Source organism: Malaclemys terrapin, chromosome 7 (genome assembly GCF_027887155.1).
Source record: "Malaclemys terrapin pileata isolate rMalTer1 chromosome 7, rMalTer1.hap1, whole genome shotgun sequence".
NCBI lineage: Eukaryota > Metazoa > Chordata > Testudines > Emydidae > Malaclemys > Malaclemys terrapin.
Window position 1 is genome coordinate 978,328 of NC_071511.1, and position 71,687 is coordinate 1,050,014.

Consider the following 71,687-nt stretch of genomic DNA (forward strand, 5'->3'; position numbering starts at 1 on the left):
ATGAAGAATCCACAAGACACCATCGCTGTGTAAAGGAGGGTAAAAAAATCATACTAGTAGAAATCATAGAAACGTAGGACTGGAAGGACCATAGTAGGTCATCTAGTCTAGGCCCCTGAACTGAAGCAGGACTAAGTACAATCCTGAGCACGCCCGGAATGTTAATGAGTGGTTAAAATCCCATCTGATGTTTTCATACCGCAAAATGCAGTGTGGGATAAAGCCGCCTTTCTGTGCTCTCCGCCAGCAGGTCCATGCAGCCTCAGCCCTGCAGCTCAGCAACGCTGTCTTCCAACTCAACTGCAGGGATGCAACGGACGGCATGTCAAGCAAAACAGTCCAGCCAAGCCTGCCTCCTGGAGAAGATTCGTTTCCAGCATGTCTATATAACCGTTTGCCCACCCCTGCTGTAGTGAGTCGCTACTGAAGCGCTACGTTTCTTCGGGAGACAGAGCCTAAAGGTGTGTGTGCTGGAGCGCTGGGCAAGCATGGACCAGTGAAATGGCCCCAGAGGAACCCTAAGCTGCAAAGCTGGGCCCAGCTGAGATTGGGGATTGGCTGGGGAGAGCTAAAGGCTCATTAGCCCAGAAAGCAGAGCCGGCCCGGGAAGGAAGCCCTCAGTGGGAGGCGGTGACATGGGAAGTTTTTACAATGGGGGTGCGGAGAGCCACTGAACCAAACTGCAACCCCTAGGTATGATGGAAACCACCTCAAGGCGGGGGTGTCGCCGCACCCCCAGCACCCCTGGCAGGAGGGGATAGACTGGCAGGCTTTTGGGAGTCAGAGCCAGGAGACCTCGCTCAGGGGGAAGATCCTCCGTGGCAGAGTGAGCTCAGGCGCCAACTGTCATTTCCTCGGGGTGCTCGACTCCCGCTCCACCCTAGGCCCCGCCCACTGCACCCCTTCCCCCAAGGCCCCACCCCCACCCCCCCTCTTCCCACCCCCTCCCCTGAGCAGAGCCCACCCTCGCTCCGCCCCCTTGCCCGCCACGCCTCCTGTACGGCGCTGAACAGCTGATTGCAGCGGGCAGGAGGCGCTGGGGGGGGGGGAGCTGGTCGGCGGGGCCGCCAGTGGGTGCTGAGCACTCGCTATTTGTTTCCCGGTGGGTGCCCCAGGGAGTTGGCACCTGTGCATACGTGTAATTACAGAGCTGCCCCGGCTGTAGGGGTGATGGGCAGAACGCTGTGAATCAATTGCTCTCCGAGCGCTTTGTGGCTAGAGAAGAGACGGGGCAGAAGGGGTCTCTTGGCTCTGACTCTCGGAAAGCCTCTCTCCTCCCCTTCCCCCAGCAGTCCCTTCCAGGGCCTGCTCTGCTTTCCGGGCTAATGGGTTAATTGGCCTTGTAGCTCTCTCAAGCCGTCCCCAATCTATCCGTTACGCACAGGGAAGTGTAACTGCTGATCCAGCGATCACACTGCTGAACTGAGGTGTAAATTCACCTCCAGGAGACACCCTGGTGCTAGTGCATCGCCCGTACATACCTACTGTCTGATCTGCACAAGTGCTGAGCGCTCCCGGCTGCCGCTGAGGTCGAGCTGTGATTTGAACATAGCAAGGGTTTGAGCATTGGCCTGCTAAACCCAGGGTTGTGAGTTCAATCCTTGAGGGGGCTACTTAGGGATCTGGGGCAAAATCAGTACTTGGTCCTGCTAGTGAAGGCAGGGGGCTGGACTCGATGACCTTTCAAGGTCCCTTCCAGTTCTAGGAGATAGGATATCTCCAAGTGCCAAGTACACTGAGGAATGCAGCAAACACCCTCGATGATACTCACATGGTTTATAAAATGGCTCAGCAAGTTCTCCAATCTCATTTCTTCCTCCAGCTGCTGAGTGCCCTTCCAAGCACAGCATCACTTCTCCAGGGGATGTTAAATGGGCGGGGAGGCCAGTGGCGTCACAATTTGAGTATTGTCTAGGGTATGTGTTGCATTATAATGCCACACTACGCACCAGAAAAATCACATTCTCTGCAACCTTAATGGTCCTTTAATCATCCAAAAGTTAGGAAATGCCAGTTTTAAATTTGCCTGTGCCACCTTAATCCAGCTGCTTTGTGCCTGTGCATATAAGACCGTTTTGAATTACACGATCACATCCTATTTATCCCACCGGGACCCTGCCTCATTCTGTGCCCAGGATGGATGTGCTCACTGAATGAGGGAGAGCTTTGCAGTGTGTCTGTTAGCTAATGACCCTCTTCTGTTTTCTGTTTTTCAGATCTTGGGTGTGTGGAGATGCTGCAGCAGCAGGTGGACAGCCATGGCAATCCTGAATCCCTGAGGCAGAAAGCAAGTGTCTTACTCTACATGCTATTACAGTTATATTTTATTGTCCTTTTTTGGGCCCTTTTAATCTGAGTGTTAGGGCACCTGAGAGCACCTGAGTACTACCTCTGATGCTGCCACACCTGGAGGAGGAAGGTGTTGGGGCGGAGATGACTGCTGCTTGACAGATGATAGAGTTAATGCTCTAGGAGTCAAAGCCATCCCTGAAGAGTGCAGAGGCATTGTGGGATTACACTGGGAAGGACAACGGATTTAGTGCAGCTGGTCTGCACCGCAGCAGTGAAGACTGACCACCACCACGTCAGCCTCACTCAGAGTAAACTGAATCCTAGGGTAGTGCGACTGTCTGTTTGGTAGCAACGGTGTCTGTGGATATGTGTACTCCGCCCCTGCCGGTGTGACTTCACACATATGGTGTGTGCTAAGTCACGTTACGTGGAGGTTGCCATTTCATTTCTGTATAAAATGGTGCCCTCGCATGTACGGTGCGTATGACCGCAAGGTGTGCATTCCCACCCCACTACAGCACTCGCATCTTGGAGACTCGCTTAATCTTGTGTGTTGCTGTCACTCTCTGAGACACACTGATTGAAAATGTCACCTGTCATGTTCACCAAAGAGCATTAACACAGAATCTGACATTACAGAGTTATAAAAAGTGATGTTATCCCTCTTCGTTAAATATCAGGCAAGCTGTGTAAAACTAATTATCCCAATTATATCATCTGTAGGAGACAAACTAGCTAAACAGCATCTGTCTGTTAACCCACAGCACTACAAGCATACGAGCCTATCCCCTGAAATAATTACACAGAAATTTGACATTCATGAAGAAATGGACTTGATAATCAAGCAATAGATAAACAAGGTCTTTTTATTCTGGAATGACAAAATGAGGCCATTTATATTCATGACAGCAGATCTCTTTCCTATGTATTGAAGTGTTTCATTTGTCAGAGCAAACCTGATTCTGAAATCAAACCAAATAAAATTATTTGAAGTGATCAAAACTTAAACTAGAGGCTTGATGTCTTTCTAAAGGAGCTGCTGTAGTTCCATCAAGCTATGAGCTTGAGGCAGGATTCCCCGGGTGAAATTCTATGGCCTGTGTCATGCTGGAGCTCAGAACTGGTGACTCTAATGGTCCCTTCTGACCTTAAAACCTATGAATTTGGAATCACTGTTAATCAGAAATACTTAAGTCTTTTAAACGAAAACAGACAAAACCAATGGCCTTTCTTGGCATTTTGTTTTATGGGTGTCACCTTTCTAGGCTTTTCTTTGAGGCCCTAATACACTAGAAACACATAAGATGAAGTTCTTGATTAGCTAAGAGATGCAGATGAGAAAAAAAATGAGACTGAAATTGAAGCAAGTGACCAGAGAAAGAAGCTGAAAGGAGAAGAAATGCTGTATTTGGTGAACCCAACAAGATATTAGGGTTTTTTTTCCCCACACAGAATAGGGCAAAAGACCTGGGGCTAATCTTAACTGCGTGAAGTCAATCATAAGAATCCCCATTTGTTTCAGTGGGACCAGGATTCAGTCCCTTAGCCATCTGAACCACTCTAAAGAGAGAGAACGAAAAACTGGAATTAAACCCCTAGGCTACAGACACTATATTACACGTCTTTAAAAGTTTTAAATAGATTCCACTTCTAGATATAGTAACAACAGACTCAGCTGTGTTTCTGTGCCCCGCAGCCTGCTAGCAGGGTTCGCGCTAGTGGAAATTTAGGCAAGCATCCTCTTAAAGAGTGACAAAACTTGAGAAATTAAAAAGCCAACAGACCTAAAGAAAAAAACTGATTGAACCAGCCACACTTCTGTTATACATTGGGAAAATCAAACTGAAAATGTCAATCAGAATAATCACTATCAAAAACTAAGGAGCAAAATGTTGTATTCTTATGCTGGGCAGGGGCGAAAGACAGACACGACTTATTAGAAGCCATGGTGCTTGGGGGACTGAACCAGCTCATCTGTTTTTCACCCTTGATGTCACTCTCCCTGGGAGAGCAATCCCAGAAACAGAGAGTCCCTTTGGTATTGCAAATATCCACTCTCCTCTTATTTTCCAAGATTCCCTTTCTCTTGGCTGCAAGCCGCTCCAGGTTTTCATCGGAGTGGAGCACTGGCAAGGAGTTTTCTTTCTTCCTGTGTTGGGCCCTGCTTAGCCTTTGGTGGCTGGGAGCTGAAGACCCTGGGCCAGAGTTCTCTGAATGAAGCGTAACTGTATCTACGGGAGAGTAATTTTTTCTGGAATCCTCCGACTCCATCCAACTGCTGGTCATTTTTTTCTTCAGACCACTGTCAGGACACTTGGAAAGGTCTCCTTTTTTCTTAGCAATGTACATTCTTTTCCTCACTGTTAATTTACTCCGGCAGGGTTTTCTGGACTTTTCTTTTTTTAGTCTGTTTCCTACAACTGTGATATGCATCATGTTGTCTGTGGCAAAGTCTATGTCTCTTTGTCCAGCCACATTGTTTTGTACAGGAGGTTGGCAAAGTTGGCTCTGATTTTGTTGTGAAGGAGTCACAGTTTTGATTCCCTTAGAGTCTTTCCTGATTACCGTCCTCAGTGGTGTGGCTTGAGGTATTTCTTGAGTAAGCAGCTGATGTTTCTCATGACTATCCCAAGAAACGTCAGTGTTGGAGCAGCAGGCACAAGATGGATTGTTAGCAGAGAGTTGCTTTTCTAAAGCAGACTTCATCTCTTGAATAGTCATGTTTTCTTTGCCTTGTAAAGCTGTACTGGTGAGATTAACCTCCCTTCCAGCAACTGTGTTTAAATCAGTCCTGTTTGTATCATCTTTAGCTATGTGATTCTTCATATGGGAATCTCCATGTCTATTTGCCATTGTCATGGAGCGTGGCTGAGTCTGAAAGGAACTTGTTCTGCAAACCCTCGGGGTCTGATAGCACTGACAGCACGTTTTCTCCTGACTGATGAGATAGAGGTCCTGTAATATATCTGGAGAGGTCTGGGATGCGTTATCCTTTATGCAACTGGGAAATCTGGAAGTGGAAATGAATGTCTGCAGTTCAGCTAAGATGTTGGGGAACGGTAGGTCATTTAACTGTTCACATAGCTTCTGATGTTGCTTATTCTGCTGAGATGTTAGTAGTTCCAGACTCTCCTTCAGTAACTGTAAGTTGGATTTCACATCTAAAATCTCCATATCTTTCTGGGGAAAGAAGTCAGGAGAGTAGAAATTAGGCAATAAATACTGAAAACTCCAAAAGTAACATTCAAACCAAAACCCCTTTAGTATCTTAGATGGTCCACTTAGCTTTTATATCAACCCAAGTATCAGCAGTCTGGATGTTTCAGTACAGAGCCATGTTTTCAAAAAGCAATATGGTGGTAACATTTCTTTGGGTGGGTGAATTTCTAATTCACTGTGGTGTCTCCCTATCTTCATGAAGACAACATACCACTTCCTCCTGTGGCTTATTGTTTGCCACAAACATACACTGCGGGACCCTTCTGGGAATCCAGCTCCATCTAGGCAGCTTAAAGTCTGACATTTCAATCTTGCACCTTTATGACAAGTCATATTTTGCTCCCTGTAAGTCCCTTGTTGTCTCCCTGAGGCCCTGTCTGACCTGATTTTCCACGAGAAGCACGCCCATCCCTTTTTATCGGAGACATAATGCACCAGCATTCTCCAAGCTGCCAGAAGCCAGGCCCTTCCAGAGCACAGCTCCCATAGCATTGGGAAATGGGGCCACCACCACGCTGATGGCACTCTGGGAGTGGCACCTGCTATCCTGGCGAACAAAAGATCATGAACACCCCCCCAGTTTGGATCCCTGCAGGGCAGCGTAATGCACGATTACCAGACGGCAGAGTTATCCTAGAATTAGCATTTCAATATACATATTTTCCTCTATTAGAATGGTAACTTTCATCTTCATAACCTATCATAGGAAGGCATAATCTAATATTTCATTAGTATTTTTTAAGAAACGGGAGAAATTCAGGACCCAGATTCAGCACAACAGATGAACTGTTGAACTTACAGCTGCAAGTCTCCTCTCCATCTCCAGTAATATCTGCTCAATTTGGCTTTTGTCTGTTAGAGCATTCAGCACTGATTCATAGTGGGATTGAACAGTCTCTTGCACTAAACAAGGAAATCAATAAAAACTGCATTTACTCTTTAATTTGTAAATATGAATAAAATAGTGCTTGATTCTTCCCCGCGGGGTTTGAATGAAATGCTTTGCTGTGCTACACAATCATAGTGACTGGCCAGCTGAAATCTTCTGGGTCACCAATCTAGGATATAAAGTAGTTTCCCCCACACAACAATAATTAGTCTTAACATAATCACCACTATTACTAATGCCTAATACATGCCAAAGCAAAGTAAGTGTGCAGATGAAAAATCCCATACAAACTTATATCAAAACTGGAGCACATGACTTACGAGACGAGGCTGAGGGAACTGGGGTTATTTAGTCTGCAGAAGAGAAGAGTGAGAGAGGATTTGATAGCAGCCTTCAATTACCTGAAGGGGGGTTCCAAAGAGGATGGAGCTCGGCTGGTCTCAGTGGTGGCAGATGACAGAACAAGGAGCAATGGTGTCAAGTTGCAGTGCGGGAGGTCTAGGTTGGATATTAGGAAAAACTTTTTCACTAGGAGGGTGGTGAAGCACTGGAATGGGTTACCTAGGGAGGTGGTGGAATCTCTTTCCTTAGAGGGTTTTAAGGCCCGGCTTGACAAAGCCCTGGCTGGGATGATTTAGTTGGGGATTGGTCCTGCTTTGAGCAGGGGGTTGGACTAGATGACCTCCTGAGGTCTCTTCCAACCCTGATATTCTATGATTAGCTTGTAGCCCCTAGTGTCTTTAGCCCATAGACCCAAAGATTTTCTCTCTGACTTTTCCAAGGGTCATACTGTAGTCACAGGCTACTGATTGGCTTTCTTGCTCTTTGCCTCTGCTTCTCCCATTGTTCTTGTCTGATCTCAGTTTCTGAGTGTTCTCACCCCCCCCCCCATCCTGTCAACACCCAGTGGAACCCTCTGCCCACCCGATGCTAGTTTCTGGGCAGACTCTTGTAGGCCTTTGTTGAAAGTGTGGCCCCTTAGCGGTCTCTTACAGCTAACTTAACTGACGAGCTCATACACACATCAGTTTGAACAATGTTTTAACTCAACCCATAACAAGGTTTCACCCAGTTCATGACAATATATTAAAGAAATTAGGGCTCTGTAGAGGGTTAGGTCAAGAATTAACAATCAACCAGAGATGGGGCAACTAGTTCCTTTGTTAAACAACAAGGAACTCAGAGGACTGTGCCAGTCTTCACCCTGTTTGTTTGTATGACATGTCCCTTTCCCTTGCTCTTTCTTTTGCTTTTGGGATGGGGACTGCGTTTTTCCTTTGTGTATGGAATGTGCACACCATGTGATGTACACTTTCCTCATGTAAATAAATAATTTAAATCTTTCTAAAAGCTTAGGTAAAACAGGTGTAGCATAGTCTGCTGCTCTGCATTACTCCAGGACTACCAGAAAAACAGAGAGCATGGAAAGAATTTCTATACAAGAGGTACAGTGAGTGAGGCAAAGGCTCCTACAGAGCATTCCTATGTCAGGGGCAGCTGGAGCCACTGAAAACATTAAGATGTCAATGTAGTGGCAAGCTTTCTGGGCTGATACAATGGGCTGATTCTCATTTATACAAGGGCCCCTTCAGGGCTCCTTCCTATTACCAAAGCAATGTAAAAGGGTTTTAATGTAAACAAGAATCAAACCCACAGGTTTCCAGCTGGGCGAGCCAATGGACACTTCACTGTGTAAAGAATGAATTAGACTCTATCTCATTCACCTTTAGAGGGTCATAATGAAGAAGAGAGAGTGGCTTTCAGAACCCTGTCTTCCTTAATCCACTTTTTGCTACACAGTAAATGAAGCAGGGCTCCTACAAAGCCATGCTACACCCAATGCAAAATCTTTACTACACTTTAACTTTCTAGTATGTAACAAGGCTAGCCTCCCAGGCACACCCAGTGGAACACAGGCCTCTTTGGAAAACTGTCAGGTTGTTTGTTATAAACACTGCTAGCATTAAAAACTACTGCATGATCACAAAGTGTGACTTTTCAAAGGCTCAGAGCTCAGCCAAATCGTACCGAATTTTCTCTGGAACATTCCAAAGCACTCTTCCTTATGAAGACTTTCTACTTCCAACCACTTCAGGGCTAGATATATTCAAATAGGGCTGTAAACATTTTTCTTATAATGGGGAAAGTATATTTTCATTTGCCTCACACTCAAAAATGACTACAATTTCCTCCTCAAACTTAAAAAAAAACCCAAAACTTCAAGCAGAGATTAGGCCTGGAAATTTTAATTCTGGTACATGAAAAGTTTGAGAAAGCTGTGAAAACCTGAAAATGGGTGCTCAGAATTAAATATTCAGATAACCTTAATTATACGGGTCATTAGTGCTCCAAGTATTCTAATAACTGTCATCATCTACACAGAGCCAAAGATGCGCATAGTGGTTGTCTGTTGGAAAAAAAACAACATTTCAGAACTCTGCTTGACACAGCAATAAACAACGTGCAGGGATGACAAATATTGGTAAGGGAAAGATCATTAATGTAGACAAACCCATGAGCTTATATGGTGTGAGAGTGTACTACTAGTCTTATCTCCCAGCTTGGAGAAAACACACTAACTTCGGCAGTTTGACAATGTCCTCTGCTATTAACAGAAATATAGCAAATGCTTACAGGTCTTAGAAACGGCTTCCAAGCCATCCAAAATGGATTTATTTCTTGAATCCAAACTTTCTTCAAACTTGTCCAAGCATGTTTGCAACTGCAAAAACCAAAACAAATAAGAAAATTCATAGTCTGTCATCTATTCACTTGCATTACAGTATTTGCAATAAATTGTGAAAACTGAATGGAATTGCATCAAAAAGGAGTATTTATTTACAGTTTAAAATATTGTAATTCAAAAAGGCAAACATTGTATTAAACTAAAAATAAAATTAATGCACTACAATATTTCTAACCTTTATTTTGGACTTTGTAGCTAATTCATTAATTTAATTGTATTATCTATTGTTATGGTTCACTCAAATGTCATTTCATATGTAATCAGTGTGTGATTAATAGATTTAAATTGTAGGATTATAGGAGTATAAGACTGACAAGTATTTAGGAGTGATGAGTGTGTATGAGGTATATAAGTAAAGTAAGGCTGTAACGCAAGGCCTACAGGTTAAGACCTGTAAGATTTCAATTTAGTCAAACTAGGCCTCAAGCTTAAGGAGACTTGACATGAGTGGATGTCCTAAGACTGACCCTATGCCAATAAAACCATAAGATTACTGTAAAAGATGTGCCAGTAGGTAATATTACAGGAAAATAAGCCACAATGTATCTGTTCAGACTGCAAGACACCTGATTGTAACATCACAGAAAATTTTGTTCTGACTGCAGGTTACCATGGGAACATGTTTACGTAAATGTTAATAAGAAAAAGGGGAATTAATAAACAACCTCTGAAAAGCAGGGTACCCCAAAATTCATGGGATGTGGAAGTGCAGATATGGAAAAAGAGGTTGGTGTCACGCTGTCTGGAGTGGCTCACGACCATGAGTGACTACCTCAGGGCAAGCTGTCAAAAACAAGACAGACAGCCCAAATGGATGATGTGTTCTATAATAAGATTTCACCAAGCCAGTACGAAATGTGAACTCCTGGATCACTCCAACAGTCTTACCTTGAAGTCACAGAGAGTCCCCTTAGACTCTCCAGTCTATCTCGCCACCCAAATTGGAGTTAGTGATAGTCTCTTATACCAAAAATCATAAATATTCCAGGTTATGCCCAGTCCCAAGAGACCAGTCACTCACTCAGGCCAAGTTGCATTCTAGATCTCACACCAGAGACAACACTGCCAGCCAATTCTCTAGTAAGCTAACTATAGATTTATTAGCTAAGAAAAGGAAATGAGAGCTATTGAGAGGTTAAAGTAGGTAAAATATATGTACAGGTGAGTCACAGTGTACAATTCCAAATGGTGGCAGAGATATAAAACTTCCAATTTCCCAAAAGCCTTTTCAGAATACCCAGATTGTCTCTTAGGATCTCTGCTTTGCACCTGGTACCCTTCCCTGTAAGAGCCTAAACAGTCTAGAAATGCAGGATCTTTCCCTGAATTCATAACTTATAGCTTCTTCTCACAGAAAAGAAGCTGACAGGGTCACCACCCATGTGGCCTCTTTCTTTGGTTGGTGGAGAGACAGGAGTCCATTTAGAGTCTTTGATCTCTGATATTCATATACACGGGGCCGGCTCCAGACACCAGCTTACCAGGCAGGTGCTTGGGGCAGCCACTTCGGAGAGGGGCGGCACGTCCAGCTGTTCGGCGGCAATTCGGCGGACTGTCCCTCACTCCCACTCGGAGTGAAGGATCTCCCGCTGAATTGCCACCGCAGATCACGATTGTGATCGCGGCTTTTTTGTTTTCTTTTTGTTTTGTTCTGTTTGGCTGCTTGGGGCGGCCAAAACCCTGGAGCCAGCCCTGCATATACAATGACCACTAGCCTTCAAATGTGCATAAATTAGTGCTAAAGTTCTTCCTTTGCATTACACAAGGCTTCTTTCTCATTTGATGGGTTATTTCATTACCAGGGTATACACAATATAAACATTTGCTACTACATTATAACAGGATACATATAAATTAAAACAATACATGTAATATCCAATAGTTTTTATGAAGTTTAAACACCAAATACATTCTTATACAATTAACAATCATTTTAATCTATACTAATATACAAGTGAATTGGCCTGGTGCTTTGGCATGAGCTGGCACCTGTTTATGTAAATGTTAATAATATGTAAATAGGAAAAAGGGGAACTAAGAGAACAATCTCTGGAAAGTGGGGCACCGCAAAATGTATGGGATATGGAAGTACAGATAGATAAACGGAGGTTGGAACCCCCATGCATATGCACAAGGTGTTACGTGTAGTCAGAACAACAAGCAGTTTCCTGATAGGGAGAGGGTGGGAAGACTCCAAGAGAAGACCTCAGCAGGAACTACCCTTCTATCATGACCACCTGTTGAGCGATCCACCAGACTCTATAATAGCTCTGGGTATGTGAGTATGAATATGACATTGGCTATTGCTTGTGCTCTCTCAGTTTGCGTAGATGGGTATGTGCATGTAACTTATTGTACAAACAAGATTTTTTGCTTGTAATTGTGTTTGTGGTCACTGTATTCATTCTTTGTGTGCTCTTCAGAGTCTCCCAATCTAAGAGAATTGTAAAGGGTAACTCACCCTATTGATCTGAAAACTGTAGTGTCACAGGAGCTAAGCTCACGCCCTAGGGACACTACAGTTTAATGCAGAACCACAATTCAATTTTAGATAAAGGCTACAGCTTGGAATTTGGATTTACTTACCCCCTGAACGCTTTCTTTGACACTGGAAATAAAGGTGCTTAAAACTTCACTAAAATGGAAACACAGAGAGCATAAAATAGGTATGCAAACAATACTGAAACAATTAGAAATGAGGAAAGGTTAGGGGGATCATGAGGCATGAAACATTGCAAGACATAATGTAGAATAAGAGACTGTCCTTCACCCCTTAAAATCACCTTAATTTCATTAGAAAAACCTCAGTGGCCTTATCTCTGACAAAGATTTTTTAAAAATCCTCCCACTCTTGCTTTAGCACTGGTACAACTCCAGAGATGCTAGCAATGGTGGGAACTATAGACTTGCTATTAGCATTTTTACCAATATGTTGTCAGCTCAGAATAGGACTACACAAGATGATGGTGAAATGCCTGCAGATGGTCTACACTAGAGCAGCAACAGTGCTAAAGCAATTGTAGGACAATTTCAGAAAATCTTCAGTGTAGACAAGGCCAGTGTCAGAAAGAACTGTAACAGAGGGTAACAAAGGCCTTTCATCTGAACGACTGAATGTGTTTTCTGTAAATTAATCTACCTCTTTGATGTGTGCTAGCCAATCAGAATTCATATTCTTTTCATGACTGACCCATCAAGGGCAAAATGCAAAGACTGTTGCTAAGCAAAGAGCTACCCTGTCTCCCTTTCAGAGGATTCAGATCACTTTGGATTGATCATCTATGGACTCAAACTGCAGCATCGAAAAGGGCAGGGGAGGCAGAGTCTAGTAACCTATGGGTAGGCAGGTGCACTGAAATATTTCTATTGCTAGGGAAAAGAGGAGGGTCCTTGCAATAGTCAAACTGGTGGAGATACAACTTGATACATTATCATATTTAACTTTACAATGGTGATGATTATTACTATAAAATTGTCTAATTCTTGGAGTGAGCTTTCCCCTTGCAATATATACACAACTCTTCATCACTTGTTGAAGTCCCACTGGGGACATTACCCCTCCCTCTCCCTCTCCCTGCACTGAGAGGTTCAGCAAGGAGCTCACTCGGGTACTAGGTTGATAGGTGGGTGCTATGTTAAAACCTAAAATAGATTAGGTAGAATCTTTACAGGCCTTCCTTTTGTTTGCCTAGTTATTTCTCTTTCTAACAAAAGTGATCTAGAAACGTGATGAAAACATTGTTCCAAAATTGGTTCCCTTTGATAGCAAACTTCTCCTACTGCAATGAGAGGCTGAAGAACTGATTGGATACAATACACTCCAGGAGCATAGTTACACTGATTGAAGGAAGGCTGGACTTCAGGACACATTTTACTACCATGGACATGTTAGAATGATTTGAAAACCATGAATTGACAATGTTACTGTGGCCTTGATTTTGCCAAGTTTCTGAGTTTAAATAAGGCTGCAAGTCTATTGTGGGATCACTTCACTTTACAAATTACAACACTTCTTTAAAAACACTTGGACAGATACTGTACTTACCAGAACATATTCTCTCCTCTGAGAGAGATAATTATACTTATCTGTAATTCAACTCACTGGCCGACTATAGCCAAGAAGGAACTGACTAGAAGGTTCTGGCGGCTGAGGTAGTGGCAGTGAGTACTGTGCAATTGGGCAATAAAGGGAAGGCTCATGCATTATCCACCACTGTTTCAGAGGATCCAAAAACTTTGAGCCAAGGGTGGCTTGCACTGGGCAGTGTGACCCAAGAGTAATAATGCTGTACAGATGGCATCTTTTAAAAAATATTTTCTTTGGAACTTATGGAAAACCAAAACCGATTCACAGAATAAACAAAACAGAATTCAGAACTTTGCCTAAACATTTAAAATTCAATATTTGCACATCCCTTTATTCACATATATACAATTCTTACTCTCACTTAATAGGAACTAGAATGTCAAATTTTATATTATCAGAGACCTTTAAAAATATCTCAGGAGAAAGTCAGTGACATACACAATCTGATTTGATTAAAGGCTTTCCTAGGACTCATTTTTCATATTTTCTCATTTTTTAATGAAATACACAGAGCTAGGAATTATTTCTCAGCCTTTGGAGAACTTGTCATTCTTCGTACTGGAGACTGAAGCCCTTACTTTGTTCAACAAAACCTGACCGGATTAGCATGTACCTGAGCTAATTAGTATATGATAAAGAGCTTATTAGGAAATGAAGGTGATCTCAGCAGAAAATACAGCTGTAATCATCTTGCATACAAAATAAAAATGATATAGGTGTAAATTTTTAAATATGTAATTATATTCCTATGCAGTTCAACACAAATGTCCCTAGCAATCTCCTTCTTTATTCTATATGTAAATGTTGATGTAGCGAGCCCTTTGATCTCTCACAAAACAATCCTTTGAATTTAGAGAAAATGGGTTTTCATGGAGAATCTGCACAGAATAAAATCTGCTGATAAGATAAAGAAAGATGAAGGTAACTTCAGGTAAAATCTTTACAGTTCCTTATGGTTCATTGACAGAAGTGTTATATAAATCTACATTGTAAGTACAACACTCTCTCAGCCTGTGACGTCCTCCAATCAGAGAACATCTCCAAACATAAATGACACCTTTCCGGCAGGAATGTGCAGCTAGGACATATTACTGGTTGGTTTTGCTTTGAGAATGCCAGCTGCCTTCATCATCACAGTTTGTGATGGATTCTTGCATACCTGTCATGTTTGTCCTTTATTTTTTTCTTATTCACTTCAAACTGCTCCAAGACATTCTTGAGCTTTCCAACACCAAAATCAAATGAACCCTTTTCCTTTTCATCGCCACCAAACAACTGAGGTTTTGTCTGGTACTTTGTAAAAATACTGGGCTCGCTCTGTTGTGTGAAAAAGGAAAAAATGACAATATTTAAGGTACAAAAATATTCAGAACATTAATTAGAAAAAACATTCATGCACCAAGTTCTCTGCAGACCGTGGGGCACCACAGTGACTGGGTGTGACAGGTTGGATTGGACAGACAGATTAAGAATTTAATGAGATTCTTGGTTCACATGCAGTAGCTACATGAACTTCCTGCAGAAGGGAATGAAGGCTGGCTGTATTCCCATCGGACTAAAGCAGGTGAAACTTTACTTAGATTGTACTTTATAAAAAGAAAGGTTCCCGTATTTTGCTCCATGTAGTGCGCTGTATTGGTTGCTGTTGCCAAACACAGCAGATATGTCCAAGGAAATAACGTATGCTGCACGGCTGGACAGTAGAGGCTTGAAATGACGAAAGCACAGCAAGTTCAGGGGAGGAAAAGCAGTGAAAGAATTCTCACAGTGAGATATGCTATAAATTATTTAACTTAAATAGCCGATGCTGAGCTTCCCACTAAATGACAACATTTTGCTCGCATGTAAACATCACCACAATATTCTAGCATCATACACACTGGAAGCCAGTTTTTAATATGCTTCAATATGGGTTTGAGGACAAGATTTTTAATGTTTAGTATTTAAGCAGCAAAAACCTCCCTCTCATCCTACAAACTTTCCAAACACTATGCTGAGCAAAATGGAATCAACTTTCCCTTAAATTTTAAATTTAATCTGAATGCAAATCACACCAAATTGCCCTCTTTCATCTTGAAGAGAGAATTTCCTTTTCCATGTGGGTGAAAACTTGCTGCAGTAAATGGAGGGAGACTTTAGCAAACTGCAGAGGGGTCAGAAAGAGGCTAGAAGACTTTTCATTCTGTCTGCTATAGCCACGAACAGCTGGGTGGACCACCAAAATGGTTTTCTCCTGTCTATATAGGACACCAGTGCTTGTCTAATGTCCAATATGTGTAGCTGTTGCTTGTCTCTATTTGCATGTAGTTTTGAGTAAAATACAGGTAAATACATTGATTGGTTGATGTCAAAACTTGAAGCTATTTTAGAGAGAAAACTCAGATAGGGCATAAGTACATCTCATCTTTAAAGAAGACAGTACAAATGGTTCAGATGTTAGAGCACGCAGCTCAGTGACCCTTCTGGCAGAAGTGATCGCTATTAAGAAAACCACCTTCCATTAAAGGTGTAGTAACGAGCATGTTGCTAAAGGCTTAAATGGTTCTCCCATAAATTGACAAGACCAAGGGGAAAAGGGTTTCCTTATTTGAAGGTACACCTTTACCCCTATATAATACGACCTGATATAACACGAATTCGGATATAACGCGGTAAAGCAGCGCTCCGGGGGGCGGGACTGCGCACTCCGGCGGATCAAAGCAAGTTTGATATAACACGGTTTCACCTATAACACGTAAGATTTTTTGGCTCCCGAGGACAGCGTTATATCGGGGTAGAGGTGTACAACCTTTCCAGGCCCTTACAGAATCTGATTGTCATATTGTGATGGGATCCCTGGGGTGCAACCTGAACTGTAGGACCACTGAGCCCTCCAAACCCTCCAGCCTGGACAATCCCTCTCACTGTGATGCTAACATCAAGCTACAAGCCTCTGGCATGCACTGTACTTACACAGCCATTCACAGGCAGGGACACACCCAACTGGCTTACATGAATGATCTTGCAGCCACTCATGAACCATCAACAGAGAGGCTCCAGCCAACCTCCCTTAGCTCCTAGCCTTGCATCCCAGAACTATCCCATCTTACACTGCTCAAGGCTCCCTTGGGCAGTGCAAGTTCATTAAGTAGTTCACCACTCAATGTGGAATAGACACACACAAAACTTTATAATCTGAACTGAGATCTCCCAAGCACTTCAACCAAAACCACACGATTTTAGGTCAAATATAGAACAGATTTATTAACGACAGAAAGATGGATTTGAAGTGATTATAAGTAGCAGGCATAGAGATTAGAGTTGGTTTCTTAAGAAACAAAAATAAATGTGCATACTAAATTCTCACTTAGAGTAAACAAGATTTGAATCAAGCAGTGTCTCAACCTAACGAATGATACAAGCAGCTTACAGTTCCCCTATACACAGACTGAACCACCTTCCAGTCTGGGTCCAACCTTCCCCAGTTCAAAGTCTTTCTTCCAGACATTCTTCCGGGTGTTGAGATGGGGGAGGGGAAGAGGACATGTGATGATATCACTGCCCCTCTTTTATACTTTCTTCTAGCTGCTAGAAAGATCCTTGCTGTGACATGGGCTAGTCCACCTCCATGGGGTACATGCCTTCTCTGAGAAGCCTCGGGGATAGTGGACTTTTTTTTGATGGGCCATCAATCCCCGTATAGCTGGTGATGGCTACTCCTTGTTGCAACTCAAAGGCTGGCTGTGGGCGTTCCCAACCTCACAACATATTTCAGTAACATATATAGCAATACTTCATAACTTCACAAACAATGGTAGTTCATGCAATCCAACAGGATATTCATGTGAAGCAGATTAAGACTTTTAAAATGATACCGCACAGGGTATACTTTGTACAAAACATAGAATCATTTGATAGTGGTGAACATGAGGGCTCCACGTTGCTACTTTGAAGTACAGAGTGTCACACATCTCATTAGAAAAAAACAAAACCGTTATCCACACAAGGGTGGAAAGCTGATATTGCTGCCAGGTGAACCTTGCTGGAGGAAATTGCTAACCCTTGTGGTTTCAGGTGCAACAGATAGTCTAATATGCATTGGAGGGATAACTGCATCAGTGAGACTCCAGTTCGACAGCCAGATAGAGACTCACCTCCATTTGGACAGGTAGGCAGCCCTGATGGAGGGCTTTCTGCTACTTAGCAAGACCTGGCAAACTTGCTCCGAGCAAGCCTCTCCCTGGGACTTAGCCATGGAGTTTGCAGGTCATTAAATGAAGGAATTGCAGGTTCAGGTGGAAAAGCAGACCATGGTTTTAGGAAATCAAATCTAGGTGCAAAAGGAGTGAAACTGGAGTTGCCACTGAGAGATCCAGAAGAGTGGAGAACCAGGGCTGCAGGGCCACACTTACGCTAATAATATAACATGGGCATTATCCCGCTTGATCTTTTGTAGCACTCTGTTTAGGAGTGGGATTGGGGGAAAAGCAAAATAAAACTTTCTTGTCCAGGTAGCAGGAAGGTGTCTGTAATAGAGCCTGGACTGTGGCCTTGCATGGCTGATGGCATTTTCTGTTGGACTTGTTTGGAAATAGGTCTATTTGGGGAGTCCCCCGCTGCTGGAAAATGCATCTGCTACATCTGGGCAGAGAGACCAGTGGCAACTTGAAAATGATCTGCTAGCTTGTTCTGCACCCTTGGAAGGTAAGAGGCCTCAAGGTTGATCAAATGGGCTATGCAAAATTCCCACAGGTGAATTGCTTCCTGACAATGGCGGGATGAGTGAGCTCCTTCCTGCCTGTTGAGGTAGAATATTGCTGTAAGAACAAGCAGGTTTCTCCCTCTGATATAAGGTAGGAAGGCCTGATAGGCCAGATTAATGCTCTGAGCTCTCTGACGTTGAAATGAAGAGTGAGATCCCTCAAGGACCACAGGCCCTGAGTTTGGAGGGGCCCCCAGTGAGCTCCCGACTCTAGAAATGATGCATCTGAGACCAGTGTCATTGAAGGCTGAGGGTGAAGGAAGGGAATGCCCGCACAGAACTGTGAGGGGGTTCAATCACCAACTCAATGAAATTAGAACCTGCAAAGCTACTGTGACCAGTGTTGAGATGATGGCGACGTGGCAAGTAAACTGAGGCCAGCCATGTTTGGAGGGGCCTGAGGTGCAGCCTTGTGTTTTGTACTACATATGTGCACAAGGCCATGTGCCCCAGGAGCTTCAGACAGCTTTGAGCTGTTGTGATAGACATCAAGATTCATCCTATCACGAGAGATTGAATAGATTGGAATCTTCTACAGTCCCTATAAACTCTATCCTCTGTACAGGGTAAAGTGTAGACTTGTCTGTGCTGATCAGCAGGCCTAGGTCTTTGAAGGTTGACTGGATGAGTCGAATGCTGGATATAACCTGAGCTTTGGACCAGCCCTTGACTAGCCAGTCGTTCAGGTAAGGGTAGACCTGCACTCCTACTCTTATCAGGAACGCTGCTACCATAGCCACACATTTTGTGAACCCCTGGGAAGCTGCAGACTGGCCGAACTGGTAATGTTGTAGATCAATCTCTGATAATTTTCATATGTCTTTACATTGTGCCTCTTCATATAACCTTGTGGTGGGTCTACCCACGTGTGACCTCTGTTTTCATGGAACTTTGTATCAAAGCCTCATTTAAAAACTTTGCATTGCCCTTGGTATAATATTATAGCCCCTAAGGATAGAATAAGATAGAAGAAAAATTTCTGTTTGCTAGCAGTAGAACAAGAGCTCTTCCCCCACCCCCCACTCTTAATCAATTGCCCTGTTGAATGAATGAGGTGTGAATGAGGAAGGCATGGAAGGCAGCACCTCCAGACAGCCTCAACTGTTGGAGAGGGGCTGGGAGCCAGACCCAAGGACAATAAAACGTGTCAAGTGGGCTCATTAAAGACAAGCAGACATACTGAGGGCCTCGGGGGTTAGAAGCAAACACCTTCTTTTGGAAACACCCTCTTTGCAGCATTGGGACAACACTCAAAAGAAAGCAGCACAAAGGACCAATGGACACAGACACAGAGTTTGAATCCAGTATAGATTTGCATAAGAGGAAAGCTGCTATAAAAGTGAGGTGTCTTGCAGAGGACCCCGGGTCTCGTCTTGTCAACATGGGAGCATCGATCCGGATCGGCAGAAGCCCGGCTCCACCCCCTCCCCCATCTAACTCACCTGGCCAGTGAAGTTAAGGGGAGCAACTAATTGGTAACAACAAGACAGAGTGTGTTTGTGTGTGTGTGTGTGAGTGTAAGTGTAATATATTATATGCATATAATACAGTGTTAATAAATACATGTATTACTAATAAATGTGGCGTTTTGTCTTATTCCCCCTGAAAAGATCCTGTGCAGTACTTTAAGTACAACAATGTGAGTGCTTCATATGAACCTTAGAAACGTTCTGTGCCCTTAGTATATTGACACGTTAGTAGCATCTCTTAAATCAAGGGCAGTGTACCAGTCTCCAGAATCCAGTGAGGGATTGATGGATGCCAGGACGACGATGCAAAACTATCTTTTTGAGATAATTGTTGAGCTAACGCAAGTTGAAAATAAGTCTGAGACTGCCCTTTGTTTTTGGGATTAGGAAATAACAGGAGTATAAAAATAAATAAAAATAATAAATTAATGGAGATATCCTATCTCCTAGAACTGGAAGGGACCTTGAAAGGGCATCCAGTCCAGCCCCCTGCCTTCACTAGCAGGACCAAGTACTGATTCTGCCCTAGATCCCTAAGTGGCCCTGCTTCCATATGAGGAGTGATTAATAAGACTGGGACTTTTCATCTTTGAAAAGAGATGACTAAGGGGGGATACAATAGAAGCCTATAAAATCATGACTGGTGTGGAGAAGGTAAATAAGGGAGTGTTATTTACTCATTCTCATAACACAAGAACTAGGGGTCACTCAATTAAATTAATAGGCAGCAGGTTTAAAACAAACAAAAGGAAGTATTTCTTCACACAACACACAGTCAACCTGTGGAACTCTTTGCCAGAGGATGTTGTGAACGCCAAGACTATAACAGGGTTAAAAAAAGAACTGGATAAATTCATGGAGGATAGGTCCATTAATGGCTATTAGCCAGGGTGGGCAGGGATGGTATCCCTAGCCCAGGGGTGTGCAAACTTTTTGGCCCAAGGGCCACATCTGGGTATGGAAATCGTATGGCAGGTCATGAATGCTCACAAAATTGGGGGTAGGGATGCAGGAGGGCATGAGGGCTCCGGCTGGGAGTGCGGGCTCTGGGGTGGGGCTGGGGATGAGGAGTTGGGGGTGCAGGAGGGTGCTCTGGGCTTGGACTGAGGGGTTCGGAGGGCGGGAGGGGGATCAGGGCTAGGGCAGGGGGTTGGGGAACAGGAGGGAGTTGGGAGCAGGCTCCGGGCAATGCTTACCTCAAGCAACTCCCAGAAACAGCAGCATGTCCACCCTCTGGCTCCTATGCGGAGGCACGGCCAGGTGGCTCTGTGTGCTGCCCTGTGCGCAAGTGCCACCCCTGCAGCTCCCATTGCTGCGGTTCCTGGCCAATGGGAGCTGTGGGGGTGGCACTTGGGGTGGGGCCAGTGTGCGGAGCCCCCTGGCTGCCCCTATGCATAGGATCCGGAATGGGGATATGCTGCTGCTTCCAGGAACCGTGCGGAATGGGACAAGACCCCAACCCCGCTCCCCGGCTAGAGAGCCGGTGCGGTGTAAGCCCCAGACCCTGCTTCCCGGTGGGAGATTGAGGGCTGGATTAAAACATCTGGAGGGCCGGATGTGGCCCCTGGGCCGCAGTTTGCCCACCTCTGCCCTAGTCTCTGTTTGCCAGAAGCTGGGAATGAGCGACAGGGAATAGGTCACTTGGTGATTCCCTGTTCATTCCCCCTGGGGCACTTGGCATGGGCCACTGTTGGCAGACAGGACACTGGGCTGGATGGACCTTTGGTCAGATCCAGTCTGGCCATTCTTATATACCTGCCTAGGTTCCACTGTCAACGGTGCCAGCTTCTGTGGTGCCAAAGCAAAGGAGTGCTTTGACTAAGATTGCACTCTACTTTTAACCCCCTGCCTAGCAGACTTAGATACTGGGGATCTCCCCCTCTCGGCAGTCTGTTTCTTATGCCTCTTCTTAGGCGCTCTGGATGGTGAGTGGTGTTGGGATTCAGGCACAGTAGGAGGTGCACTCCTTACTGATCCTGCAGCACTTGGTGCTGAGTCTCACCAACCTGGCTCAGATGGAGGTCACAAGGCCGCCTCCATGAGTAGAAACTTTAGCCTGGCTTTATGATCTTTCTTTGTGTGAGACTTAAAGTCCCTGCAAGTTTGGCAGTGCTTCCCTATAGGAGCTTCCCCAAGGCACTTTAAGCAACTTGAGTGGGGGTCGCCCACGGCAATAGCCTTACTGCAGGAAATTCAGGGCTTGAAGCCCTGTGACCAAGACATCCCTTGGCACTGGGAATCGACTGAAACCCTCAGATGGGGTAACGCCTAACTAACTATACTGAAACACTGATACCTGTAATAACACAGTTCCAGCATCTTCCAGTTGCCAGATGCTGGGACTGGACAACAGGGGATGGATCAATTGATAATTGCCCTGTTCTGTTCATTCTCTTTGAAGCATCTGGGATGGGCCACCGTTGGAAGACAGGATACTGGGCTAAATAGACATTGGTCTGACCCATATGGCCATTCTTATGTTCTTACTAAACTATTTACAATAAAATACATGAGTACACCGTCTATTGAGAGCACTTGAAAGGAAGATGAACAGTTGCAGTTCCCCCTCACTTCCACCTTACCACCCAGGGACTGTCATGGGTGGTAAGGAGGAACTGAAGGGGCTCGGGGTCAGCTGCGCCCTTTATATTGGTGCCACTGATGCATGGCAGCAAAAGGTGTTCAAGCTGCCCTGACAGGTACCACTGATGGGAAAATTTCCAGCGACTGTGTATGTTCACACCAAGAGTGGAATGCACATGTGCAATCACTTGAACAAGAAACTGTACAAACATTTAGGATGATATGCGCCCTACCCTGAAGAGCTTACAGTCTTTTGAATTAATTTTGAATTGTTAATACTTCCCCACAGGTAGTACAATGCTAGCTGAGAAACTCCAAGAGTCAAACTCACATCCTCAGAGTTCTGCTGGGAGCTTTTTTGTTGTCTTGACTGTGCACTGCATTCCAGGGGCACTGGTGCTGACTGTGAGTTCTCTGGACAGAACTGGGAACCAAAGAGGAACTGAGAGTCACTGAGGCTGGAGTAATCGCTAGGAGCACTGCTCCGACTGGATGATTTATTAGTCCTGAAATAATGTAGAGCAGAAAGGGAATGAACCTCAAGCAAAAATCATGGCTAAGTAATGAAATAGCAAACTATTTCAGATAATACTGTAAGTCAGTTAACCTTCAAACGTTGTGTTACAGAAAGGAAGGAAGGATGGTTCTGTGGTTAGGGCACATGCATGGGACTTGAGAGACCCAAGTACAATTTCCTGCCCTGCCACAGACTTGCTTTGTGACCCTGGGTAAGTCATTTAGCCGCTCTGTGCCTTGATTGTGTTTCATCTGTAAAATGGAAATAACAGTAATTCCCTATCTCATAAGAGTGTTGCAAGAATAAATACATAACAAAAATGGGAGGCAGAGTCTATGGTAATGATACCATACGTAAATCGAGATTAGCATGCATAAGAACAACACTGTACTGTATGGCTCTCCAACATTTTCATTCTGCAGTCCACTTCAGAAAATAGCCACTCATGGTAACACACCTGTTCTACCAACCACCCAATCCTGCATTGTTGGTTATTAAACACATCCTAATGGACTACCGTCAGTCAGGGGCCTACAAACCAGTTTGAGAGTCACTCTCTTGTTTCCTGCTAAAAGCTGACAAACATTCATTGTTTACATTTAGCCTGAATGAAGGATGGCTCTTATGCCCACCAGCTTCACAGAGACTTTACCCAACACCCAGCATAACAAAAGCATAATTCCATAGTCCCACACATTCTCCAGAAAACCTCATTCAGCCTCAAGTTGTGGACACTGATGCTATAAAGGTGCCACATAAGTACCTGGACAGATAGACTTCCACACCTCCCTTTCCTTGGTCTTGCAATGGGAACACCCTTTTAAGGGGAATCCCTGAGGCAACCACTGGTTAGGGAAACACTAAGTGAGGTTTCAACAGAAGCATCTTGCCAGGGAGTGGGAAGGAGCTGCTAAGAACACAAGGCTGGCATGTAGGGGCAGGGCCTCCACACAGATGGAATTGGCCTCTTGTTGTTCTACTATGGGAATTACAAGGTTTGAAGGTGGTTCCTGCAGGCTGCGTCCATGGGGAGCGACAGACCCTGTTCTACATTTCTGATGGAAAAATTTAAGAAAAATCTCCACAAGGAGAATCTTGAAATTTCCTTCTCCTTTTCTCACTCCTGTAGATTTTCCTACAGGCAAGGCGAGGTAGGTGGGGGACAAGTGGGCTATTTCAGACAGCATTAAATATTGCATAGTTAGATCAGATGCAATCAGGGCCAAAATTCCACTATAGTTAGTCCCAAGCCTGGTTGAAAGAGGAGGAGTGTTGGAAGCTGGCTGTAAAACTTTGCCAAAAAAACGTATAAAATGAGTTCTTTATGCACCCTTTATGAAAACTAGGGCATTCTTCAAAAACAAAGTATAGCATCCTCATCTGAGTGTGACTGCATCTTTCTGGACAGATGCAGTCAAAGAAGAAAGTCCAGAAAACAGGCATATAGGGACATTAACTGGAGAAAGTGCAGAACTGGTTTAGATGTTGATGAAAAGGAAAATGTAGATTGCCTGCATCCAAGAATCCAAATGGAAGGTAGCAAAAGCAAGAGATAAAGAGAAGGCTATAAACTACTATACTACGGTACTCTGAATAAGAGAAATTGTGTTGGTCTAGTTTTACACAAAGTGATGTGGGAATGTGTAGTGGTTGTGGATAAGACAAGTGACAGGATAATTTTGGTGAAAATGGCCCTCTAAATATTATGTGTGCATAAGAATCCCAAGTGGGATGTAATGAACAAGAAAAAGAGGATTTCTGGGGAGAAATGAACACTGTTGTACAGAATGTGAGAAAGAAAGAATCATAATTGGAGCCAACCTCTATGGTCACATGAGGAAAGATGATAAATACTTCCAGATAAACCAAGCTGAGCTGAAGAACATCAAAAACTGAAGGGTCATACCAGTGGAAAGTTATGCAACTCAACATAGAATGCTGGTTCTTGACTACGGATACATATTCTACATAGGAAGAAAACAGTCCAAAGCAGTAGAGAAAACCTAGTGGCAAAAGGGTAATGAAGTTAGCAAGGAGATTACAACAGAATTGTTGCAGAAAAACTCTTTAGAATGATTAAGAGAAGTTACAAATCAATGACAGAATCATACTGCAAGCAAAATTCAAGAATGCGCAATGAACCTGCTTGGTAAACAATAAAAACAAAAAAAAACCAGAGCCTTTTCCTCCAGTGAGATCTGGTGTTGGAATGAGAAAGTACGAGAGGCTGTGAAGGAAAAGACACCGTTTTTTAGACTTTGGCACTCAACAGTCCAACAGCAAGATTTTCAAGACTGTAAAAAAAAGCCATAAAGTTAGAGGTGGAAGCCACTAAGGCTAAAGCTACAGAAGGTTTTATGCCTCTCTTCAAATGAAGGATGATAAAAAAACAGACAGACTGGCAAAGACCCATGATAATAGAACTAATGACATTGATCTCACCAAAGTCACTAAAGATTAAAGTGGAAATATATTAATCAATGAGATCCAGATTAAGGAAAGATGGAGAAATTATTCTGAAAGATTTATGAATGAAGGGAATCCAAGAGAACCATGTGGTAGGATAAAACCAAACCAGGGTCTGGTGGCACCTGTTCTAGAGGTTGCAGAAGCATTGAGCAATATGAATTTTAAAAAAACCTCTTGGCTTTGATGGCATACCAGCAGAAGTATGAAAGTGCCTGGGGCACGTAGGCATGAATATATTGACACAACTGTTTAATTTCATCATGAGGACTGAGAAGATGCCTGATACCTGGAAAAAGAATACATTAGTAGCAATCTTTAAGAGAAAAGGAGGCATAGAAAAAGACTGTGGTAACTACCGCGGCATTAAACTCATGAGCCACGTGATGAAGATATGAGAAAAAGTTATTGATAAGAGTAAGAGACTACAAAGAGAAGTAAAGGTCAGTGCCAATCAGTTTGTATTTGTGACAGACAAGTCAATAATGGATGCAATCTTTGCATTCAGATAGCTTGTACACAAATATAAATAAATTTTTTAAATCTGTTTATCAAAGTTGAGAAGGCTTATGACCATGTTCTGAGAGCAGTCATCTGGTTTTATATGGGAAGGAAAGTGATCGCTGAAGACTATGTCAAACTTGTCCAGGACATATTTGAGGGTGTTGTTACCACAGTTAAAAGAACAGGAGTACTTGTGGCACCTTAGAGAATAACAAATTTATTTGAGCATAAGCTTTCGTGGGCTATATGAAAGCTTATGCTCAAATAAATTTGTTAGTCTCTAAGGTGCCACAAGTACTCCTGTTCTTTTTCCGGATACAGACTAGCATGGCTGCTACTCTGAAACTTACCACAGTTAGAAACCCATGCAGAGAAACTGAACAGTTTCTAGTAAGAGTCGGAATATGGCAAGGGTCAGCACTAAGCCCCTTTTTGTTCACATGCTCAATACACTTACAGAAAACATCCAGAGAGTGGCACCCTGGTGCAGGCTTTTTGCAGATGATGTAGTGCTCAAGGGGGATAGCAGAGAGGAAGTGAAGAAGATTTAAAGAGATGAAGGTGTGTGCTTGAAGGAAATGGCATGAAAATCATCAGAAATAAAACGGCAGATTCAAATGATACCTTGCTGGATGACAAAGTGACTAAGTCTGGGGGCAATGCACTACCAAAGGTACAGAAGTTCAGGTACCTAGGTTTGATAGGGCAGAATAGTGGTGAACTCAATGACTAAAATATAAGCAGAACAGGAAAGGTATGGCCTAAATGAAGAGAACTGAGTGGTGTGATCTGCAACAGGTATTCTCCTATCAACTTGAGAAGTGAGATCTACAAGGGAATTAGGCACGCACTTTTGGATGGCTCCGAATGCTGGGCACCGAGGAAGAGACAGGAGCAGATTTTGAATACAATGGAAATGGAAATGTTAAGACTGATGCTTGGAGCTATAAGGATGGATGTTGTTGGGAACAAATCAATTAAGGGAAGTGTTAAGGTGGCACCAATTATAGAAAAGCTGATGGAATCCAGGCTTAGATGGCTTGGGCATGTGAGAAGGAGATTGGAAGAATATATAGGAAACTGGGTGTTACAATTAGAAATAGAGGGCAAGAGAAGCTTTGGAAAACCCAAAACTAGATGGATGGATGTTATACAAAAGGATTTGATTTGTTGAGGAGTTTCTGAGGATTAGTTGCTTCAAGACAGACTGGAATGGAGAAGTACTAGGTGACTAAGGCTAGAAGAAGAAGAGTAGTCATTTCTTCAGCCTGACACTGTTCCTGTGCAAAATGACAGGCCTGTAATTACCCAGGTCTTCCCATGTACCCTTTAGAAATATTGGCACAACATTCGCTTTCTTTCAGTCATCTGGAACTTCCCCAGTGTTCCCAGATTTATTGAAAAACAACATTAACAGCCCCAAGAGATCCTCAGCCAGCTCTTTGAAAATTCTCAGATGCAAGTTATCTGGACCTGCTGATTTAAAAAAGTCTAACTTTTAGTAGCTGCTGTGTAACATCCTCCTGAAATACCAGTGGAATGGACACCATCTGCTCAAGAAACTCCCTGCTATAGCATGGGAACAAATCTACACAGACACACCCCTAGAGCCCCAACTAGGGGTATTCTATCTGCTACCCAAGCTCCATAAACCTGGAAATCCTGGACATCCCATCATCTCAGGCATTGGCACACTGACAGCAGGATTATCTGGCTATTTGGACTCTCTCCTCAGACCCTACGCTGCCAGCACTCCCAGCTATCTTCGAGACACCACCGACTTCCTGAGGAAACTACAATGCATTGGTGATCTTCCTGAAAACACCATCCTGGCCACCATGGATGTAGAAGCTCTTTACACCAATATTCCACATGAGGATGGATTACAAGCTGTCAGGAACAGTATCCCTGATGAGGCCAGGGCACCCCTGGTGGCTGAGCTTTGTGACTTTGTCCTCACCCACACAACTATTTCACATTTGGGGACAATATATACCTTCAAGGCAGTGGCTCTACTATGGGTCCCCGCATGGCCCCACAGTATGCCAACATTTTTATTGCTGACTTAGAACAACGCTTCCTCAGCTCTCGTCCCCTAGCGCCCCTCCTCTACTTGCACTACACTGATGACATCTTCATCATATGGACCCACGGAAAGGAGGCTCTTGAAGAATTTCACCTGGATTTCAACAATTTCTACCCCACCATCAACCTCAGCCTGGACCAATCCACACAAGAGATCCACTTCCTGGACACTACCGTGCAAATAAGTGATAGTCACAAACACCATCCTATACCGGAAACCTACTGACCGTTATACTTACCTATATGCCTCCAGCTTTCATCCAGACCACATCACACAATCCATTGTCTACAGCCAAGCTTTAAAATACAACCACATTTGCTCCAATCCCTCAGGCAGAGACAAACATCTACAAGATCTTTATCAAGCATTCTTAAAACTACAATACCCACCTGGGGAAGTCAGGAAACAGATTGATAGAGCGAGATGGGTATCCAGAAGTCACCTACTACAGGACAGGCCCAACAAGGAAAATAACAGAACACCACTGGCCATCATGTACAGTCCCCAGCTAAAACCTCTCCAGCACATCATCAACGATCTACAAGACCTTCGGAGGCAGGCCAGTCCTCGCTTTTGGACAGCTCCTTAACCTGAAGTAAATACTCTCCTGCAACTACACACCACAGAAACACTAACCCAGAAACCAATCCCTGTTACAAATCCTGTTGCCTACTCTGTCCCCATATCTACTCTAGTGCCACCATCATAGGACCCAACCACATCAGCCACACCATCACGGGGTTATCACCTGCACATCTACTAATGTGATATATGCCATCATGTGCCAGCAATGCCCCTCTGCCATATACATTGGCCAAACCACAGTCTCTACATAAAAGTATAAATGGACACAAATCAGGAATAGTAACACAGAAGCCAGTAGGAGAACACTTCAATCTCCCTGGACAGTCAATAACAGATTTAAGAGTAGCCATCCTTCAACAAAAAAACTTCAGAAAGAGACTTCAAAGAGAAACTGCAGAGCTACAATTCATTTGCAAACTTAACACCATTAATTTGGGCTTGAATAGGGACTGGGAGTGGCTGGCTCACTACAAAAGCAATTTTCCCTCTCTTGGTATTGACACCTCATCATCAATTATTGGGAATGGACCACATCCACCCTGACTGAATTGGCCTTGTCAACACTGGTTCTCCACTTGTAAAGTAACTCCCTTCTCTTCATGTGCCAGTATATTTATGCCTGTATCTGTAATTTTCACTCCATGCATCTGAAGAAGTGGGGTTTTTTATGCATGAAAGCTTATGCCCAAATACATCTGTTAGTCTTTCAGGTGCCACCGGACTCCTCGTTGTTTTTGTGGATATAGACTAATACGATTACCCCTTCTGATAATGGAATGGAAAGTTCATCATTATCATATTGTTAGGTCCAAGGAAAATGGAGTATAGAACAGGTTGTTTGGCCAGCTTAGCCAAAGTTAGGCTAACTGTAGTTGCTGGGCCATTCCTGTCTCTCTGTGAAACATGAGGACATGCTTGCTTGGGCTTCAAAGAATGAGATAAAGGGGGGGACCATATTCTTGTACCAAATGTACTAGGAACGGTTTGTTTGGACATATGGAGACTTGCAGTCTCCACTCCCTGTTTCTGTTCTTAACTCCCTACTTTCTCCTAGTTTCTAGTGCATGACGAAAAAGCTGATAAGAAGCTGCTGAGGAATCATGAACTATGTCAAAGAACATAGATATGCATGAATATTAGAAGCTTTTAACTAGTAAAGGAGGGGATTGGGTTGCTTTAACTATGACGCGACGGAACTGTCTATATAATCTCACTAGTTATTGTAATCGTGGCTGGGTCTCTCTGGAGACGGGCCACTCTCTATTGTTGTGTGCACTCTTCAATAAAGAGCTTGTATTGGACCTTGCTGGTGTTGCCTGTCTCTCACTCTGCGGTCAGACAACGAACCTTGCCGTCTGGGTTAAAAAGTCCCTGACAAATTTGGCGACTCCGCCGGGACTCGTCTGACTCTCCGGTGCGGGATCAGACTCCGAAGCAACGCAGCGCGCATCCTCTGGCTTCGAGGAGCCTTGCCCGGTAACCTGATCCCTGCATCGGCGATAAGGCGAGTTCTGTGAACCAGCTGAAGCCCGTAGAAACCCAGCAATGTCCACCTACCCGTTGAGTAGGATCCAGGTCTTCGGGGTTCGAGTCCCTGGGGAGGTCAGGTCTTTGGGGTTCGAGTCCCTGAATAAGGTAAGCGATCGCCATAAAGGGGTTAGAGTCCCCGGGAAAGGGGTTAGAGTCCCCAGTGAGGGGTTAGAGTCCCCGGAGTAGGGTTAGAGTCCCTACAGGCTAAATGGGACAGTTTGGCAGCAATGCCCGGGGGACGCCCCGTTGTCTCTGGTACTTAGAAATTGGAAGGAAATCTCTGGAACAACCGGTTTGACTAAATCTAAATGAGAAATTTATGCCAAATTCAATGGCCTTCCTTTACTACCCATTTGTCCCCGACTAAAGACTGGCCAAGGTGCAGAACCTTTTCTGTTGACAGGATGGATTCCCTCAGGAATATCCTGGTTGATCTTAGACCGGGACAAATGGATTATTTATTTGTATGGTATAACTATAAACCAAAAGAAAAACTGCTTTCGGCCCCAGCTGGCTGTGAAAAAATATAGACAGAGGCAAACCAAAGGCAGTACAAGTTACAGTGCTGAGATTACATTTGCAAAGCTTAACTATCCAGTGAGATCCAACAGTCTGCCTTTGAGACCCTGGAGCTGGTGTGGTTTGGGGATGCTGAAGAAGCCCCAGGCAGCCGGCCTGGACTGGAATCTCTGAAAGAGACCCCAGGGTGTAAAAGAACAGCCCTCCCAAGAGTGAGAAGTTAACTCTATAGTTGCTAGAGGGAATTAAGCAGTGAAACTTGGTAAGAATTTCTGTAAGTAATCCAGGCAAGAAGTTATTTAAGTGGAATTATTCGACTATGAATACGTTAGTCTAATTTGCTGAAGAACACTCCTGCTGTGTACAATCTGTATTTTATAAGTTTAAGATAAATTGGTATTGTTTAAAGTTGCAAAAACCGAGAATACTTTTGCCAGGCACAGGAAACTAGTGTTGTTTAAGGTATTTAGCATTTAATCCTTAAAGTGACTTAATGCTACAAGAGTTAAAATGTTTTAAATAAAGACCAAAAGTTGTGGCTGCAGCAGGGTAGTCAAAGTCAGAAGAATATAAGATTTAAATTTGTTTTTGGGTAACAAAATAGCAGATAAAAGATCTAGTAAAGAGATAGAAAGACAGTGCCCCTGGCTCTGTGTGGTCGAGCTGTCACTTTGCTGTGGGTGCATGGAGATTTTGTAAGCATAAAAAAACCAGTTACACCTTGTGTAGAAATTGATGTGGCTAGTGTTGTAGAAATTGAATTGTGGAGAGGATGTGCATTTTCCCCAGAATATGTGCAGTGTATATTGTAGCAGAGGTAAAAGAAATGCAAACTTGCCAATATAGGTTGTGTTGTCTTTTTCAGATCACTGTGTGTTTGAAAGCAGAAGTTAGAAGTAAAAGGCAATCAAAAGTCTAGGAAAGTTAATTGTGTCCTTTTTTAAAGTAAGAATCTTTAAGCTGTGGATAGTTTTGGATCTAGAAGCAAGCCAGAAAGCATCTGTATTAATGCAATTTTCCAACTAATAAGGTAGAAGCCACTGAAACCTGGGCTGCCTATGAAACAAATACAAGGAAATATGGGGTAATTCCTCAGTTTTGCCTAAAATCAACAAGAGTATGTGTATATAAAGGAAATATTTTAAGTAAATAATGTCTTTCAAATCATCAGAGAAAACGGATACCAGCTGAACAGCATTCAACGTACCATGCATTTACTGGTACAATAAGAATGATTTTTGTGTTCTTTGTCCTGTCTTGTGGTGTTTGTCCTGTGGCCAGAATTGTTGTGTTTAATATTTTCATAAGACAGTCTAGTTCAAAATTAAATAAAACGGTTAAATAAAAAAGCAGATACTAGTTTTATTCAACTTAGAATACAATGTGTTTAAATACATCAAGAAAAATGTGATATACTAAAGTCTAATACATTTGCTTAAGTAAAAAAAAAAAAAAAAGCTTTTAATTAAAAAAAATGTTGTTAAAATTTGCATATTAACAGTCTTTGGAAGCAAGGACATGGAAGGTTAACCCATTCCCCATATTGCCCATGGGATCCTTCTGGCTATCTCAGATTTCTAGCCAGAGGGCTGGGGAGGGAGGAAAGCTATTGGACACGAGAGGTTGTACCGAGTGGACTCCTCAAAGGTGGGTGTGCTTGTCCTGGTTTGTTGCTCCAAAGCTCTGTATAGAAGTTATTTTACTAGAAGGGTGTATGTGGCATACATTGAATAATAAGACTAATGTACTGTATAATGGCAATGTGTATGTGTTCATTGTTGAAAAAAGGTGTATGAGTGAAAAGTGAAAGTTTCCTTTGTAGGTTAAAAGAAGCCAAGAAGGAAAGAAGGAAAAAGAACAGAACGAGTTAACTGGAAAAAAAAATAGCTAGCAAGCTCAGTCTAAAGATAAGATGCTGGCCCATCCAAGGGCACTGCCCACAGCTAAGACTTGGCTGACAGCCAAGAAAAGGGGGGCCTGAATGTGCCGAAGCAGCTGTAAAATCTGCAAAACACTGCCAGGCATTAATGAAATGTGTTAGGTTTTTCTCACAGGTAAAGAAGTGCTACCTAAAGACCGTAGCAGCCCTGCCATTCATTGAAACCAGGAGACTGAGTCTATGTAAAGTCCATCAACGAAAGACTGCTTTGACTCCATGCTGGAAAGGCCCTTTCCAAGTCCTGTTAACCACCAACACCGCTGTGAAGTGCCAAGTACTGCCTACCTGGACTCATGTTTCTCACTGCAAAAAGACCCCTCCACCTCGGGAGGACTCTCCGACTGATGATCAGCCTATTCCTCCTTCTAACTCTGCTGTGCCTTCTGGACAGCAGGGAAAAGAAAAAAAAGACAAGGTGAAGTGCTAGTAACCTCTCCCTTGTCCACTGACAGACCTACTGTGCCTTTGGATTTTTTCCTAAAAGAAGCAAAACCCATTACAGGGTGATGTGCTAGTAACCTCTCCCCTGTATGATGCTGAACCACACTGTTTCAGAAAAAGAGAAGAAGGAACACTTGCTCCATTGAAACCACCAAAGTCCAGGAATTCCTGATTACAAAAAAAAATTAAGAACTGACCCTGGTGAAGAAACAAAGAATTATACACTGGCAGGAAGAAACTTGTGGGACCCATGCTTGGGAATGTGGTTTTGATTGAATTTTGGGGTTTATTCTACAGGCTGCGCCCTGTGTTTTGAATAAGTCCTTCAGCATGTATTGCCCTCCCTAATTAAATTTTAAATGCAAAAAGGGCTGTATTAGATTAGCACAACAGAGGGCTTGAGTTATTTCCTCTAGAAAGAAGAGAGACTTGACCGGATCCCTATGGGATAGGGCCAATAGTACAGCAGCAGTTTAAAATATTTTTAAAAAACCAAAAACATAATAAGAAATTAGAGCAACTAAAGAAGGCCACAAGCCTTATTTGTGGAGCACAGCTAACCCAGGTACAGGCTGGAATTAGTGAGTTACATGTTATCTCCGTCCTTAGTTCTATGACCCAGAAGTTGCTGACAGAGATGGTATTGAATATCACTGAGGCTGGGAAGGCATTGCAGTGGGATCTAGCATGTTCAGGCTTGGCCCACTGCCCTTACAGACACATCAGGAGTACCATCTGATCTGTGGCCATAAAGAAATACTTGGAGACTTCCTGGTGGAAGTGCGGACATTCTCAATGCTCCTTCCAAGCATATGGACCGGTTAGGGAGGTGTGGGCTCCCACATACCGAATCCTGCCGGGTCCATGGGGAAGATGCATGTGGGATTGGGTAATTCACCGAGACATCTGGGAAATTAGACTAACGCCGATGCCCTGGTGGACTTGGCAACCGCACAGAGAAAACTAAGGCAGATGGTTCTCCAGAACCACTTGGCTCTAGATATTTTACTGGCCTCTCAGAGAGGAACATGTGCATTAATTGGACAAGAATGCTGTGTGTATGTCCCAGACGTTTATAATGCCACTTAGGAAAGAGCAAACCACCTTATGGAAGTAGCAAAGGACCACGGAGGGAAGCGAATTGAATCCTGGTGGAGTAACCTGTTCAATTGGATTCCAGATATAGGTGGTTGGCTCCATAATGTACTCCGAAGCGCCGTTGTAATTATATGCGGCTTACTGGCCTTGTATGTTATAATAAAAGTTGAACGTTGGATGGGCGCCAAGGTGTGTTCTGCCCAAAAGTAACCAACCCCAATCTTTCTGCTCAGTAGTTGTCCCAGGAGTCCCTTCGAGGTACTCCAGGGACAAAGGGGGGACTGTTAGGTCCAAGGAAAATGGAGTATAGAACAGGTTGTTTGGCCAGCTTAGCCAAAGTTAGGCTAACTGTAGTTGCTGGGCCATTCCTGTCTCTCTGTGAAACATGAGGACATGCTTGCTTGGGCTTCAAAGAATGAGATAAAGGGGGGGACCATATTCTTGTACCAAATGTACTAGGAACGGTTTGTTTGGACATATGGAGACCTTGCAGTCTCCACTCCCTGTTTCTGTTCTTAACTCCCTACTTTCTCCTAGTTTCTAGTGCATGACGAAAAAGCTGATAAGAAGCTGCTGAGGAATCATGAACTGTTTGTACTGTCAAAGAACATAGATATGCATGAATATTAGAAGCTTTTAACTAGTAAAGGAGGGGATTGGGTTGCTTTAACTATGACGCGACGGAACTGTCTATATAATCTCACTAGTTATTGTAATCGTGGCTGGTTCTCTCTGGAGACGGGCCGCTCTCTATTGTTGTGTGCACTCTTCAATAAAGAGCTTGTATTGGACCTTGCTGGTGTTGCCTGTCTCTCACTCTGCGGTCAGACAACGAACCTTGCCGTCTGGGTTAAAAAGTCCCTGACAAATTGATGATATGATTATATCATCTGGCTTTTCTCAAATACAGAGCCGAAGTATTTATTGAACACTTCTGCCTCATTAACAATTCTACCAATTCCATCTAGTAATGGATTAATACCATTATTAGTATTAATTTTGTTCCTAATATATTTAAACTCTTATGGTCCTTAACTTTGCTGACCACTGATTTTTAACTTGTAAGAAATTGAGAAGGAAAGCAAAAGGATACAATTCAGAGCTTCCAATTTCTACTAACTTCCCTTTTCTTCCATTTGTGTGTGTATATAAGATGTTTTCACTTCCCTCTAAGCCAGGTTGGTTTTTTTAAAACCAGCATAGCCTTTCTTGATTGTGGATTTTTGGGGATCGAGTAAAATATTCTTAAATGACTCTCAATTATCATTCACATGTTTCTGTTCAAGTTCTCTCTCCCAGCTGATCTGGCTCATAATTGCTTTCCGTTTTGTAAAAACTGGCTCTTCAAGAGCACCCAGTATATATTTTATTTGTTTAGGCTTTACTCTGCTTGCATACAATAAATGTAATGAGCAATGCTTAATCTATAATGAAAGAGGTTCCAGGCCTCAAGCAACTAGGTGCCAGGGCTCAAGCAATTTATTTTCATAACTCATGTGGCAAGCCCAGTATAGGTGACCAGATGTCCCGATTTTATAGAGACAGTCCCTATTTTTGGGTCTTTTTCTTATATAGGCTCCTATTACCCCGCACCCCCGTCCTGATTTTTCACAGTTGCTGTCTTGTCACCCTAAGCCCAGAGGTGCCAGGGCAATGAACTCAGAGGAGCTGGGGCTGAGCCCTGGCAAAAATTAATCATTGGTATCAAGTCATGATCATTTGCATCAAAGCAACCACTAATTTCTAGTTCTGCAATCAATTCCTCTTTATCTGTCAAGATGAGGTACAATACAGAGTTCCCCTGTGTTGGATGCAATACTTTTTGCATTAAGAAATTGTCATGTATTAATTTTAGAAATTCCAAGGATATTTTAGTACTGGTGACATGAAACCTTCAGCACATCACTCAGATTAAAAGCCTTTATACATAGGCTTTTTCTTAGTCTTCATTAATTACAGAGGCCTTTGTACTTAATTCCAACAAAATTAATGAACATTTGAAGGCATTCTATGCCAACTCAATATGCTCCATGAAAATGGAAAATGGATGGAGTAAGCCACTCAGCATCAAGACAGGTGTACGGCAGGGGTGTGTCCTGTCTCGTTTTTTGTTTATGCCAGTCATTGACTATGGATTAGAATGATGCAACAGTGATACATATGGCCTAAAATGGAACAATTCAACGCTTAGCTGACGACATCGCTCTATCAATGAAGATGCCAACGGACTACAAAAATGCACAAATCACGTAAAAGAAGTAATGAAGAAGATAGGTTTGAGATACAATGCAAAGAAATGTAAAGTCGTGTTAATGGGGACTATAGGGAGAGAAATAAAAATTGAAGAAGAGAAACTGGAGAAGGTGGACAATTTTACATATCTTGGAAATACCATTAGCCATGATGGTACCAGTTCCGAGGAAATAAGAAGAATCGGGAAGGCAAACACTGCATTTGGAAGACTCAAAAACATCTCCCTGAAGACAAAACTGAATGTATACAAAGCAACTGTTATCGCCATCACAACATATAAATAAAATAAATAACTCCTAGAACTGGAAGGGACCTTGAAAGGTCATTGAGTCCAGCCCCCTGCCCTCACTAGCAGGACCAAGTACTGATTTTGCCAAAGTGGCCCCCCTCAAGGATTGAACTCCCAACCCTAGGGTCAGCCGGCCAAGGCTCAAACCACTGAGCTATCCCTCCTCCTAAGCAGTGAGACATGGCAACTTACCAAGAAAGAGATGCAAAAGCTGAATGCATTTCATCACAAATGTCTGAGAAGAATATTGGGAATAACATATAGAGATAGGAAGACGAATGAAGAAGTCAGAAAAATGACTGGACAAGGCACCCACTCACAAATAATCTATAAAAGAAGACATCAGTGGCTGGGGAATGTGCTGAGAAAAAGAATGCTTACCAAATACTGCCCTGGAATGGAAGCAAGAAAACACATGAAGAAAGAGAGGAAGACTGCGAATAACATGGAATTGAACAGTTCCGAACGACATCAAGCACCTCAACATGAAATGGGAAATTTGGAGAGAAGGGCAGATGACAGGCAAGGATGGCTAATGTGGGTAGCCCAATGAGCAGCAAAGCACGGGATGGACTAAGGTTGTACTTAATATCCCTTAAGGTGTAAATAGCACAGAGGAAATCACAGATAAGACACACAAAGCCTCCAATAATTTTATCTGGCAGTAAAACATTTTCTTATGTGTTTTAATGTTTTCTCAAGTAAAAATAGAACACAGTATCAGATCAGTGCTACTGTAAGCACAGCTATTTTAGACTTTTTCATGGAGATCCTCAAATTCAGTAGCTGAAGTCTAAGTTGTACTGATGCATCACACCAAACAACAGTCATATCAGCTCCTTAACTGGAGACCTGCTAATGACCTCAGGAATAAACACGCCAGGAAAATTAGGATGTCAGCAGACAATGTTTCCGGTTTATTTGACTTAGTTCTGCAAAGGGCAATTTAAATAACTTTTACTGCAAATTAATGGGAGCAGCTACTCAATCTTTTAGCTAAATACAGCCAGGAGGCTATCATGATTATTTGAACATTATAAACATAATAACAAAACCCCAAACCACTTACCTTGTGGCTGTGGGAGTACTGAACATCTCTTTGATATTCCAGACATTAAAATTCATTTTTTATTCTTATCTGTTAAAAATGAAGGAAAATACATTAGGATTGTCATCAATTAGCTTAACATGCAAATATTTACTGCATCCAGAGGGCACAAATTTTAACAGCTATATCTCTGTCAAACTGGCAATGACACATTATAATAAGACATTCCCTCTAATTCAGGTTGGTTTGCTTTTTTAAAACCAGCATAGCCTTTCTTGACTGTGGATTTTTGGGTATCTAGAAAAATATTCTTAAACAAGTCTCAATTATCATTCACATTTTTCTGTTCAAGTTCTCTCTGCCAGCTGCTCTGGCTCATAATTGCTTTCAGCTTTGTAAAAATTGGCTCTACAAGAGCACCCACTATATATTTTATTTGTATAGTCTTTACTCTGTTTGCATACAATAAATGTATTGAGCAGTGCTTCATTTGTAATGAAAGAGGTTCCAGGGCTCAAGCAAGTAGGTGCTGGGGCTAACTGCTGGGGTAAACATAAGATTCCCTGAATTAAAGTTTATATTCGTCTGCTGTAAAATTTTCAAACTCAACCAACATGTCGGATATGTTAAACAAGTGTTCAAAGCAGAATTCTGATTTTAGCGCTGCAGCTTCAGCGGGGGTTTTGGAAACCTCTGCTGATTTGTGTTTCGCCAGACATGGAGCACTGTGTAGATGAAGTCTGTAGGCTAAGGAGCCCTCAGGCTTTCTTGGAAGTTAACAAGCCTTGGGAGTATTTCAAACCAAGTCTCTCTGCAGATGAATCCTGTATGTCAAAAGGCACCACACTATTCACATACAGTACCGAGCTCTGTGCAGATAACAAGCGTATTGTTCTAAGCATCCAAGTTTGTCACCTCTATAAATGAAGCTGAAGCAACCCTATTTTCCAATCCATCCCAAACTCAATATGAACCATCATTTTATTGATATTTATCTTATATTAATTTATTTTTAACTTCCCGTCTCAAAATCTCCATCACTGTGGGTTATACCACTATCCTCACTGTTATCCAGGCTTGCAACCTAAGTGTCAGTCAACTCCCTGCTCTCCTATCTCACTTCTATGAAGTCACCAAATCCTGTCAATTCTTTCTCTGCAATATCTTTAAAAATATATATTTCTTTCAATCCCCATGGCTAAAAAGCTCGACAATGCTTTGCTCATCTCCTGCCTTGATGAATGCAATCTCCTCCTCTTGCCTGTCTACTTGTTCCCTCTACTGTATTCAGAACACCACAGACAAAATAATCTTCCTCTCCTGCCATTCAGACCATATCACTCTTTTCTTCAAATATCTATAAACACTTTTAAAGCCATAGAATAGATCACCACTTCTATCACTGCAATATGAATGCACTGTAGAGAACCAAGAAGGTCCAAAGAGCTGGCCACTCAGTTCTCCTTATTACTCAGTGTTATCATAAACCAGTAATTCTGAGCACAAAACTAGTTCTTCATCTTGCCCTTGGTTTAGTTATGGGCTGTTATTTTGGATCTACTGCTCACTTGGGAACCGCTGTGGCAAAGGGGGCTTATCAGAGGGCTCTGCCTGCTGCTGCTCCCTTGAATCTGTATCTGACTCTGCTAAATGCAGTGTGCTTGATGACGACCTTTGTGTTGGTTACTGTCAGCAAGGCAGTATTTAAGATAGTGTGGCCCTATTCTATTGAGAGCTTTGTAAATTAATACCAGAACCATGATGCAGATCTAGCACCGGGTGGAGAACCAGTGCAAACTGCAGCCCAGGCATTATTTTTCTCTTTTGACTTTCCCTACTTAAGGAGCCAGGAGACCATCCTCAGAAGAGGAGTAAATTATTCTGATTTCACTTCTGTGTGAACCTGGATTAACTCTGTTAATGTAAATGGAAATACACTAGTGTCAGTGAGATCAGAATCTGGCATAAGAACCCCACTTTAGGTATTGTATTTACATCAGGCAGTAGAGATCTTTAAATGTTTCTGCATGGTGTTTCTTTTTGTTTATTTGTGTCTCTATATCATTACCACAAATTACCACAAAAAAGGTAAATTTATATGCAGGCTATCAGGGAGCTAGGTTCCATGACAGCTGATTTTGTAATATTGAGGTACCTTCAGGTTGGATTTAAAACATAGGTTTTTGAGAACTAGGAATTTTATGTATAAAGACTATGCTACTAACATCACCTGTATTTGTGAAGCCCAGTATATGAATGAGTTAATATAGTTAACTTGGCAGGTGCGTTTGAATTGCACAAATGATCATGATTAAAGCCAGCTAAATATTTTAAAATATAAATATATCCAACTATTTGCTCAAACAAAGAACTGAGTGTGTGTCAGCTGTGTAATCTCCCCTTTTGCATTCACTTTTTGTGAACATTCTAGTGAATGAGTCACTGACTGGAATGCTCGCTAATAGGCTCTAACAATTCACAGTTTTTGAAAATATTAAAAATTGCTGAATTAAATCCTCTGGCCAGTTCATATAGGAGATCAGACTATATGATCATACTGGTCTTTTTCTGTCCATAAAAATCTATGACTTTATTAAGAGAACATTTGCAGAATGTTGTTTTTAGTTTTAAAAAAAGTCACAAGCTTTAAACTAGCACTGATTGGGAAATGACCGGCCCCCGCATGAAAGTTTCACAAAAGCAAAATATTTTGTTTTCTTCTGTATTGTTAAATTTTAATTGAAATCCCCAAGCCCCAAATTGCTTTGTTTTTCAGCAACCCAAGTTTATTGCTTTTTTGACAAAACCAAATAAAAAAACCCCCACAATTTTTCTCACTAAAATTTTCATTGTCAGAAAGCCATTTTCCACTGAAAAATGTTTTGAAAGAAAAATTTCAGTCAGCTCTCTAATGGACACCTGATTCTGTGTCCAGTCAAAACTAATCAACACCTCACAATAGAGTATCTGGGGGAAAAACTGCTTACAGTCTACAGATCATAAATTAGTCACAGAATATTCAGAGAATAATTTTGAATAATGAATACATTTGAGGAGCTGGTTGCATACAGTTCACAAATAGAACAACAGGATCGATTCACTGAATAAATTACTGCTACAAATTATTTGCTCAGCTTTACTCAAGCAAGACATTGATCTTCTCACGGAATTTATGGGAATAATACAACTAGGTTTTCAGCTACACAATTTAAAATGGGCTTTGTGCCTTTAGAGTACATGGACTGAAAAGCCTATCACTTCTCGTGAAGCATTCATGTATTTACTATATTAGTTGAACATTTTTTTACTAAGAGTAGTACTGAGTGCAGAATTATTTGCATCTTTTTACTGGCTCATGACCCATTACAATGTTGCAAAGAGTGCATGCCAACATCCTGGAGAATACATGATTAATTTGCAAGGTCAGTTAAAACAGAATCACTCAAACTGGCATTCTCTACATCTCTCTTTTACCCTGCTTCCAACTGGAAAGAGGAGAATATTGCCTAACAGCGTCTCTAGAAAGCACAATCCCTTAATTAGAAAATGTACAAAGAACCATTCTTAAATCTTGTAAGAATATGCTGGCAAAGTTGCTACAACACCCCTGCTCCTGACTGTGGCAGGAGTAAAGGATCAAGGAGTTGTAGATCTCTGATGATGCGCTGGAGAGGTTTTAGTTGGGGGCTGAAGGTGACAGCCACCCTATCCTGAAAGATGATCCTTTACTCTCACAGATCTTGGGAGACAGACCTGTCCTCGCTTACAGACAACCCCCCAACCTAAAGCAAATACTCACCAGCAACCACACATCACTGAACAAAACCACTGACCCAGGAACCTATCCTTGTAACAAAGCCCGATGCCAACTCTGTCCACATATCTATTCAAGTGACATCATCATAGGACCTAATCACATCAGCCATACCATCAGGGGCTCGTTCACCTGCACATCTATCAATGTGATATATGCCATCATGTGCCAGCAATGCCCCTCTGCCATGTACATTGGCCAAACCGGACAGTCTCTCCGCAAAAGAATTAATGGACACAAATCTGACATCAGGAATCATAATACTCAAAAACCAGTGGGAGAACACTTTAACCTGTCTGGTCATTCAGTGACAGACCTGCGGGTGGTTATATTACAACAGAAAAACTTCAAAAACAGACTCCAACGAGAGACTGCTGAGCTGGAATTGATATGCAAACTAGACACAATCAACTCAGGACTGAATAAGGACTGGGAATGGCTGAGCCATTACAAACATTGAATCTATCTCCCCTTGTAAGTATTCTCACACTTCTTATCAAACTGTCTATACTGGGCTAGCTTGATTATCACTTCAAAAGTTTTTTTTCTCTTACTTAATTGGCCTCTCAGAGTTGGTAAGACAACTCCCACCTGTTCATGCTCTCTGTATGTGTGTATATATATCTCCTCAATATATGTTCCACTCTATATGCATCCGAAGAAGTGGGCTGTAGTCCACGAAAGCTTATGCTCTAAGAAATTTGTTAGTCTCTAAGGTGCCACAAGTACTCCTGTTCTTTTTACGGATACAGACTAACACGGCTGCTACTCTGAAACCTGTCATTGAGCCATAAGAATGTCATGGCCCTGAAGCCAGACCACTTTATGTGACTAGCCACTTCCAGGGACATAGAGACCTTATCGAAGTCCAACAAAAATATATAGATACACAAATCAAACCTAAAGCCCTGTTGGGCTCAGCAAGCAGTCACCGCAGCACAGATGTGCCCCTGTTGTGGCTCCCTGCTTCAATCAATCCCTCAATCCAGGGGCTGGCTCAATTCTCCCCTTACTTGGGGTTTCCAGCAGGCTACAGCTCATCAAGGCCCCCATCTCAATCAGGCTTCCAGCTTGTCCCTGGAGAATACTATCTGGTCTTTTTCCCATCTCAGCGTTCTTTTCCAGCTGCTTCCCAGAGAGAAGGCACTTCCCACCTTCTCTTCTCTAGTTCTGTTCCTTGACATTCCTGGTCTCCCTACTCTCCCTTCCTAGAGAATAACTTTAGAATTTCTCCGCATCCCCCTATCCCCCCTGCCGACTTTCTTCTTCTTGTATTTTATGGCATAGCAAACTCACATTCCGAGTCTATAATCATCAGCTGCTGGATTTCATGACACATATATAGTTACAGTCTCTCTCTTCGCCCAATATTTTTTAATTAACATCGCTTTTAGGTGCCTGAGATTGTCATACAAATTTCCCCTATCAATGTTATACTCTTTACATTCCCAGAGAAGGTGACCAACCATTTCTTTGACCTTGCATGTCTCACACAGCCCATCTGTGTGTTTATTAAAGCCAAGTTATTGTGTACAATACCGTATCCAGTAAGTATTCCGAGTAGAAGTACCTCACTCTTTCCATCGCGTTTTGCAATAAGTGAGCATTTTCAATTTCAAGGCCTACTTTATGAAATCTCTTCCCCCTGGTTTTTTTTGTACAACTTCCTGCCTCTCAGCTCTTAGTTCATTTTTAATTAGGTTTTCCAACTCCTATGTACTTAGAAGGATCATTTGTCAAAATGTCAAAAATATCATTTTTGTCACAGCATTTCTTCCTACTGTGTCTGCCATCTTGTTTCCTGCTATCCTGATATGCGGTGAGATCTAGGCTCCCATCTGTGCCAAGTCTGCTGTTAGTAACAATATTTCATTAATTATATCATTTCTACTATCTGTATTCTCATTTTTGATTTCCAGTAGTCCTGTTAGTGAATCTAAGATGACAATGGAGGTAGGTAGCACATCCTGTATTCAGTATAACGCCAACATTATCTCTGCTAGTTCAACTGTCATAACAACTACAAAATTTGATCCTCTAATGGATCTCTTTGTTCCAAGTGATGGGACACAGAATGCTGTTCCCCACTCTCCACGTTCTCATCTTTAGACCAGTCTGTAAATATTGGGCAATGTTTGCTCCATTTTCCACACATATATTAATTTTCTATATTTAATAAATTTAGCTCTCCTTTTAATTGCATTATGTGGGTCCACATTTATATCTGGGGGGTGATTTTTCTCCTATAATGCATTTTACCATGGTTTTATATGCTAATTTCTGTAGGTCTTTCATAGAATCATAGAAACGTAGGGCTGGAAGAGACCTCAAGAAGTCATCAAGTCCAATCCCCTGCACTGTTGCAGGACAAAATAAATCTAGACCATCCCTTGCAGGTGCTTGTCCAACCTGTTCTTTAAAACCTCCAGTGATGGGGATTCCACAACCTCCCAGTGAAATCTGTTCCAGTACTTAAGTATCCATATAGATAGAAAGTTTTCCTCAATATCTAACCTAAATCTCCCTTGCTGCAGATTAAGCCCATCACTTCTTGTCCTACCTTCAGTGGACACTGAGAACAATTAACACAATGGTTCGCAACCTTTCCAGACTACTGTATCCCTTTCAGGAGTCTGATCTATCTTGCATACCCCAAGTTTCACTTCACTTAAAAACTACTTGTTTACAAAATCAGAGATAAAAATACAAGTGTCACAGCACACTATTATTGAAAAATTGCTAACTTTCTAATTTTTACTATATTATTATAAAATAAATCAACTGGAATATAAATATTGTACTTATATTTCAGTGTATAGTACATAGAGCAGTATAAACAAGTCATTGTATGAAATTTTAGTTTGTCCTGATTTCACTAGTGCTTTTTACACAGCCTGTTTTAAAACTAGGCAACTATCTAGATGAGTTGATGTACACCCTGGAAGACCTCTGCATACCCTGTTGTCAGGTCTGCCCTCAGTCCTCGTCTCTTGAGACTAAACATGCCCAGGTTTTTTAATCTTTCCTCAAAGATCAAGTTTTCTAAAGCTTTGATCATTTTTGTTTCTCTCTTCCGGACTCTCTCCAGTTTGTCCACATCTTTCCTAAAGTATGGCACCCATAGTTGGGCACAGAACTCCGTGTGAGGCCTCATCAGTACCAAGCAGAGTGGGACAATCACTTTCCATGTCTTACATATGACACTTTGGTTAATATACCCCAGCATATTAACCTTTTTTTGCAACTGTATCACATTGTTGACACATATCAAAATTTGTGATACACTATATCCCCCAGATCCTTTTCAACAGTACTACCACCTAGCCAGTTAATCCCCATTTTGTAGCATTTGAAAAGTCCTTCCTAAGTGTAGTACTTTGCACTTGTCTTTATTGAATTTCATCTTGTTGATTTCAGACCAATTCTCTAATTTGCCATGGTCATTTTTGAATTCTAATCTGTCCTCCAAAGTGCTTGCAACCTCTCCCATCTTGGTGTCATCTGCAAATATTATAAGCATACTCTCCACTCCATTATCCAAATCATTAATGAAAATATAGACTAGTAGTGGACCCAAGACTGACCCCTTTGGGATCCAACTAGATACAGCTTCCAAACTTGATAGTAAACCTTGAAAACAACTCTTTGAGTAGTTTTTCCACCAGTTGTGCACCAACCCTATAGTAATTTCATCTAGACCACATTTCCCTAGTTTGCTTATGAGAATGTTATGGGGGACTGTGTCAAAAACCTCACTAAAATCAAGGTATATCATGTTTATTGCTTCCTCCCATCCACTAGACCAGTAACCCTGTCCAAAAAGGAAATTAGGTTGGTTTGGCATGATTTGTCCTTGATAAATCCATGCTGGCTATTCCTTATAACCCTATTATCCTCTAGGTGCTTACAAATTGATCATTTAATCACTTGTTCCAGTATCTTTCCAGGCATCGAAGTTCAGCTGCTTGGTCTGGCAGTGCGAGGGGTGGGGTCCCGGGGGCTCCCCTGTGTGTGGATGACGGGGGGGTCCGGCAGTGCGAGGGGCGGGGTCCCGGGGGCTCCCCTGTGTGTGGATGACGGGGGGCCCCGGGGGGGGGTCTGGCAGCACGAGGGGCGGGGTCCCGGGGGCTCCCCTGTGTGTGGATGACAGGGGGTCTCCGGGGGGGGGGTCTGGCAGCACGAGGGGCGGTGTCCCGGGGGCTCCCCTGTGTGTGGATGACGGGGGGTCTCCGGGGGGTGGGGGTCTGGCAGTGCGAGGGGCGGGGCCCCGGGGGCTCCCCTGTGTGTGGATGACGGGGGGGTCCCGGGGGGTCCGGCAGTGCGAGGGGCGGGGTCCCGGGGGCTCCCCTGTGTGCGGATGACGGGGGGGGGGTCCGGCTGTGCGAGGGGCGGGGTCCCGGGGGCTCCCCTGTGTGTGGATGACGGGGGGGTCCCCGGGGAGGGGGGGGGTCCGGCAGTACGAGGGGCAGGGTCCCGGGGGCTCCCCTGCTCCCTGTGTGTGGATGACGGGGGGGTCCGGGGGGGGTCTGGCAGTGCGAGGGGCGGGGTCCCGGGGGCTCCCCTGTGTGTGGATGACGGGGGGTCCCGGGGGGGGGGTCTGGCAGCACGAGGGGCGGGGCCCCGGGGGCTCCCTGTGTGTGGATGACAGGGGGGGTCCCGGGGGGGGGTCCGGCAGTGCGAGGGGCGGGGTCCCGGGGGCTCCCCTGTGTGTGGATGACGGGGGGTTCCCGGGGGGGGGGTCTGGCAGCACGAGGGGCAGTGTCCCGGGGGCTCCCCTGTGTGTGGATGACGGGGGGTCTCCGGGGGGTGGGGGTCTGGCAGTGCGAGGGGCGGGGCCCCGGGGGCTCCCCTGTGTGTGGATGACGGGGGGGTCCCGGGGGGGTCCGGCAGTGCGAGGGCGGGGTCCCGGGGGCTCCCCTGTGTGCGGATGACGGGGGGGGGGTCCGGCTGTGCGAGGGGCGGGGTCCGGGGGCTCCCCTGTGTGTGGATGACGGGGGGGTCCCCCGGGGAGGGGGGAGGTCCGGCAGTACGAGGGGCAGGGTCCCGGGGGCTCCCCTGTGTGTGGATGACGGTGGGGTCCGGGGGGGTCTGGCAGTGCGAGGGGCGGGGGTCCCGGGGGCTCCCCTGTGTGCGGATGATGGGGGGGTCCCGGGGGGGGGGTCCGGCAGTGCGAGGGGCGGGGGCCCCGGGGCTCCCTGTGTGCGGATGACGGGGGGGGGTCCGGCAGTGCGAGGGGCGGGGTCCCGGGGGCTCCCTGTGTGTGGATGACAGGGGGGGTCCCCGGGGAGGGGTCTGGCAGCACGAGGGGCGGGGTCCGGGGGCTCCCCTGTGTGGATGATGGGGGGTCCCCGGGGGGGGTCTGGCAGTGCGAGGGGCGGGGGGTCCCGGGGGCTCCCCTGTGTGTGGATGACGGGGGGGTCCGGGGAGGGGGGGGTCTGGCAGTGCGAGGGGTGGGGTCCCGGGGGCTCCCTGTGTGTGGATGACGGGGGGGGTCCGGCAGTGCGAGGGGCGGGGTCCCGGGGGCTCCCTGTGTGTGGATGACGGGGGGTCCCGGGGGGGGGTCTGGCAGCACGAGGGGCGGGGCCCCGGGGGCTCCCTGTGTGTGGATGACGGGGGGGGTCCCGGGGGGGGGGTCCGGCAGTGCGAGGGGCGGGGTCCCGGGGGCTCCCCTGTGTGTGGATGACGGGGGGTTCCCGGGGGGGGGTCTGGCAGTGCGAGGGGCGGGGCCCCGGGGGCTCCCCTGTGTGTGGATGACGGGGGGGTCCCGGGGGGGGCCGGCAGTGCGAGGGGGCGGGGTCCCGGGGGCTCCCCTGTGTGTGGATGACGGGGGGGTCCCGGGGAGGGGGGGGGTCCGGCAGTACGAGGGGCGGGGTCCCGGGGGCTCCCCTGTGTGTGGATGACGGGGGGGTCCCGGGGGGGTCCGGCAGAGGGCGGCGCACACGGCGCCGGGTCGGAGCTCTGGGGGGACGGGGTCGGAGCTCTGGGGGGACGGGGGTGGCTCTAGGGGGACGGGGTCGGAGCTCTGGGGGACGGGGTCGGAGCTCTGGGGGGACGGGGGTGGCTCTGGGGGGACGGGGTCGGAGCTCTGGTGGGACGGGGGTGGCTCTAGTGGGACGGGGTCGGAGCTCTGGGGGGACGGGGTCGGAGCTCTGGGGGGACAGGGGTGGCTCTAGGGGGACGGGGTCGGAGCTCTGGGGGGACGGGGTCGGAGCTCTGGGGGGACGGGGGTGGCTCTGGGGGGACGGGGTCGGAGCTCTAGGGGGACGGGGTCGGAGCTCTGGGGGGACGGGGGTGGCTCTAGGGGGACGGGGTCGGAGCTCTGGGGGGCTCTAGGGGGACGGGGTCGGAGCTCTGGGGGGACGGGGGTGGCTCTAGGGGGTCGGAGCTCTGGGGGGACGGGGGTGGCTCTGGGGGGACGGGGTCGGAGCTCTGGGGGGACGGGGGTGGCTCTAGGGGGACGGGGGTGGCTCTGGGGGGACAGGGGTGGCTCTGGGGGGACGGGGTCGGAGCTCTGGGGGGACGGGGGTGGCTCTGGGGGGACGCGGTCGGAGCTCTGGGGGGACGGGGTCGGAGCTCTGGGGGGACGGGGGTGGCTCTAGGGGGACGGGGTCGGAGCTCTGGGGGGCTCTAGGGGGACGGGGTCGGAGCTCTGGGGGGACGGGGTCGGAGCTCTGGGGGGACAGGGGTGGCTCTAGGGGGACGGGGTCGGAGCTCTGGGGGGACGGGGTCGGAGCTCTGGGGGGACGGGGGTGGCTCTGGGGGGACGGGGTCGGAGCTCTAGGGGGACGGGGTCGGAGCTCTGGGGGGACGGGGGTGGCTCTGGGGGGACGGGGTCGGAGCTCTAGGGGGACGGGGGTGGCTCTGGGGGGACGCGGTCGGAGCTCTGGGGGGACGGGGTCGGAGCTCTGGGGGGACGGGGGTGGCTCTGGGGGGACGGGGTCGGAGCTCTGGGGGGACGGGGGTGGCTCTGGGGGGACGGGGTCGGAGCTCTGGGGGGACGGGGGTGGCTCTAGGGGGACGGGGTCGGAGCTCTAGGGGGACGGGGGTGGCTCTGGGGGGACGGGGTCGGAGCTCTGGGGGGACGGGGTCGGAGCTCTGGGGGGCTCTAGGGGGACGGGGTCGGAGCTCTGGGGGGACGGGGGTGGCTCTAGGGGGTCGGAGCTCTGGGGGGACGGGGGTGGCTCTGGGGGGACGGGGTCGGAGCTCTGGGGGGACGGGGGTGGCTCTAGGGGGACGGGGGTGGCTCTGGGGGGACGGGGGTGGCTCTAGGGGGACGGGGTCGGAGCTCTGGGGGGACGGGGGTGGCTCTGGGGGGACGCGGTCGGAGCTCTGGGGGGACGGGGGTGGCTCTGGGGGGACGGGGGTGGCTCTAGGGGGACGGGGTCGGAGCTCTGGGGGGACGGGGGTGGCTCTAGGGGGACGGGGTCGGAGCTCTGGGGGGACGGGGGTGGCTCTGGGGGGACGCGGTCGGAGCTCTGGGGGGACGGGGTCGGAGCTCTGGGGGGACGGGGGTGGCTCTAGGGGGACGGGGTCGGAGCTCTGGGGGGACGGGGGTGGCTCTGGGGGGACGCGGTCGGAGCTCTGGGGGGACGGGGTCGGAGCTCTGGGGGGATGGGGGTGGCTCTAGGGGGACGGGGTCGGAGCTCTGGGGGGACGGGGGTGGCTCTGGGGGGACGGGGTCGGAGCTCTGGGGGGACAGGGGTGGCTCTGGGGGGACGGGGTCGGAGCTCTGGGGGGACGGGGTCGGAGCTCTGGGGGGACGGGGGTGGCTCTGGGGGGACGGGGTCGGAGCTCTGGGGGGACGGGGTCGGAGCTCTGGGGGGACAGGGGTGGCTCTGGGGGGACGGGGTCGGAGCTCTAGGGGGACGGGGTCGGAGCTCTAGGGGGACGGGGTCGGAGCTCTGGGGGGACGGGGGTGGCTCTGGGGGGACGGGGTCGGAGCTCTGGGGGGACGGGGTCGGAGCTCTGGGGGGACGGGGGTGGCTCTGGGGGGACGGGGTCGGAGCTCTGGGGGGACGGGGTCGGAGCTCTGGGGGGACAGGGGTGGCTCTGGGGGGACGGGGTCGGAGCTCTAGGGGGACGGGGTCGGAGCTCTAGGGGGACGGGGTCGGAGCTCTGGGGGGACGGGGGTGGCTCTGGGGGGACGGGGGTGGCTCTAGGGGGACGGGGTCGGAGCTCTGGGGGGTCGGAGCTCTGGGGGGACGGGGGTGGCTCTGGGGGGACGGGGTCGGAGCTCTGGGGGGACGGGGTCGGAGCTCTAGGGGGACGGGGGTGGCTCTGGGGGGACGGGGGTCGGAGCTCTGGGGGGACGGGGGTGGCTCTAGGGGGTCGGAGCTCTGGGGGGACGGGGGTGGCTCTGGGGGGACGGGGTCGGAGCTCTGGGGGGACGGGGTCGGAGCTCTGGGGGGACGGGGGTGGCTCTGGGGGGACGGGGTCGGAGCTCTGGGGGGACGGGGGTGGCTCTAGGGGGTCGGAGCTCTGGGGGGACGGGGGTGGCTCTAGGGGGACGCGGTCGGAGCTCTGGGGGGTCGGAGCTCTGGGGGGACGGGGGTGGCTCTGGGGGGACGGGGTCGGAGCTCTGGGGGGACGGGGGTGGCTCTAGGGGGTCGGAGCTCTGGGGGGACGGGGGTGGCTCTGGGGGGACGGGGTCGGAGCTCTGGGGGGACGGGGTCGGAGCTCTGGGGGGACGGGGGTGGCTCTGGGGGGACGGGGTCGGAGCTCTGGGGGGACGGGGGTGGCTCTAGGGGGACGGGGTCGGAGCTCTGGGGGGACGGGGGTGGCTCTGGGGGGACGGGGTCGGAGCTCTGGGGGGACGGGGGTGGCTCTGGGGGGACGGGGTCGGAGCTCTGGGGGGACGGGGGTGGCTCTGGGGGGACGGGGTCGGAGCTCTGGGGGGACGGGGGTGGCTCTAGGGGGACGGGGTCGGAGCTCTGGGGGGACGGGGGTGGCTCTGGGGGGACGGGGTCGGAGCTCTGGGGGGATGGGGGTGGCTCTGGGGGGACGGGGGTGGCTCTGGGGGGACGGGGTCGGAGCTCTGGGGGGACGGGGGTGGCTCTGGGGGGACGGGGTCGGAGCTCTAGGGGGACGGGGTCGGAGCTCTGGGGGGACGGGGGTGGCTCTGGGGGGACGGGGTCGGAGCTCTGGGGGGACGGGGGTGGCTCTGGGGGGACGGGGTCGGAGCTCTGGGGGGACGGGGGTGGCTCTGGGGGGACGGGGTCGGAGCTCTGGGGGGACGGGGTCGGAGCTCTGGGGGGACGGGGGTGGCTCTGGGGGGACGGGGTCGGAGCTCTGGGGGGACGGGGTCGGAGCTCTGGGGGGACGGGGGTGGCTCTAGGGGGTCGGAGCTCTGGGGGGACGGGGGTGGCTCTGGGGGGACGGGGTCGGAGCTCTGGGGGGACGGGGGTGGCTCTGGGGGGACGGGGTCGGAGCTCTGGGGGGACGGGGGTGGCTCTGGGGGGACGGGGGTGGCTCTGGGGGGACGGGGTCGGAGCTCTGGGGGGACGGGGTCGGAGCTCTGGGGGGACGGGGGTGGCTCTGGGGGGACGGGGTCGGAGCTCTGGGGGGACGGGGGTGGCTCTAGGGGGTCGGAGCTCTGGGGGGACGGGGGTGGCTCTAGGGGGACGCGGTCGGAGCTCTGGGGGGTCGGAGCTCTGGGGGGACGGGGGTGGCTCTGGGGGGACGGGGTCGGAGCTCTGGGGGGACGGGGGTGGCTCTAGGGGGTCGGAGCTCTGGGGGGACGGGGGTGGCTCTGGGGGGACGGGGTCGGAGCTCTGGGGGGACGGGGTCGGAGCTCTGGGGGGACGGGGGTGGCTCTGGGGGGACGGGGTCGGAGATCTGGGGGGACGGGGGTGGCTCTAGGGGGACGGGGTCGGAGCTCTGGGGGGACGGGGGTGGCTCTGGGGGGACGGGGTCGGAGCTCTGGGGGGATGGGGGTGGCTCTGGGGGGACGGGGGTGGCTCTGGGGGGACGGGGTCGGAGCTCTGGGGGGACGGGGGTGGCTCTGGGGGGACGGGGTCGGAGCTCTGGGGGGATGGGGGTGGCTCTAGGGGGACGGGGTCGGAGCTCTGGGGGGACGGGGGTGGCTCTGGGGGGACGGGGTCGGAGCTCTGGGGGGATGGGGGTGGCTCTGGGGGGACGGGGGTGGCTCTGGGGGGACGGGGTCGGAGCTCTGGGGGGACGGGGGTGGCTCTGGGGGGACGGGGTCGGAGCTCTAGGGGGACGGGGTCGGAGCTCTGGGGGGACGGGGTCGGAGCTCTGGGGGGACGGGGGTGGCTCTGGGGGGACGGGGTCGGAGCTCTGGGGGGACGGGGGTGGCTCTGGGGGGACGGGGTCGGAGCTCTGGGGGGACGGGGGTGGCTCTGGGGGGACGGGGTCGGAGCTCTGGGGGGACGGGGTCGGAGCTCTGGGGGGACGGGGGTGGCTCTGGGGGGACGGGGTCGGAGCTCTGGGGGGACGGGGTCGGAGCTCTGGGGGGACGGGGGTGGCTCTAGGGGGTCGGAGCTCTGGGGGGACGGGGGTGGCTCTGGGGGGACGGGGTCGGAGCTCTGGGGGGACGGGGGTGGCTCTGGGGGGACGGGGTCGGAGCTCTGGGGGGACGGGGGTGGCTCTGGGGGGACGGGGTCGGAGCTCTGGGGGGACGGGGGTGGCTCTAGGGGGTCGGAGCTCTGGGGGGACGGGGGTGGCTCTGGGGGGACGGGGTCGGAGCTCTGGGGGGACGGGGGTGGCTCTGGGGGGACGGGGTCGGAGCTCTGGGGGGTCGGAGCTCTGGGGGGACGGGGGTGGCTCTAGGGGGTCGGAGCTCTGGGGGGACGGGGGTGGCTCTGGGGGGACGGGGTCGGAGCTCTAGGGGGACGGGGTCGGAGCTCTGGGGGGACGCGGTCGGAGCTCTGGGGGGACGGGGGTGGCTCTGGGGGGACGGGGGTGGCTCTGGGGGGACGGGGTCGGAGCTCTGGGGGGACGGGGGTGGCTCTGGGGGGACGGGGGTGGCTCTGGGGGGACGGGGTCTGAGCTCTGGGGGGACGGGGGTGGCTCTGGGGGGACGGGGTCGGAGCTCTGGTGGGACGGGGGTGGCTCTAGTGGGACGGGGTCGGAGCTCTGGGGGGACGGGGTCGGAGCTCTGGGGGGACGGGGGTGGCTCTGGGGGGACGGGGTCGGAGCTCTGGGGGGACGGGGTCGGAGCTCTGGGGGGACGGGGGTGGCTCTAGGGGGTCGGAGCTCTGGGGGGACGGGGGTGGCTCTAGGGGGACGCGGTCGGAGCTCTGGGGGGTCGGAGCTCTGGGGGGACGGGGGTGGCTCTGGGGGGACGGGGTCGGAGCTCTGGGGGGACGGGGGTGGCTCTGGGGGGACGGGGTCGGAGCTCTGGGGGGACGGGGTCGGAGCTCTGGGGGGACGGGGGTGGCTCTGGGGGGACGGGGTCGGAGCTCTGGGGGGACGGGGGTGGCTCTGGGGGGACGGGGTCGGAGCTCTAGGGGGACGGGGTCGGAGCTCTGGGGGGACGGGGTCGGAGCTCTGGGGGGACGGGGGTGGCTCTGGGGGGACGGGGTCGGAGCTCTGGGGGGACGGGGGTGGCTCTGGGGGGACGGGGTCGGAGCTCTGGGGGGACGGGGGTGGCTCTGGGGGGACGGGGTCGGAGCTCTGGGGGGACGGGGTCGGAGCTCTGGGGGGACGGGGGTGGCTCTAGGGGGTCGGAGCTCTGGGGGAACGGGGGTGGCTCTGGGGGGACGGGGTCGGAGCTCTGGGGGGACGGGGGTGGCTCTGGGGGGACGGGGGTGGCTCTGGGGGGACGGGGTCGGAGCTCTGGGGGGACGGGGGTGGCTCTGGGGGGACGGGGTCGGAGCTCTGGGGGGACGGGGGTGGCTCTGGGGGGACGGGGGTGGCTCTGGGGGGACGGGGTCGGAGCTCTGGGGGGACGGGGGTGGCTCTAGGGGGTCGGAGCTCTGGGGGGACGGGGGTGGCTCTGGGGGGACGGGGTCGGAGCTCTGGGGGGACGGGGGTGGCTCTGGGGGGACGGGGGTGGCTCTGGGGGGACGGGGTCGGAGCTCTGGGGGGTCGGAGCTCTGGGGGGACGGGGGTGGCTCTAGGGGGTCGGAGCTCTGGGGGGACGGGGGTGGCTCTGGGGGGACGGGGTCGGAGCTCTAGGGGGACGGGGTCGGAGCTCTGGGGGGACGCGGTCGGAGCTCTGGGGGGACGGGGGTGGCTCTGGGGGGACGGGGTCGGAGCTCTGGGGGGACGGGGGTGGCTCTGGGGGGACGGGGGTGGCTCTGGGGGGACGGGGTCGGAGCTCTGGGGGGACGGGGGTGGCTCTGGGGGGACGGGGTCGGAGCTCTGGTGGGACGGGGGTGGCTCTAGTGGGACGGGGTCGGAGCTCTGGGGGGACGGGGTCGGAGCTCTGGGGGGACGGGGGTGGCTCTGGGGGGACGGGGTCGGAGCTCTGGGGGGACGGGGTCGGAGCTCTGGGGGGACGGGGGTGGCTCTAGGGGGTCGGAGCTCTGGGGGGACGGGGGTGGCTCTAGGGGGACGCGGTCGGAGCTCTGGGGGGTCGGAGCTCTGGGGGGACGGGGGTGGCTCTGGGGGGACGGGGTCGGAGCTCTGGGGGGACGGGGTCGGAGCTCTGGGGGGACGGGGGTGGCTCTGGGGGGACGGGGTCGGAGCTCTGGGGGGACGGGGGTGGCTCTGGGGGGACGGGGTCGGAGCTCTGGGGGGACGGGGTCGGAGCTCTGGGGGGACGGGGGTGGCTCTGGGGGGACGGGGTCGGAGCTCTGGGGGACGGGGGTGGCTCTAGGGGGTCGGAGCTCTGGGGGGACGGGGGTGGCTCTAGGGGGACGCGGTCGGAGCTCTGGGGGGTCGGAGCTCTGGGGGGACGGGGGTGGCTCTGGGGGGACGGGGTCGGAGCTCTGGGGGGACGGGGTCGGAGCTCTGGGGGGACGGGGGTGGCTCTAGGGGGACGGGGTCGGAGCTCTGGGGGGACGGGGTCGGAGCTCTGGGGGGACGGGGGTGGCTCTGGGGGGACGGGGTCGGAGCTCTGGGGGGACGGGGGTGGCTCTGGGGGGACGGGGTCGGAGCTCTGGTGGGACGGGGGTGGCTCTAGTGGGACGGGGTCGGAGCTCTGGGGGGACGGGGTCGGAGCTCTGGGGGGACGGGGGTGGCTCTAGGGGGACGGGGTCGGAGCTCTGGGGGGACGGGGGTGGCTCTAGGGGGTCGGAGCTCTGGGGGGACGGGGGTGGCTCTAGGGGGACGCGGTCGGAGCTCTGGGGGGTCGGAGCTCTGGGGGGACGGGGGTGGCTCTGGGGGGACGGGGTCGGAGCTCTGGGGGGACGGGGTCGGAGCTCTGGGGGGACGGGGGTGGCTCTGGGGGGACGGGGTCGGAGCTCTGGGGGGACGGGGTCGGAGCTCTGGGGGGACGGGGGTGGCTCTGGGGGGACGGGGTCGGAGCTCTGGGGGGACGGGGTCGGAGCTCTGGGGGGACGGGGGTGGCTCTAGGGGGACGCGGTCGGAGCTCTGGGGGGTCGGAGCTCTGGGGGGACGGGGGTGGCTCTGGGGGGACGGGGTCGGAGCTCTGGGGGGACGGGGTCGGAGCTCTGGGGGGACGGGGTCGGAGCTCTGGGGGGACGGGGTCGGAGCTCTGGGGGGACGGGGGTGGCTCTGGGGGGACGGGGGTGGCTCTGGGGGGACGGGGGTGGCTCTGGGGGGACGGGGGTGGCTCTAGGGGGACGGGGGTGGCTCTGTTTGTACCGCGCCTGGCCCGGGCTCCCAGGCGCTACCACAGCGGAGACCCCCGGGGCGTGGGGCGCTCGGCCTGGGCCCCAATCCCCAGCGATGGGGGGTAACACCTGGGAGCGGGAAGCAAGGCCCGGCCACCCCCAGGCGCGGTGCCCCGCAGCCAGACTCCGCCCCGGGGCCGGGACCCGGTGAGCCGCGCCCCAGCCCGGCCAGGGGCGCCCCGCTCGGGGGGCGGAGATGGGGGGAGCGGGGCTCCCCGGGGCTCCCCTGGGCCGGGATTCGGGGCCGGCCGGGCCATGGCGGGAGGCCGCCGCCGGGGTCCCCCCCTCACCTCAGGGGCGGCAGCGGCCGGTCGGCGCGAGGCTCCCTCAGCGCGAGGCGCCAACCGCCAACCGCCAACCGCCGCCGGGCCCGCGCGCGACACCCCCCCGCCCCGCCCCGCCCCCACAGAGACCGCGGCCCCCGCCTTCCCCCCGACCCCCCCACTCACCCGCCCCACCGACCCCCCCCACTCACCCCCCAGCCCCACCGACCCCCCCACTCACCTCCCAGACCCAACACCCCCACCGACCCCCCCCAGTCACCCCAGCCCCCCCACTCACCCCCCCAGCCCCAACACCCCCACCGACCCCAGCCTCCCCACTCACCCCCCCAGCCCCAACGACCCCCCCACTCACCCCCCAGCCCCACCGACCCCCCCACTCACCCCCCAGCCCCAACATCCCCACCGACCCCCCCAGTCACCCCAGCACCCCCACTCACCCCCCAGCCCCAACACCCCCACCGACCCCCCATTCACCCCAGCCCCCCCACTCACCCCCCAGCCCCAACGACCCCCCCAGTCACCCCAGTCCCCCCACTCACCCCCCCAGCCCCAATGACCCCCCTAGTCACCCCAGCCCCCCCCACTCACCCTCCAGCCCCAACGACCCCCTAGTCACCCCAGCACCCCCACTCACCCCCCCAGCCCCACCGACCCCCCTAGTCACCCCAGCACCCCCACTCACCCCCCCAGCCCCAACGACCCCCCCAGTCACCCCAGCCCCCCCACTCACCCCCCAGACCCAACACCCCCACCGACCCCCCATTCACCCCCCAGCCCCAACGACCCCCCCAGTCACCCCAGCACCCCCACTCACCCCCCAGCCCCAACACCCCCACCGACCCCCCATTCACCCCAGCCCCCCCACTCACCCCCCAGCCCCAACGACCCCCCCAGTCACCCCAGCCCCCCCACTCACCCCCCAGCCCCAACATCCCCACCGACCCCCCCGTCACCCCAGCACCCCCACTCACCCCCAGCCCCAGTATTACCCCACTCACCCCAGCCCCACCGATCCCAGCCCACCTGTAGACCACCAAGACCCCCCCATGTACCCCTCTGCACTATCTCAGGGCTGCAATTTCAGCAAACAAGCTGTGGGCACTTGAAAGGGAAATTAACACAGGCCAGGCACTTAACCGGGGACTAGCTGAGCCACTGGCCACCTGCCTCCTCCTAGGGGCAGAGGGGCCTCCATCTCCTGGACAGAGACTTACTGGCATTTAGACAACAAGCAGAATAACGCCCTATCAGCCCTGATGAATTTTGTGTTATATTTGTTCTTTCCTCAACCTAAGTCTTATGTCAGAGCCAGCAGAATTTCTCTCACTCTGCAGGACCCTTGGTGTTGAATACCTCCCAGCCAGCACACACACAGTGTCAGAAAGAAACCTCTAGCCAGGGCTTGTACAGCATCACAACATGCAAAGCAGCAGCTGAAGCAGGCTTCATTTCCCCCCTAACTCAGGTCTTCTAGGAGCATATTTTCCTTTTGACAGATGTAGTGCTTATGGTCTGCAATGGGGCACACAGGGATCAAGGGGGAGATATATCCCTAGCTTGAGATCTGACAGGCAACGCATTCTCTGTGTAACTGATTGGATAGATAATGTGGGAACAATGTTCTGCTTTTTCCATTGGATCTTTGCTGGGATCCACTTTAGCTCTGGGTGCAGAGGCTTTCTGAGTCCATCACATGTAGGACATTTTAATGGGCAAAAGGAAGAAAGATCTGCAATGTAAACACCATTCTCAGTATTTAACTTACTAAGGGTGTTTAGAGAGAGCCCCAGTTTCCCCATTACAGCTATGAGCCGAATAATCCATATTCTCACCAGGAAGCTTTTTCTCAGATGGTTGTGTAATGTTAGTAATTTTTTTCTTTTCTTTGTTTCAACAATGTACTATAAATTGGAAGGAGGGGGTATTATTGTTTCCCCGATATATTTTTCCTGTCTGTCAGACTTTTTTGGGGCGGGAGGGTTACTCTTTTAATTTTCAGAGTGAATTTACTGCTAAAATTGTTGGCTTATCAGTTTTGGGGGCACATGGTAAGCACTAAGATATGCTAATGAGCCTGGTATAAGCGCATAGACCGATTAAAGAAACTGCACATTTCCTTTCTGTTCTTACCGTAGTGAGCTTTCTCTAGAATGAAAAGAAGGATCTAGAGCGGTGGTGTCACACTAACAAGCTGCCAGATGCATTTATACACTGACACTGTGTTGACCTGATTACACTGACTGTGACTCTACGCTGCTTGGAGAGGTGGTGTTACTAAATCAGCGTAGAGAGGCACTTACATCGGTGGGAACCAAATTTAAGTGAAGACACTTCCACGGCTAGGTTGACACGAGGCAGCTTACTTCGACTTAACCATGTAGTGTAGACCAGGACTAAGACCAGGGCTGCCCAGAGGATTCAAGGGGCCTGGGGTCTTCGACAGCGGGGGGCCCCCCCATCACGGAATTGCCGCCAAAGACCTGGCACTTCAGCGGCGGGTCCTGGGGCGGAAGGACCCCCCTCCCCCGCGGGTCTTCGGGGCACTTCGGTGGTGGGTCCCGGAGCGGAAGGACCCCCGCCACCGAATTGCCGCCAAAGACCCAGAGCAGAAGAAGCTCTGGGGCCCCGGGCCCCATGAGAGTTTTCCAGAGCCCCCAGAGCGAGTGAAGGACCCCGCTCCAGGGGCCCCAAAAAACTCTTGTGGGGGCCCCTGCAGGGCCCATTGCCCCACTTGCCCCCCCTCTGGGCGGCCCTAAGACTGATCTAAATGACCCCCATTCATCTCAATAGGGTGCCAACGCTTGAGCCTAACAGTGACATTAAAGGCTAGATCTCCTAAAGTCTTAGGCAATTGCACATGAAGTTGCATGTGGACTTTCAGTTGTGTGTTAATGGCCAAGAAAACAAAGACACCGGTGATCCTAAAGATGCCCTGCATCATTTTTCTTCTACTGAGTGATGCTGAATGGAACAAAAAGGTTTCTAATGCAACTTTTAGTTAGCACATAAAAAGCCTTGTTCTGCCTTTGATCTTTGTACATACCTGCCATTGGCATCCATGGGAGACCTGCTATGCATCAAGGGGCGCATACGACACTAGCATCAGCCAATGAGTCATAATTACAAATGTAGCTTGGTGAGGTCTTCAGAAGCACTCGGAGATCTCTGCTTCAGTTTAAGGCATTTCCATTGCTATTATGAAATGATTTGCTCACGCTTTGTGCCTAGTCAGTCTATTATTTAAGTTATGCAGAGCACTTCCCACCTTGGATGTGGCTGTGGCAATTCTGGTTTGTCTGCGGGTTTGTGCAAGTTGTCGGCTGAATCTCTAGGGCCCTATAAATGAGATTGGATATTTTCCTGGGGCTTATACAGGAGAGGAAAATGTCGATAAGATGGGCATTTCCTTAATTATAGTTTTGACAGCTAACTCAGTTCTGGTCTGTCTCCCTCTCTTATCCATAGCACAGCTCCTCTGAGGTTAATGAGGTTTCCAAGTTCTGGCTTGTAGCACTACTCATATCTGTAGCAGCAGACTGTGCTTGTAATGTAAGGGAGTGAGGCCAGATGCAGCAAGCCCGTCATTTAGTGAAACCTAGAAAAATGTGCCAGAATGTAGTCAACGTTTTATACAGTATATGTTCTCTAGCACAGGGGGTCTCAAACTTCATTGCACCGTAACCCCCTTCTGACAACAAAAATTACTTCACAACCTGTCATGGAGTCCCCGGGCGATGCTCTGGAACTGCTCCCTATGAAGCCAGTCAGAACTCTGGGGGAGCCTCCTCTCTGTGAACAGACTGTCTCCAGGCAAGAAGCTCACACGGCTTCACCTTCCTGGGTCTGACCTCGGCGCATCCAGCATCCCCTGCCCCACCGTGCGCTTCCCACAACAAGTCCGCACAGGCAGGGCTCCTGGGGCAGCCACAGGGCCCTGCACCCCCAACTCCGCAGTCAGACGTGACTCTCAGCCAGCCGGTAACACAGAAGGTTTATTAGATGACAGGAACACGGTCTAAAACAGAGCTTGTAGGTACAGAGAACAGGACCCCTCAGTCAGGTCCATCGGGGGGGATGGGAGCTCCCTCCGTTTCCCCAGCCAGCTCCAAACGGAGACTCCCTCCAGCCTGTCCTCTGGCCTTTGTCTCTTTCCCGGGCCAGGAGGTCACCTGATCTCTTTGTTCTCCAACACCTTCAGTTGGTACCTTGCAGGGGCGGGGCCCAGGCCATTAGTTGCCAGGAGACAGGGTGTCGGCCATTCTCTGTGCAGACAGCATCACACTGGCCCTCTAAGGCTCTGCAACAATCACACCCCCTTATCCCACCACCTAGATACTTAAGAAAGGCATAGGGGAAACGGAGGCACCTACACAATATTCGGAGAAAACATTAAGAACATTCACACTTTGTCACACAACCCCAGGAGGGGGAACCGAAGTCTGAGCCCACTTAAGCCCCACTGCCCTGTGCTGGTATTCAAGCTTGTGGGCCATGATTATTTTAAAACCAGGTAAGAAAAAGATATCTCCCTGTCCATCTTGGGATAGTCCACAAAGAAGTCAGCGTGGGAGTCCATGGTGGCTGTCTCCTTTCCCCCACCCCCACTAGGGAGCATTCTGATCTTGGAGCCTTAGTGGTGAGAATGAGAAATCCAAACTTTTCAGGAAAGGTCAAATTCCCACTCAACCCCCTTCCACAGGCCCAGCTCCACTGAGGAGTGTTGCTGGGTCAGAAGGCACTGATCTAGTTCTCCTGCAGGTGGGTCTTCAAATGCCATGTACATACACACATGGCTTGCAATGGGTACAACCAGCACTGAATAACTCCCCTTGTGACTCTACCTCTGCTTACCAAAATGACTGGTAAAGGGCAGCGTGTTCCTAATCTTTGCTGGCAAATGATCAGATATGAACCTCAATCTCTGACTCATGCAAAGTAGCACTTTTTGCTTCCTCTAGTGCAGTCGGTTGGTTTTACCTATACTGCAATTTACATATTTTCTTAACAATTTGAGGAGGCATTCCTGGGATATTTGGTATTTTTGCATTTTCACAACTTCAGAAGTGGTCTCTGCTTGCAGAATTGGGGCTTTTCTGCACTGGGAAATTGACCAGCTGAACTAACAGTACAATTTTTAGAATTCTTTGAGGGCGTCAGCAAGCATGTGGCCAAGAGTGATCCAGCTGGTCTGGTGCACTTGGCCTTCCACAAAGCCTTTGGCAAGGTCTCACCTCACAGGCTCTTAAGCAAAGTAAGCAATCATGGTAGTGCCATAGCAATACATTTTGCAATACCCTGCGAGAGAACCTAGAGGGGCCCCTTTCCATTAATAATATTCCATTACCAATTTAATCAAAGTATGCAAACAATGACTATAGAAATCCATAATTACTCATTGGCTGCAAATACCTTTGAAGCGAAATAAATTTACTCTTGTCAGTGGATAACGACTAGGAAGAACAAGTGTTTTCTTACCTTGGTTATGCTGAGTAACGGAGCTCTATTGATGAATTATTCTATCATGTCCTTGAAGTCCAGGGTCTTGCAAATGTCGCTGTCTATGGACACTGCAGCCCGTCTTACCAAAAGTTCTTGAGACTTGGTAGACCTCAAATAAGTTTTTATTAACTTAAGCTTTGAGAAACTTCTTTCTGCAGATGCCACAGGGATTGGAGCTGTGAGAAATACGCCTACAGCAATACACGTGTTTGGGTTCACCATGGACAAACCACTTCTGAAAACCCAGTCTCAAGTGCATCCACAGGCTTCAGCAAAACACCAGACAGACTCTGGGTTCAAAAACTCACTAGATGAATTCATGGAGGCAAGTCCATCAATGGCTATTAACCAAGATGGTCATGGATCCAATCCCAAGCTCTTATCCTGCCCTCTCTCTCTCTCTCTCTCTCACATCCCCCGTTGTTTACTCTCTCATCATAATACAATAACAAGAGGACATCTAACTAAGCTGAAAGGCAATGCATATATTGAATTGAAAGGCAACCTTTCAGGCTCCCCCTGGGGCAAGGCCCTCCCTGCTCTAGTGATCTCCACTGGAGCCTTAGAGCCCGGCAGTCCCTCCCTTAAATAATACCAATCCTTATTGAGTTGGTTCAGCTTTCCAATCAAAGAGCATCATACGCACTGTGCACCTAATTGTAAACAGGTACCTGCAACATAAAGCAGAAAGGCGAGAGCTCACCCAGCAGGGAATACACCATCTCACAAGGAACAGAGTTGGGGGGAGGGTGGTTTCCCAACAGTCTTGGCTAGGGAATGGACCATCTCTGTAGGGAACAGTGTATGTGTCTAAGGACTTCAACCATGAGGCATCCTCTCTTATTCTGTTTACTTTACATCTGTAGAAGCACTTTGAGCATGCAAAAGGCCATATAAATGCCAAGTATCCCATAACTGCACCATATTTAGTCTGCTCTGTATCAGTCAAAATAGCCTTGAAACTAGAGACTGGATCTGAGGCCCCCTGCAGCTGCAGGGTTCAGCGTGGGTTGCTACAGTACTGAGGCATGGGATACGTGGGAAGGTGCTCTCATGGATCAGTAGCTGGTTAAAAGATAGGGAACAAAGGTTAGGAATCAGTGGTCAGTTTTCACAATGGAGAGAGGTAAATAGTGGGGTCCTCCAAGGATCTGTACTGGGCCCAGTGCTATTCAACATATTCATAAATGATCTGGGAAAAGGGGTAAACAATGAGGTGGCAAAGTGTGCAGATGATACAAAACTACTCAAGATAGTTAAGTCCAAAGCAGACTGCGAAGAGCTACAAAAGGATCTCTTAAAACGGGGTGACTGGGCAACAAAATGGCAGATGAAATTTAGTGTTGATAAATGCAAAGTAATGCACATTGGAAAACAATCCCAACGCTACATACAAAATGATGGGGTCTAAATTAGCTGCTACCGCTCAAAGAGATCTTGTAGCTAGTTCCCAGAAAACACCTGCTCAATGTGCTAGGGCAGTCAAGAAGCGAACAGAATGTCAGGAACCATTAGAAAGGGACAGATAAGAAGACAGAAAATATCATAATGCCACTGTATAAATCCATGGTATGTCCACCCCTTGAACAGGGTTAAAATTTTTATTAAGATGATGTTAAAAAAAATAACTAGTGAACAGAGTTTGAGCATAGAAGTTTCTGGTTATCAGGGAATAACATACAGATTATCGAGGGTGCAAAGTTTGGTTTAAGATCAGGTGGCATGAGGAATACATAATCTGCAATATCCCCAACTGGGAGTAAAAGGTTGATGGGTCAAAGTACAGACATTGAGATATGAGGGTATGAAGTTCATAGAGTGTTTGTGTTCAGGTGTGGAGTATAATGAGTGGATATGATAAGCATGGATTGACCCTGATTTGGTGAGATTTAATGTTTAGGGAGTTTATGGTTCCAGTTCATATGATCCAACGGAGAAGGTCACTTGGTCCCTTTCTCGTAGTGGGAGAACGATGTCACTCTGGCTCACGCTTCCTGGTACTGTTGGTGGCCGGTGATGTGCTCGACGTAGATGTCCCTGGACCATAGGATGGTGTCTGAGACCATGAAGCGCCGCATGAGACATGCGTAGCATCGACTGATCCCGCAGGTCCGCAGCACACGCTTGTTGCAGGGGTCCCAGGCTCCCAGGTCTCCGATAATCAGGGCGTCCATCTGCACCTCATAGCCCTTCGCTCTCAGGGTGTCAGCCGGGGGGCATACTTTTCCAGCTTACGAGCTCGGGCTTCGCAAAATGCCGGAGTCATGTTCTAAAAGGAGACCGTGATGTCAACGAGGATGATCTTTTTCTGGGCCTCGTCGGTGACGACCACGTCAGGTTGTAGCTGGCTGTCGGTACCGGGGATGGTGCAGTTCACGGAGATCTCCCCCAGGCGTAGCGTGACGGCTTTCACCAGGCGGTTCTGGATGGTGTTGTGGCGCAGCTGCCCGGCTCTGGAGTGGGGTGACATGCAGTTCTTGTCCCTCCATCTCAAAAAATATATTAGAATTGGGAAAAGGTACAGAGAAGGGCAACAAAATGATGAGGGCTCTGGAACAGCTTCCACACATGGAGAGATTAAAAATACTGGGATTGTTTAATTCAGAAGAGAGACAACTAAGGGGGGATATGATTGAGGTCTATCAAATCATGACTAGTGTGGGGAAAGCGAAGAGGGAAGTGTTATTCACCCCTTCACATGACACAAGAACCAAGGGTCATCCAATGAAATGAATAGGCAGCAAGTTTAATACAAACATAAGGAAGTATTTCTTCATACAACGCACAATCAGCCTATGGAAGGAACTCATTGCCAGGGCATGTTGTGAAGGTCCTTTATCTAAGCTCCACATTGGCCCAGCCAGTCCTTCCACATGAGCTGGGCTGGAATTGGTTCCTGCAAATCCCAATCATTCCCCAGGGACTCCTAGAACATTCTAGCTTCGATGTGAGCTCAGCTCAGACAGTGCATGGCAGTTACTAGATGTGAGGTCAGGGAAGGAAGACAGAGAAAACAAGGACTGCTATTTTCTTTTGTTTCTTCTTTCAGGTCTTGGTATGTTTAGTCTTTCACCAACCATCTACACAGTTACAGATAGGTGGCAATGCTGACGAGACAACTTGAAATGCCTTCGATCCAAGCAGGTGAATTCTCTTGTCTCATACGAAGACATCTTACTCAGTCAGCATTCTGCCTATTTTCCATAGGTTGATAAAAAGTAACTAGGATTCTGTCCTTTCTCACACTTAATGGACACGTTCCATCTGACACTTATTATCCTTGCCCTCAATAGAGACAGCCCTCCTCTCTGGAAACCCTTTGGGGTGCTTTACAGAAGATGTTTGTCACTCCTGACAAACTGCCTCCTGGGCAGGCACCTGTTCTCTAGACTATAAAGTCATTTCTGTTATCATCAATTTGTACATGATACCACCTAGAGCCTCAACCAAGATCTGGACTCTACTGACTGGGTCTTATACAGACACACAGTCGGAGACAATCCATCCTCCAAAGAGCTTCACACATACCTGCACCAGACAGACAGCAGGTGGAAGAAAGGAGGATTCTGCTCATTTGGCAGGTGTAGAACTGAACCCAGAGAGATTAAGTGGTTTACGCAGGGTCACAGGACACACAGCAAAGCCAGGAACTGCAGCTGAATCTCCTGGGCACACAAACCTGTCTCGAGCCTCCCTCTGTCCTTTTATTACTGAATGCATTATTTTGTGTCTATGGCCATGTCTGTGGGCCCATTATGTAGGCTTCAAAACCAGCATCAGGTATCTTTCCAACAATGGGCAGCAGCGGTTACCTCATCACAACCAGCCCGAGTTGCCAGATGGAGAAAACCTCTATTGCCAACTTTTTAACACTTGGGTGTGTAGGTAGACACTTAAGTGGCCTGATTTCCAGAACCACCATTGCAATTTGTTTCTGTAAGAGCCACAAGTGCTCAACATCTCTGGAAATTAGGCTCCAAAACCCTGTAGGTAATCGGAATATGAATGTAGGTCTTTAGCTTTAGGCAACTGGCCCATAACTTTAGCCCAGGGTGAGCAAATGCCTGACAAACTATCGACTATGTATTATGCCTTGAATGTCAACAAAGTTGAGTCCAAGCAGGCACAAGTTCCACAGCTGAGAACATCCAGCTTCCAGACCAGAGTGAAGAATTCAAACTCCACCCTTAGTCTCAGACATCTCAAGGTGCAGAGGGAGAGAATCACTCTGCTAGATTGCCAGGTCCCAAACCATACTGGGCTTTCCTTTGTATACATGAAAATAAACACTTTGAATTGCAACAGAAACCAGAGGAGATGCCAAGGAAACATGCAGAGGAGAGGTGTAAGCAGGGAGCAGTCATATTCAGCACTAACTGAAGCCACAGACAGAGCAGTAGCCTGGCCTGGAGGAGACAAAAGGTGTAGAAAATAGGAAGCCTGTAGCAGTCAAGCTACATGAACGTTGTGTCCAAGTCCTATTGGGAAGTACCTTTGGGTACGTCTACACAGTGAGCAGCAGCCATGGCTGAGAGTCTCAGGACCCAGGGGGACAGTCTCGGGCTTGTGGGGCTGGCACTACAGTGCTAAAAGTAGCTGTGTAGACATGGCTCAGGCTGGAAATTGGGTGCTGCATAGCTGGACCCCTCACAGCGCATCCGCCCTGGGAATGCCGTATCCAACACAAGCAGCCAAGGAACTGTTACAAACGGGGTTGGGTTTGGTGATGTATAGAGAGTTTTGTAATTGTAAAACCGTACTATACATATAGCTAGTATAAATGCATATTTCCAAAACAGACCTTCTTTGTCAGGTGACCACGCTGTGAGATAAGTATTGCTTCTCAGATGGTGTGTGTGCTCCTTTCACAGGTGACTGCTTTTTCTTTAGTCAGTACATTTGGCTAAGCTCAGTTATTTGGTCTCTTGAACATTTTTAAGAATGAACCATGAGCATAGCCAAACAACTGGCTGTACCTTTTAGTCAATAATTGGCAAGCCAGGGGCATTAGCCACACATTACTCAAACCAATTTGGCGTGAGGTCTGTTGCCTAATTCAGTAGTTATTGGTTTCTAGTTAATTCAGATTCAAAGAGCTGGGGGATTGCAGGGCTCTAGTCCCAGAATTAGATGCGGCAGAATCCAGGGTAGCGAGTTCAATATCTGGTTGGGAACCCTGGTGCGCACAACGATGACACACTGAGGGAAAAGCTCAGATTTAGCCACTTGCATTAGCATGATTAACAACAACTCCAAATCACAGCGATACAGCAGTCAGACAAAGCTAACGTGCCCTCTCGTACCATTCTGTGCATCTACGCACCCCCTTCTTTGGGGATAGAGTCAAAGGGCCTATTCTGTCCCTGGCATGCCAAACAAATCGGATGGTCCAGATCCTCCCTTACATGGTGTTCTGGCCTAGGGGTTGTCATGAATATTCATTCAAATGCCAAGGCCTCCCTTGATCATGTCTAACTTCCTCACCCTAATACTGTTGGGGTGTCCTTATCCTGCAGGTTAGAACTTTAATGATCTTACCTTATTATCATATGCATCAATTTGCTGCCAAGGCAAGTTTGTGGTTAAGCATCTGCCAACGTTTCTGTCCTACAATATCCAAGGCTCAAATAGTGCAACGTTTGTGTGGTTACTTGGCATCATTGTGTACCAACTCCCCCCTTAAGCACACAATTCCCAGTTCCCCAAGACTCAAGGTAACCTTGGAGTCATTGCTCAGTGCCAAAACTCATAGGCCTCAAAACCTTACCCAGCTGCTCAAGCGACTACCTTGCAGGAGACAGGCTGGGGTTCCTGCTCAGTGAAGTGAAATGCTAAAGCTAGTGCTTTGGGCTATAGGTCATAACGGGCTCGTTTGGATTCATTCAGGAGAGTCACCTCATGGAAGTTGGATTCTGGGGGTCGTGGGTCCAAAGTACACTTGCAACAGGCTGGCCTAGGGGCTTAGGCTGTCAGGGTCACCCTGAAAATTGAGGGGCCCACGAACAGTTAACTGCAGCCAGAGGGGACCTCGGCAGATCCCTCAGCATGTAGGAAGGAGAGAGGAGCTAAGAGGAGAGGTTCCGGTTTTTCAAGGACAGGCAGCAGTGCCCACTCTCCTCCCAGAACCCGGATAAAACCCAGAAGGCCGGCGCCCAGCCCCACTGTTCTAACCCACTGAAACCCACTCCCCCCCAGAGCCAAGAATAGAACCTTTGTTCTCTAATATTTTTCAAACCCGCCCCTTTCCTTTCTCGTTCCGTTTGCTGAACAAACTGCTTTGAAATGCCTCACAAAGAGTCGATTAATCTCCCTTGGCTCATGTCTCCCTCTCCTACCCTGCTTCCTCCTTGCGTCGGCCCTCCCTCCCTTTTAAACGTTAATACCATATTGTGGTTATTGAAAAAACCCGTCGCAGAAAGAGACAGCAACTGGAAAAAAAGAGATACCAGCCAAGTGCTTAGGGTAAGAACTTCACTGTAAATAGCCTGGAATATTAACAATTTAACCCTTCAGCAATGCAACAGCTCAAGACACTCCTGACTTTCTTGGAGATATGGTTGCCAAGCAACACAAATGCTAACTCTGTTTCTGATCCTAGCCACTAACTAACAGGAAACATAGGTTTTTTCGTGTTCTAAGCTAAAAGCCATATAAAGTGATGGACACGATCTTGTGTTCATTTAATTGAGACAACCAAGGGGGCAAATGACTTAATAGGGATTTTTATCAATTCGTGCTAACATTTTAAATAAAAAAGGTAAAAAAAACCTACCTAATTAAATGTTTAATTATTTTGTTTAGCTTTTTTTGTTTTCTAAAATGCATTGCCTTAATGCCTTTAAGCTCTTAATGCCTTATCTTGCATAGTTATTAAATACAATTTTGGCACCATTCATCTTTAATTGTAAGCTTGTCCTGTATGCTATGTTGTATGTGTCACAGGACTATTTTTATTTTACTTTTTTGTTGCTCTAAAAATCAATTTTGCACTCATAATTATTACAAATATTATTAACATTAGTGGTACCCACGCTATTTTAATATTATGATTGGGTCATAAGCATCATAATACCAATTTAATTATTTTTGAAAAGCTCTAAAAGCTTTGGTGTACATATATTTCTGTACATATATTTTTGCCTCAATAAATAATTCAGTTGCAAACAAAGAAGTTTTATTATTAATGGAAAGCTTTTTGTTCAAAGGAAACAAACAAACAAACAAACAAACAAACCTGTACGGAAAAACCTGAACATCAATGCAAAAGTAATTAACAAAATCATCATTTGTTAGATTTGTATAAAACCTTGTTTATACCTTTATTAAATATAAAGGTTAAATTAAATTAATGAAGATATCCTATCTCCTAGGACTGGACGGGACCTTGAAAGGTCATTGGGTCCAGCCCCCTGCCTTCACTAGCAGGACTAAGTACTGATTTTGTCCCAGATCCTTAAGTAGCCCCTTCAAGGATTGAACTCACAACCCTGGGTTTAGCAGGCCAATGCTCAAACCACTGAGCTATCCCTCCAAAAATATAGTTGTAAGTATGTTATAGCCAAAAAATGTTTAAAAAATTAAGAGTCTGATTATGTTGCAAGATGTTGAAACTAACCACACAAATTTCACCAGCACAAGCAAATGTCATAGAAGTTTATTACTCTCAAAGTGTTTACATGAACCTACATTTAAACTTCATTTTGCTTTACCTTTTATACTATCTTTTTGTGCTATGTTACCAAATGTATTGGTTGTTAGGTTTGTGCTTTAAAATACTTAAACATGTAAGTGTTATAACTAACAAAAAAACTCTAAAAGACTTGGGTAAAAATTCTGTTGCTGATGCTACAGCTAAAATAGAGTGCTTGGGGGAGCAATATCTTTTCTCACAGAAGATTGTGAGCACCTTTTGTCAAGCACCACAAGAGCTATTATGGAAAACTAGTAATGAACATGTTAAGGAAGTAAAAATGTACGTCTTAACGCAAAAACTGCAAAAGCCTCTTGAACAGATATATTGGTGGTAAAGAATCGAGAAATTAGAAACAAAAAGCAAAAAATGTATTTTAAAAAGGAACACAAGAAAAATAATGAAAGAGGAAAAGACTAGGTTGTGCTTCTGGCATATGCTGTACTGGAGTCTAACTTGTCTCATAGATGGCTTGGTCCCCCATCACACTGAACAAACTGAGCTCATCTGTGTATACATTCAGGTTACTGGAAACAAAAAACAATGTGGAGAAATTCAGCATGTTAACCAACTTAAGCTGTTTAAGGGTGCGTCACGCAGACTGGAGATGCCAGAATATATCAGTGCACAGTAAAGAAACACCTGGGTGTTGGAAAAAGAAAAGATAAAATCTTTTATAAACAGCAGACTGGTCAACTACACTTCAACCTACTATATATGAATAACTGAGTAGATATTGCAATTGACTATACAGATATTATAAGACCACTAGCCAGGCCAAGACTAACTGTTATTTAAACTGTATATTATTAAGCAAGGTGAGTTTATGCATATACCTGTGGATTTAAATCTCTCTTTGGAATATAGCTACATTTGTTTTGTGTGAAAGCAAAGGTATTGTAGTATGTGTCTGTTAATATAGCAACATTGTATCAGGGACGTACATGAGATTCAGTGGCTGGGCTAGAGATTATCCACTGTCTGGTATCTTTTGAACTAGGAGTCTCCAACACTGAGCTGGAATAGTGGTCACATGTCAGGATTATTTGGCTCGGGAATGTCTATTTGCAACAGGGCTGGTATGGAAAATCTAACAAGACACACTAACTATTTTGAGCATCAGGCAGCAGAAACCGTCTCTATAATTCATGACATTGAAGGTCTAGCTACTGGAGAATGGTGTACAGTGTATGATATGCATAACATTGTTACACTGTTTAACTAAAACACAAGAAAAACTTAATGAATTAATCACAGAAAATAATAAGAAAGCAAAGAAAATTGTGCAGGTAGAGAAGTTACTTGCACTGCTTGTGGGAGTTATGTTAACAACTAGCTCATTATGGAATATCAAAATAAGGAATCTGCCTGCTCTTATTAATGATAAGCAATTAGCTAAATGGCATTGTCCACAGTGTATAACAAAGGTGGTTGTAAACTGGCAATGCATTAACTCATGTAAACAAATTCCACTTAGCACAATTTATAATTTGGGGCCTGTGGCCCTGCATCCTAACTGCGGTACACATTATTCAAAACAATCCTGCTTGGTGTCAGACACAATGTATCTTCCCTTTGTGGTCTCTTTACCCACACTGGATCCTGACACTGCACCAGCTGATAGGTATAGCTCCATATTTAAAAAAAAAAACACAACAACAAAAACTAAAAAAACTAATGTCATAGAACTGGAAGGGACCTTGAAAGGTCATCGAGTCCAGTCCCCTGCCTTCACAGCAGGACCAAGTACCGTCCCTGATAGATTTTTGCCCCAGATCCCCCTCAAGGATTGAACTCACAACTCTGGGTATAACAGGCCAATGCTCAAACCACTGAGCAATCCACTTGCATCTGAAGAAGTGAGGTTCTTACCCACGAAAGCTTATGCTCCCAATACTTCTGTTAGTCTCAAAGGTGCCACAGGACCCTCTGTTGCTTTCCACTGGCTACTGTCCACTTGGTAGGTTACCTGGAAGACAGCATCGATAAAGAACGTATCACTCAGCAACACAAACCTGAAGGGCACCACGCTTGTTGTTCGGGATGTCAATATGTATGTAAATGGGATGGTTTTGGCATCGAGACTCCAATGTGTGGCCGTGTAGGCCTGGACCAATATAACGATGAAGTTTACCAACTGGCAACAACCATTAGTCTGGGTGACCTGTCGTGTCATGGAGTTCACTCCCCAGACTGGCTGCCCCTGCTGGTTATCTCGGGGTTAGCTCAGCTAGCCGGTGTGCCCTCTCCTGGTGGTACCTCGCCCATCGGCGTCACCACCTGCAGTCCTGCCTCAGTCCAAGTACTGCAGCATCCTCTCCCTGTCTCGGCCCTCCGGCCGTGTCACTGTCCGTGTTCCCCCTTCCGGGGCGGGGCGGGAGGGAGTATCTCCAGGTCCAGCCACTTCCCCAGTGGGAAGGACCCAGGCCTGCCCACTACTACAGGTCCCGGCCCAGAGACTCTGTAGCTAGCATCCTCCTACTGCATCTCAAATTCCTCTTACTGCTGCTGTGTCTCCCTGGCCACTTCCCCATGGCCCCAGCAGCCGGCCAGGAGCTCCTCTCGCTCCCCTGGTCCCTGCCAGCAGTCACTCAGTCCAACGTGCCACAGGTCCCACCCTACTGGAGACACAGTCCTCACTCCTTCAGCTCCCAGCAGCAACTGACCCCGCTCTGGCCCGGCAGCTCTTTTATATGGGCCCTGATTGGCTGCTCCCTTCACAGCCTCCCTAGGCTGCTTTTAACCCCTTCCTTGCCAGTGTGGGGTGAACTCCCCCATCACATGTAATAATTAATTATAAGAAAGTTATTAATGGAGAACTCACTTGTGATGTCACTACTCCAAATTTCTGTTTTACTCCTCACAGTCATAACATTGTGGGTCACATTATACCAATGCCTATTCCAGTTTAAGGAGTAATAGTTTTAAGTGTATTCATTATATATTGCTGATAACACAGTTTGCTAAAACAGTACAAGTCTATTACATTCATGGTATTAATATACTATCTATGCGTGTGTGTTGGGACGTTATATTAACTGGATGTATTGTGCTCTCCCCACAATTCTGTTCACCCATGTCAGTATCCCACAACCATTTGCAAAGCTGAAGTCAGCTTTGGCACTAGAAAATAGGAAGACTATCAGTGGCCAGGACATGAATGTGGTGTCCACGTATGGGCAGGGAGTACTTCCACGACTCATCAATCCTGAGAACATAGTATCCAAAAGAGAGAGAAGAAAAGTACAGAACAAAACAACAAGTGGTGGGCTGGATTTTAGGGACGGAGAGACAGTTTTGTAACTTATAAAACTTTATTATAATATAGCGAGTTTAAAT

General features: G+C 48.5%; 1 protein-coding gene and 1 long non-coding RNA gene across 4 annotated transcripts; one reads left to right on the top strand and one right to left on the bottom strand.

Moving 5' to 3' along the window:
• Positions 1–3,138: 3,138 nt before the first annotated feature.
• Positions 3,139–55,220, bottom strand: IHO1 (interactor of HORMAD1 1). Of its 3 annotated transcripts, none has more exons than XM_054035986.1 (8): positions 55,166–55,220; positions 37,323–37,391; positions 22,358–22,532; positions 14,393–14,550; positions 11,733–11,781; positions 9,035–9,122; positions 6,311–6,414; positions 3,139–5,472 (listed from the first exon to the last, which is right to left on the bottom strand). In XM_054035986.1, exons 2-8 carry the CDS (start codon positions 37,376–37,378, stop codon positions 4,144–4,146), a joined length of 1,959 nt encoding a protein of 652 aa, XP_053891961.1. In that variant the 5' UTR covers positions 37,379–37,391; positions 55,166–55,220; the 3' UTR covers positions 3,139–4,143. The 3 variants fall into 3 exon arrangements, with proteins under 3 accessions (XP_053891961.1, XP_053891962.1, XP_053891963.1); XM_054035987.1 differs by lacking the exon at positions 55,166–55,220 and adding an exon at positions 45,024–45,104; XM_054035988.1 differs by having other exon boundaries at positions 5,388–5,468.
• LOC128841189 (uncharacterized) lies at positions 29,442–34,502 on the top strand. Its single transcript, XR_008445780.1, has 2 exons — positions 29,442–29,819; positions 32,275–34,502. It is a non-coding gene; the product is annotated as an uncharacterized LOC128841189 (long non-coding RNA).
• Positions 55,221–71,687: the final 16,467 nt, after the last annotated feature.

What these genes read in the sequence shown, in the direction of transcription:
- IHO1 (XM_054035986.1), bottom strand. Translation starts at nt 37,378, where the DNA reads ATGAATTTTAATGTCTGGAATATCAAAGAGATGTTCAGTACTCCCACA. An exon ending in AGTACTCCCACAGCCACAAG is followed by an intron (nt 22,533 to 37,322) that starts GTAAGTGGTTTG and finishes ACATTATTTCAG; the next exon opens with GACTAATAAATCATCCAGTC. An exon ending in TCAAAGAAAGCGTTCAGGGG is followed by an intron (nt 9,123 to 11,732) that starts GTAAGTAAATCC and finishes TGGTTTTTGCAG; the next exon opens with TTGCAAACATGCTTGGACAA.